Source organism: Dipodomys merriami, unplaced genomic scaffold, assembly GCF_024711535.1.
Source record: "Dipodomys merriami isolate MVZ:Mamm:240054 unplaced genomic scaffold, mDipMer1.0.p SCAF_7, whole genome shotgun sequence".
Classification (NCBI taxonomy): Eukaryota; Metazoa; Chordata; class Mammalia; order Rodentia; family Heteromyidae; genus Dipodomys; species Dipodomys merriami.
The window spans coordinates 8,289,744-8,361,832 of NW_027206290.1; the positions used below are offsets into that span (position 1 = coordinate 8,289,744).

Here is a 72,089-nt window from a genome sequence, read left to right on the forward strand (position 1 = left end):
CAGCTGCTGCTGCTCCAGGTTCTGGAGACTGAGGCTCTGGTTTTCCTGTATCCGGATGTGAAGTTGTTCCTGTAGATTCTTGAGCTCCTTCATCAACTGGAAGGCCTGGGCCTGTAGTTGCTGCTCAGTCTGAGATGGTCCTGAAGGAGGCTACAGGGGGTGGCAGCTCTGTCAGCTGCTTTCTTAGTTCTAACAGGTTGGTCTCTAGCCCTAACACCTGCCTCACCCCTTGCCCTTTCTCCTCTCTCAGTTGGTTCATTTGCTCCAAGAGCTTCTGGACCTTCTCTTGCTGCTTGGAGTTCTCCACCCTCAGGTCCTCTGCAAGTCCATCTCTTTCCAACTTCAATGTTGTCACCAACTCTTTCATGTTGTCTTGTTGCCTTTCCAACTCTGCCTGCTCCACCAGTGCTTGTAACTCTTGTGTTCTGCTGGAGTCCAGGGAAAGCACCAGGTGTTGGTAGAGCTTTTCTAGATTCTCGGTGTTATTAGGACCTGTGACATTCTTGATTCTGGCAACTCTGACTGTGCCCAAAGGCTGGGGGAGGCTCAGGGTTAGTGTGGTCTTTTACACCCTCAGTTGAATTACATTCCTCAGTGGTGGTTGTCTTGGGGTTAACCAGGACAATTCCTTTGCTGGTATTCTTGCAGTAGTTTCTTTCCTGAAACTATTTTTTAAATCTTGTTGGCTCAGACATCACAGCACTGGGACAGCAAAGGTTGGCGGCCACATTTCTAGGCTCTCTAAAACCACCTTTGTTCTCACAATCACCACCAACTATGTCTACTTTTGACTATTTCTCCAAAAAGTACCTTGATCTCTTATTCACCACTCAGCACCTCTACCTTCCTCAGCTGCTAGCAGTGGTGTGAACCAAAAGAGAGAATACCAGTGCCACTAGTCAGCATGGAATCTGGGTGTGGCCCCGATTCTTGTATCCTCTTAGTCAGAGAGAAACATGAAAAATAGGGGGCATGGCCAAAATCTTGTGGTCCAGGCAGAATGGGTGGCATTACATTGACAGCTGCTTCTGCAGCCCCATCCACATACAATCCTGTCCAGTTTGGTTGGGGGAATGGTGGGACCTGCTCTTGCTGGATAGATGCACAGTTTTACAAGTCACCTTTCCTGGCTTCCATCACAACTGTGGTCACCAGAGTTTACACCAGAGTTTACTGCCCTTCAGGAAGTGATACCAAGAAACGCAGCCATCTGCCCATATCTAATGTCTTCCGGTCTTCACTTCATGCAGAATTAGCTCTGTGGTTCTGCCCATATTTGCTGACACTTGTATTTTGATCAGAGAATGACATTCATATGAGCTGCTATACCCAGCTCTTCCAGTTGCTATAGGACTGGAGGGTCTGGGGACATCATGGGTCCAGGGCTCCTCTCCGTAAGCATTGGCCATGCTGCACACCTAAGCCATGTGTAGGGCAGCATGTGTTCCACACACTTTGGCAGGTGATCTGTGAGGCTTCAGAAACACAACCATTGGAGGAATAAGAATGTCCGAGACTTCCATGCTGCTGCTGTCCAGGAGTATGCGAAATCCAACCAGCACAGAAAGAAGAATGGTAACTGGCAGATGACAGGAAACCAATCTGTTAGCTGAGTAGTCAACCAGCCACATCCCAAAGATGTCCAATGTGTCTAGAATCCAGGCTCTGGGGCAGCCCTCTACCATACCAGAGCCCTTAGATATCTATTTCAGCGCTGGAGTGACTGGTTGTCCTCCAGTGATTGGCTGAAGTGACTGATGAATTCAGTTTGTGTGGCCAGCTTTTCCTTCCAATGAAAAATTTGCGCTGGTTGTGGTGGTACACACCTGAAGTTCTCTCTGCTCCAGTCATTTCTTTTGATTAAGGTGTTGTCTCCAAGAAGCCACTGTGAAATGCATGTCACTGGGATGTGGGGCAGTGGCCACTCCTCAGCCACTCAACTAAGATGGCAGCCAGTCTTGAGCTGATCAAAGCAAGTTAGTGGCTAGTGTACAGGAGCTTCTGCTCAAGGGTAGCCCAGACTACAGGCCCCAGCAGTTCTCCACCAACCAGCAGAAAAGTTTCCTCACTTTCAAGTGAGATGGACCTTGAGTTGCTCACAGCATCCCTTCACTTTCTTTCCTTATTTGCCCTTATCCCTTTCCCCTCCACCTCTCCTCTCCTCTCCTCTCTCTCTTCTCTCTCCATCTTTTCCTTCCTTTCCTGTCTCCTTTCATCCTTTTTTTCTTTCCTTCTCCTCCTACCTCCTTCCTGCCTCCCTCCCTCCTGTCTTCCTCCCTCCCCTTCTCTTTCCTTCCCTTTCTCCCTAGTAGAACTTCTCCTAAAAGGTTATGACTGTGGATCCCAAGCTCTAGTCTATATCAGAATCATTTGAAGGGCTTTTTTTCTTTTTCTTTTTCTTTTTTAAATTTTATTTTATTTTATTTGTGAACATACTGTACAGAGGGGTTACAATTGCATGGGCAGGATAATGCATACATTTCTTACCAAGCACTGCAGCCTCCTATTGAAGGGCTTTTTTCTTGTCAATTTATTGTACAAGCCAATTAAACTCTTCTCTGGTTAAACCTCTTCCTTCTAGGATTCATCTAAGGAGGTGGGGATGGTGGGAGTGGCCTTTAATTAAGGGGGAAAGTGGCATAGTGCTTAGTGTTGGGAGCATTTTTTTTTTGTCTTGAGTGTGGGGCTTGAATTCAGGTCCTGAGTGTTGTCCCTGGGTTATTTTACTCAAGGCTAGCATTCAACCACTTTGAGCCACAACACCACTTCCAGTTTTCTGGTGGTTAATTGGAAATAAGCATCTCATAAACTTTTCTGCCTGGGCTGCTTTTGAACCACCATCCTCAAATTTCCTCCTCCTGAGTATCTAGGATTACAGGAGTCAGCCACTGGTGCCTGGCTACAAACTTTTTAAAATGCTGTTTCTTTCACAGTAATTGGTTTCCTCTATGGAGGGACCTTCACTGGCCTCTCTGTAGTTGATGCTTCACAGAGCAAGCATAGGGATTACTCTGAATATAGGCAAAATTCTCTCTCTTTTCCTTGAAACTCTTCATCACTCAGGTGAAATTCAAACTTCCCAATGAGGCCTTCAAGGCCTTAAGTGCTGCTGCTGTAGCTCCCTTCTGACCTCTGACTTGCTATGACTCTTTCCTCACAATGGCCTCTTAGGGTCTGCCAAACTCCTAAACCTGTCAGAGCCTCTGCAGTTTCCTCGGCTTGTCCATGGCTTCCTCTCATTTCCTACAGGTCTCTGCTAACCTGTCTTTGCAAACAGGGCTCTTCTTTCTGTGTCTGCTCTGTAAACTACACTACACCTATGTACTAGCACATTATTATTTAATCATTTATATGATGATAGTCTAATTTTTCGTCTCTGCACACTACAGTGTAGATCTTTGTCGCTTTTTTCAGGCTTTCTACTCCTTTCATATTTCCTATAACAGTGCCTTGCACATAGTAAGCTTTCATATATTATTTATGGAATAAGTGGATATATGAAGCCACGTACATTTATTGAAAATGTGTGTGCCAGAGTCATTGCTATCTACCTCTGCAGGTTATATTAGTTATGTGGGTTCTGAACAGCAGCACACTGTCTAGAAAAGTAAACCATCATGAGGTCATGTTCCTCATCTCTCTCTGCTTAATTTCTGGGTGCTCCAGAGGTTCATTGCTGTACATCATGAATACATCAGTGTTTGCTGTGAAGGGATAGCTGGTAAATATTTTAGCATTTATGGTCTGTACTGTCTCTGTGTCAGTCACTCAACTCCACATGGCCACTGTAGCACAGAAGCAGCCATTAAATAGTATGTAGAAGAATGAGTGTGTCTATTCTGAAAAAGCTCCTGTGCTCACTAATGCAAATGATTAAAGGACTTCACAAATTAACCCGAAATTCATTATTTTCAGCATAAAATGATGTAACAGTAATTTACTGTGGAGGTAACACTAATGGAAAAGGCCTCACTTGCTATGACTAGGAATGGAATTTGCATAATCAAAACATCAAAGGGCTATCACTGAGAAAGAGAACTTTCCCCAGTAACCCTCAATTATACTTATTATGTTTGAATAGGTCTACCATGTTCCTTAATAAAGAGACTGAAAACACAGAGCAAATGATTGAACAACCTAGTCATTCTAACTTCCACATCTTCTGTGAGCAGATTTCATGTACTGACCAGTAATGAGCTCCCACTATGTGACATTTGTAGGCCTCTATTTACCAGCATTGCCATATGACTGATAGGAAGTATGTCTCCAGCTACCACCCTGGTGTTGGGAGGCTACAGTTCAAGGTCAATTCCAAGTTGTCTGCCTTCTAGTTTATTTGTCATAGCTTTTATTTGCCAGTAAAAGCTGCATTTAATGAGCATGCTTTGAAACACTGCCATATTTATAGGTTTGCAGACTGATTTTTGGACTCATAGGTCATAGGACCATTGCATTAACTTAATTGTTAGGTCACAGAGAGTCAGTATGTTCCATATGATCATTGTCTTATGCCAGCTCTGTTAATTTGAAACATACTGATCTCTGGCAGGGCCAGGACAATTTTTTGGCTACTCAATATGAATGTGGATATATGTAGTATTTCTTTCACTTACAAAAATGTGCTAAGGGGGGAAAAAGAGCTGATGAATCAGAGTATTTCACAAAACCAAGTTTCCACATATAGGTTACAAAGCAAAGGTGTCTCATTGCAGAGGCATTACAGAATGTTGTATTCTGCTGACCAAAATTAGAACCATATTTATAAAATGTTCCATCATTCTTTCAGGATTCCAAGTTCAATCTAGACTTTGTGTTTCTTAAAAAAAAAAGAATTCTTATTTTTCTTGGTTGATAATCAACTTTTTTTTTTTTTTGTTGGTCATGGGGCTTGAACTCTGGGCCTGGGCGCTGTCCCCCAGCTATTCAGCTCAAGGCTAGCACTCTACCACTTGAGCCACAATGGCACTTCCAGCTTTTTCTGTTTATGTGGTGCTGAGGAATCAAACTCAGGGCTTCATGCATGCGAGGCAAGCACTCTAACCACTGAGCCACCTTCCCAGCCTCATAATTAACTTTTAAGAGGAGGTCTCCTGATGAAATTTGAACTATAATGCAGTGACAGACTAAAGATTTGATTTCTTTGGTTTGATAAAGGATGGACTTTATTTCTTCCTTTTTTTCCTTTTTTCTTTTGTCAATCGTGGGGCTTGAATTCTGGGCCTGTGAGCTATCCCCGAACTCTTCATCTCAAGGCTAGCGCTCTCTACCACTTGAGCCACAGAGCCACTTCCAGCTTTCTGGTGGTTAATTGGAGACAAGAATCTCAAGATTTATCCTGCCTGGCCTGACTTTGAACTCCAATTCTCAAATCTCAGCCTCCCGAGTAGCTAGGATTACAGCCATGAGCCACCAGCGCCTGGCCAGGATGGACTTTCTTATCAGAAGGTTAAATGCAAAGAGCTCAAGCACATGTTTGGTAAAAAAGAAAAAAAAACATACAAACAAGACTAGAATGGAAAATTTCCTTTGGAACATTGTCTCGTCCAGTCAGAAGAAAAAATGGGCAAAGGTGGAAAGAGCATTTTATGGAAAGAAATTACTTTGTGTAAATAGAATTGGTTATAAAGGATTCCAAAGAGTTATAAGACTATCTGTTGGCTTGGTCACTTTTTCCTTCAGCATGTTGCATTAGTTCGCTGCTAAGAAAAAGAAATAATTTTGTTGCCTGGAAAATAAATTTCTGTGTATAGAGGACTAATCATACATTTCAAATGAACTTCAAATGGGAGTGTATCTGTTAGACTGATCACTACCATGTTTCAAATTATGACTACTTCCTCTTTCTGTTTCTGTCCTTCCTGATCTCTCTCTCCTCTCTCTTCACATTCTTCTTGAATCTTTTGTTAAAAACAGTAATACTACACAAGCACATTGGATAAATACTTAGTTTTAAAATAAAAATTTGATATAAATAGACAAACTACATAATGTGGACATTGAATGCAATGGCAAATATCAGGAACATGTGTTCCTCCTAATTCTAGAACAAAATGTATTCCATAAAAAAGATTGTTTTTCCTTTTTTACATCCAAGTCAGCTTTATTATGTTTATATCAGCAGATGGGTTTGATTTGAATGAATTTTCACTTTGGACCACCTCTTGCATTTTCCTGGGTGCCAAAAATGAGAGAGAGCTCATAGAAAGGATTACATAAATGCTCCTCATTGGGGTTACTTGAGACCTTGAGTTGAGATGCCTAGTGGATGATACAATCAGGAAATAATAATTAAACAGTACCAAAAGCCCTACCAAATCTGTTTTTTATGTATCTGGATATTATGGTAAGAGCTAAATTGAATATTTTCACTAACATACTATTATTCAAAACTTAAATTCTTTTTTGTATATATTTTTAATTGTGAAGATATTGTATAGAGGGGTTACAGTTACAAGAGCAAGTAATGAGTCCATTTCCTATTGAGCATTGCTACCTCCTCCTTTATTTTTTCTCTATCATCCCTTCCCTCCTACCTCCCCAAGTGCTCCCTCCCACCCACCAAGTTGTAAAGTTTGTTTTCATCATAGTGTCTTGTACATCTCATTGTTACAATGGGTCAACCTCTATCCTTATTTAAGCATTTTATTTCCCTTCCCCTCCCCAAATTAGAAAAATGTATATACAAGATGCAGGGCACTGAAATCAAATACAGTGAAAACAGGTTATACGAAAGGGGAAGAATATACAAAAGAGACAAAATATCACATGATATATTATATATAAATTAAAAAACAACAGCATGAAAGATTAAACCACTTGTGTCCCTGTCATGGGGTTCATTTCACTTAGCATCAGGTTATATGTACGTAGCTTTTGACCTTTTCTGCTTGTCCTAGACATACTAGTTATTGCAAATAAGGGAAACTATGGGACCTATGTTTCTTTGAGCCTGGATTACTTCACTTAATATGATTTTTTCCAAGTCTTTCAATTTTCTAACAAATGGGGCAGTGTCATTCTTTCTGATAGAAGCATAGAATTCCATTATATATGTATGTATATATATAAGTATGTATACCACATTTTCTTGATCCATTCATCTACTGAGGGGCATCTGGGTTGGTTCCCTGTCTTAGCTATGGTATATAATGCTGTGATAAACATAGTTATGCAGGTAGCTTTAGTATAATGTGGGATTGCTGGGTCATAGGGGAGCTCTATGTGGAATCTTTTGAGGAACCTCCATGCTGCTTTCCAAAGTGGTTGAACAAGTCAAAACTTAATTTTAAGGCAGATTTAAAGCCAACTCTAACTTTTTAAATTATGAGTATTTTAAATTATATATTATTTCTCATTTTGATCTCGAATTTAATGGCATTTTAACCTATATTATTTATCAGTTCAACCTTTGAAATAAACGACCCCTGTTGTATTGGTATAGCAGCCACTAAAGGTTAATTCAGTTAGTTGGTTAGTGGGAGGTACAATTAGATCTGGAAACTATACAAACAAGTGACTCTAGGATTGTGATTCTAACACATATGTGTTACAACACATATGTGATTTATCACATTTTCAGAATGAGTATGCACTGGTAGCTTTTCTAAACTAGCTTTAATCTAATGAAAGAATTCATAGTAACTAAAGATCCTTGTCATGGACAGTTAGCTAACATAACATACTACTAGAAGTTACAATGAAGAAAAGCTACATCTCACCATCCTTTCTCAAAACAAAGAAGGATGGTTCCAGTTAAGCTTTCCACATTGAAAACTATTTGTTGAATCCTGTTGCTCTTAAATTTAAAAACACTCATGGTAGGTATTACTTCTCTTCACTGCATCTTGTTCTCTCTCTTTTTGGCCATGGGAGGGAGAGATCTCTACTCCCAGGAATCTGGGTTAGACATATGACTTGCTGTTGTCAATGAGACGGGAGGAGGTGGAACACCTGGGTGGAAGCATTGAGTTGGGTGTGCTTCCTCTGCCCTCTTTCTGTCACTTTGGCATTGGTGTAGGTACATGCTGAGTTGGAGATGTCCTTAAACTGAAGCTGCTGGAATGCCCAGCCAACACATGGAGGACAGCTGTCCTGGAGAATGATTAGGCCCAATGACAGACTTTGCTTGAACAAGAAGTAAACATCTGTTGTTTTATGTCTCTGAGATTTTGGAATTGTTTGGTACTGCAGGAAACTTGCTCATCCTGACCAATTCAGGATGAAAACTGTATTGAGAAAACACAGGTTCTTTAATTCCAAAAAGGTTCCAACTGAGTCTTGGAATGACATTACCCCTTTTAGGTAGACTATTTCCTTCTTCCAGACTCCCCCAAGTCAATATTTTTGAATAGTGCAAATGTAATATCGTAGGACTATTGCATAATATAATTTCAGAGTCTGGAACCATGAAGGACAAATTCTTTGGAATATTTTAACATTAGTGTTTCAATGAAGTCAAGCCAATTAGTTTACTTTAACCTTTGAAATAAAAACCTAACCAATCTGTCACATTTTTCCATTAATTACCAACACCATCTCTTTTAAGAATATATACATATACACACACACATATATATCTATATACACACATGCACACACACATATACCATCTTAAAGTGCACTGATTATCTCTAGGTATGTGAATATATGTATATACATATGTCTATACATGTATTTGCCCATATATGTACATATACATTTTTCTGATTATGAAAAGTGATGGGGAACATATTATGTATTTTTATATTTAGATTATTTTAAAATCTCTTTTGCTATGTTATCTCTCTTGTCAGAAGACAGATGGTAAACTAGGGTGTAAGCTTCATTCTTGAAGTGACCATACATATTTCACCAACTTGACCCTGGAATTTAAAATGTGAGACACATAGGAAGGACTTTAGAGTGAATTGGTGCAGTTGGTTCCTTACGCAAAGTGAAAGGTGTTGATGGCCACAATTCATTTCCACTCATTTTGTTAAAGCATCCTGAAGGAGAAGCAACTCAGCCCAATCTATAGATAGTTGCATGTTTGTAGAGAACCAAGATAACTCTGTGGATCATAAGGAAAGCATTGCATTTGGAGTCAGACGAAGTAGGCTCATGTTTTTGGGAATCAAGTCCCTACCTTGATAAAATGTATTGACTCTTTTAAGATACGGTTTTCCCATGGAGAAAGGGAGCTATGTATCTGTCTCATGGAATTTAAACTTGAGGTCTCCTTGGAATTCTTTGAAATTATGTTTTTTTTTTCAGTATCTATACTAGTTTTTCTAAAGTTCTGAGTCAAGAGCCTGCCTCATTCTTAAGAGAATTAACTGAAACAGAATTACTCACAAAGCTTCAAGACATCAGATTAGAAAGAGCAGATTTTGGGAGATTTATCTCCACTTATCTCATTTTGATAATGTGTGGATAGTCCCAAGGGCCAATTTTAAATGTAGAGAGCAAGAAAGTTGGTATAAATCATCAACGATGACATTTGCTAATGTTTATAGACTATATGTGGTTTTCAAAGTCTGTTGTGGAGACAAACAGTATGATTAGCTTTTTGGTGGCTTTAAAGGATTCAGAGCTACGTGACCTGAATTAGGTCAAATTCTTGCTTTTCCCTCAGAGACAGTGGCTGTTTCTGATATATGTTTTTTCAATCTTTGTTTTTTTGAGAAATGGTCTAACTACGTAACCCATGCTGGCCTGGAACATATGCTCCTCCTGCTTTAACCTCCTTAGGGCTGGCATGCATCTTTATACTTATACTGTTTCTGACTTCTGTTTTGCTCAGCACTCTATTTTTGGCTTACAGGTTCTGGGCACCTGTTCTCACCGCCTCCCCCGCCCCTCCCCTGGCCATGACCGGGCCCACTGCTCTTAATCAGCTGCATTTATGCTCACACGGCCTACTGAGCCCAGATGTTCGTCCTCCTTAAGGACATACTTGTGTTGCTTTTTAAAGAAGAACCCAACACCAGAAGCACAGTTCTGGTGTAACACTCTGTTATATCCAGTTCTGCTTCAACCCATGCGTGCCATAGGAGGCTGTGAGAAAGGAGAACTTGAAAGCCTACTGACCCTGAAGTATGTGATTTCTAGCTTGTTCCCAAGTGACACTTGCTGGTGTTTTCCTGAGCTTACTGCCTGACTCCCTTCTCAAAACTGTGATCCTAACAACAAAACTGTGATCCTAACAACAAAACTGTGATCTGAGTAAATGCCTCCCTTTTCTAGGAAAGGGGAGGGTCTTACAGTACTTAGCTGACTTGTTCTGGGTTGTAACTTGCAGCTCAGGAATCAAACACTGGCTGTCTACATTCTAGCAATCTCTGTCTAGGGGCCTGGTTCCATTCTTCATTTTATAGGTTTGAGTCTTTTATTTATGTACAAGATTTGAAAAAAAAATCAAAGTACTTAGAAGAAAAAAAAGGGATTAAAAATGTTGCTGTATGTTATGACCCAGATTAATGTCCTTCAGAAGATATTAAGATATTTAAATTTTCTTCTGGCTGAATTTAAAGTATGAGGGAGAGCATATTTTATGAATACAACTTTGCTCAAAAATTGATGCATGCAGGTTATAGCTCAGTAGGGTTATGGGTGGTTCTTGTGTCAAACACCATTCCATAACTGTAGAAAAAATACCCAAGATAATCAACTTTAAAAGAAACAAAGGGCTATTTTGGCACATGATGGTGGAGGCTTCAGTCTGTGGTCTGTTAGTCTTGTTGCTTTTGGGCCTGTGGTAAGGCAGGGCTTTATAGTTGAGAACACATCTTGTCTAATGGCAGCCAGGAAGAAAATAAAACAAGAGAGAAATAAATAGATGAACATTCTATAACCATCTTTGAAATCATGTCCTAATGACACAAATGATTGGAATAAAAGTCCTCAAAGTAGCTTCTACCTAGTGTCCATTTCAAACCTTATTCTTGCCTCCATTCTTCATGTATTTCTGGTTATAGGACATGCTCAGATCACAATGTGACCTTTGACTCCTTCCTATCACAATGCTGGCAGGCTAGCACAGTGGGCTGTGAGCATGTTTCTTCTCTGGGGTGACCACAATACTTTCAGGTTACATAGAAGCAACTGGAGGCCACATGAGTTCCTTGAAGACTCCAGTAAATACATCTCCAATTCAAGGTTTCCTTGACTGGATTCTGAAATGTACGGAGCATATTTTACATTTTTCTTGGTTTATTTCCTTTCCTTTGATTTTTCTCCCCTTCTTTCATCAGACAGGTAAGGTGCTGACCTCATAACAAACTTCTAGGAAGGCAATTGTACCCTGTAATGTGCAAGCACAACAACCATGCCTTGTATCATATTATAAAACCCTTACAAGATGTAAAAAAGGACTCACTCTGGGAACACATTACTAGGGCCCATGAACTTTAACTTACGGTTGCTAAAATCATTTACCTAGGCATCAGAAACAGGTGTCTAAGGGGAAAGGGTTAAGAAAGAGGGTCCCTATAGGAGAAATGGTGGTGAAAAATCAAAGATAAAAGACTTAAGAAAGAAATAACTACCAGCAGCATATTCAACAGAGAAAATAAGGATAGGAAAGAAACCTGGTAAATACACATTTATTGCTGAGTTTATTGCACATCAGCACACATTCTTAGTTTATATTTCTTTTCTCACTTTGTCTAGAATGGCTCCTGAAACCTATGGAAATAGGATGATAATGCTATTTGCTGGCAAAAAAGATTAGGTATCTTAAGAAGCAAGAGTTTGATGAACTCTGGCTGTTGAGAACATGTCCTAAGAAACTTGGGTAGATATTTCTATTACAATAATCACTATGTTTGGTTACAGCCAGTGATAGCTGTAATCTAGAAAAGCAGCCCAGGTAATCAATCAGCAGCAGCAGGTTTCTGTGGATTTTACCCCAAAACAAATTTCTTTTTTTTTTTTCAAAACAAATTTCTTTGACTTACGTTGATTTTTTTTCTCCCTTCAAACAGCTTGTTTCATCTCTAGCAGTCTCGTTTGTATATTAAAAAAATCTTCCATTTTTATTGCCTTCTTGTTTGTGATTTACTCTCTCTCTCATCTATGAACAATTGTTTTAGTAATTACTTTAATTCAATTTTAATTCCAGAATCTTTATAATTTTGGAATCAATTCATATTATTTAATTTGTTATCTCTTAGTTGTGAATAATCTATTATTGGTAAGTTTTGATTGGGTGCCAGAATCTAACAACCAATGTTGTTACACCTGGTCATATTCTTTTAAATGGTGTTGGGATTAACTTCCTTGGAATCAGTTTGATTGCTTGATTATTTTATAGCATGGTTTGAAACTTTCTTAGGGAAGATCCAGAGAAGTATAAGTATTTAGTCTAAGGATAAGTTTGTCCCACTACTAGGACAGTACTTTTTTTTTTTTGAGGATTCTACCCAATAGCCTAAGTAATATTTAGATGATTATCCCATCTGGCAGGTAAGAACAAACCATACTCCCAGACCTGTGTTAGTTCAGAGAATTGTTTGGCTTTTGGTCTGTTGATTTTTTTCTGGCCCTGAGCAGTTTCCTCTCAGGCATGCCAAGATATTCTTTTTTTTTTTTTTTTAACCCCAGAGATATCCTTATTTCGACTGTCAAGATTGGTGGTGGTGGTGATGGTGGTGGTGGAGGTGGTGGTGGTGATGGTGGTGGTGATGGTGGTGGTGATGGTGGTGGTGGTGGTGATGGTGGTGGTGGTGGTGGTGGTGGTGATGGTGGTGGTGATGGTGGTGGTGGTGGTGATGGTGGTGGTGATGGTGGTGGTGGTGGTGATGGTGGTGGTGATGGTGGTGGTGATGGTGGTGATGGTGGTGGTGATGGTGGTGGTGGTGGTGGTGGTGGTGGTGGTGATGGTGGTGGTGGTGGTGGTGATGGTGGTGGTGATGGTGGTGGTGGTGGTGGTGGCAATGGTAGTGGTGATGGTGGTGGTGGTGGTGATGGTGATGTGTGTGAGCCCCTCTGCAATCTCTATGTGTCTTTCACTCCCTCATGTTCAAGCTTCCTTACTTACACTTTACTTACTTTTTTAACCTCTGTATCTTTGACTCAGCAATATTATTTGACCTTGGATGGGTCACTCTCTTTCTGTTTTGCAGCCTGGAAAATTTTGTAGGCAATGCACAGGATTCACCTCTTCTGCTTCTGTTTGCTTAGGGGTCATGATGCCTGTAGGGCAATGTCTGAAAGTACCCACCCTCCTACCATGCTCTGCTGCTGCTGCTTTTCTATGGTGGGAAGGAAAACTGGTCTCTGTTAAACTGTGTTGGCATGCATGCATTTCCACCAGTATTCTTAGACTTATTACTTCTTAAACATGAAGACTTTCCACGAAAATAACTTGCTACCTACCTTTTTCCAGATCTAAAGCTCCCATAGTAATTTTTATTTGCATTATAAGTGACCTTAAAATTAAAGAATGATTGTTTTGAGGGAGATATGAAGAAAAACTGACTGAAAGTAGGAATGCAGTTTTGAAAGTCCTTGGTCCTTGACTTCTTCAAAGATAAATCTCTGATCAGTTATTAGTTTTCACTGCAATTTCCCCTAAAGGTCCAGGTTGGTCCTAAAGTGTTTTGCTGATTAAATGCATATATCATTTTAGTTTATTCAGTCATTGTTGTTATTATAATCTATTAAAAGCCCACAATGCATCCAGTCAAATGTGAAACTATTTTCATTCATTTCATTTCAAATCATTTCCAATTTACATGTTCACTGGTTGTGAACATACTGAAATGAAGTATACATTCCAGGGCAGAAGCTTTCTAATGACTATACTCCCATATTAACTGTTGTTCCGAGTCTGCCCACTTTGTAATGGAGTAAGAGGTTCAGAGGTAGCATTCTCTCTCCAAGGTGCAAACACTGCAGATGGTGTTTTTTTAAAATAATTTTTTTTGTTGAGATTAAGTGATTATATAAATTTCACAAATTTTGCAGCATTGTGGGATAGTAATATTTAAAGTCACTAACACATTTTAACCTTCACAAGGCAAATTGTTATGGTCTATAAAGTTTGTGAGCTTTCTATAAAGTCTATGAGCTTTGACAATACAACTATTTCTTTTTTTTGTTAGTTTTTACTTTATTTTGTGTGTGTGAAAATACCATACAGAGGAGTTACAATTACATGAGCAAGATAACGAGTTCATTTCTTATCAAGCATTGTTGCCTCCTCTTTGTGTCCCCTTCCCATCCCTTCCTATACTCCTCCCATCTCCTCCCTATCCTCTCCCCCAAAGTTGTAAAGTTCGTTTTTCTTTCTTTAATTTATTTTTTATTGTGAAAATAGTGTACAGAGAGGTTACAATTACATGGGCAAGATGATGAATACATTTCTTTTTTTTTTAATATTATTTTATTTTATTTGAGAACATACTGTACAGAGGGGCTACAATTACATGGGCAGGATAATGCATACATTTCTTACCAAGCATTGCAGCCTCCTCCTTTGTTTACCCTTCACCTCCCTTCCCAGCCTCCCCCCTCCCCCCACCCAATTATACCCCCCTTCCCCCCCCCCCCCGACATTGTAAAGCTGGTTTTTTGTTTTTTTTTTTATTGGCCATTCTTTTTTTTTTTTTTTAAATTTTATTTTATTTTATTTGAGAACATACTGTACAGAGGGGCTACAATTACATGGGCAGGATAATGCATACATTTCTTACCAAGCATTCTACCAAGGAGACCTAAGGTTTCTCCTATTCCATCCTGTAATGTTTTCAGAGTGTCTGCTTTGAGTTCAAGGTCTTTGATCCATTTGGAGTTGATTCTGGTGCAGGGTGATATATAAGGATCTAGCTTTAGTTTTCTACATGTAGTTAACCAATTTTGCCAGCACCATTTACTGAAGAGGCTGTCTTTCTTCCATTCTATTGTTTTAGCTTCCTTATCGAAGATTAGATGGCTGTAGGTCTGTAGGTTCATTTCTGGGTTTTCAATTCTATTCCATTGGTCCTGAGGTCTGTTCTTATGCCAATACCAAGCTGTTTTGATTACTATGGCTTTATAGTAGAGTTTGAAATTTGGTATTGATATTCCTCCAGCAGTGTTCTTTCCGTTGAGGCGCGTTTTTGCTATTCGGGGTCTTTTATTGTTCCATATGAATTTTTGGATTGCCTCTTCTATTTCCTTGAAGAATGAGGGTGGAATTTTGATAGGTATCGTGTTGAATTAAGATGATGAATGCATTTCTTATCAAGCATTGTAGCCTCCTCCTTTGTTTCCCCTTCCCATCCCTTCCCATCCCCCCACCCCCACCCAATCCTCCTCCCCCCACCAAAGTTGTAAAGTTCATTTTCAACATAACGACTTGTACATCTCATTGTTGCAATGGTTCCACTTGTATCCCTATTTAAACGATTTGTTTTTTCCCTTCCCCTCCACAAATTATATTGATATCAAATACAGTGAAAGTATGGGTTATACCGTGGGGGAGGGACATACAAATCAATATAGAAATAATCTTATAAATATGTTAGAAACAATTGCATAAAAGAAAAAAACCCATTTGAATACTTATCTTGGGGTTCATTCCCCTAACATCAACTTATCTGACCTTTTCTGCTTGACTCGGACATATACTAGTTATTGCAAATAAAGGAAACCATGGGAACTATGTTTCTTTGGGCCTGGCTTACTTCACTTAATATAATTTTTTCCAAGTCTTTCCATTTCCTAACAAATGGGGCAATGTTATTCTTTCTGATGGAGGCATAGAATTCCACACTTTCTTGATCCATTCATCTAGTGAGAGGCATCTGGGTTGGTTCCATATCTTAGTTATGGTAAATAATGCTGTGATAAACATAGTTGTGCTGGTAGCTTTAGTATGGTCTTGTTTGTGATCATTTGGGTAAATGCCCCAAAGTGGGACAATACAACTATTTCTTCCACATCACGCAGATGGTGTTTTGAAACTCAAGTGAAACATCACTAAAGATTGAAGTCTAAAGAATATCCACATAGCATGTGTCTTTTTAGAAACAAACCTGAGAGAATGAAATCTTTCTGACTTGGCTATATATTTATATAGAAATTTCAGAGCAGAAAATTTACTTACAATTTCAGGTTAGAAAGAAATTTCAGGTTAGAAAGAGATTGAAATTTCCCTGAGGAATTATGACACAAAAATGATATAGTGACAAGACCCACAAAAAAATCTCATTTTCTTATTTATTAGGTGTTCTGAGGGTCAAAGTATGCGAGGCACTGTGTTGATACTAAGTTACAGTTCACCAATCAACTTGCCTTAGTTTCTCAGAGAAGTGACTCTTTTGAATTCATTGCCTTTTGAGACATTTATGTAATGTTATACAGTGTATTGTTGACCCATTGATTTAGAAAACAATATAGGATAAAGGATAATGTTTCATTATATGATAAAAGTTGGCCTGTAAGATTTGGTTTACGGATGTGAAGGGTAAACAAAGGAGGAGGCTGCAATGCTTGGTAAGAAATGTACGCATTATCCTGCCCATGTACTTGTAACCCCTCTGTACAGTATGTTCACAAATAAAATAAAATAAAATAAAATTAAAAAACAAGATTTGGTTTACATCTACACTGCTAAATTAAGCTTGGGCCTTAGTTTTTTCTTTTGACCTTCAGAAAGGAGTCTTGTTTTCTGTACTGGAGCTTGAAAACTCAGGGTCTGGGTTCTGTTCAGAGCCTCTCTGTGCTCAAGACTAGTGCTTTACCACTTGAGCCCCAGCGCCACTTCCAGATTTTTCTGAGTAGTTCATTGGAGATAAGAAGTCTCCTGGACTTTCCTGCTCATGTTAGCTTTGAACCATGATCTTCAGATCTCAGGAGTAGCTCGGATTACAAGTGTAAGCCACCGGAACCCAGCCAAAAAAGATTCTTTTCCACTAGTGATTCCTGTTAAAAATTTAGAGCTGCTTTTAGTACACAAGTGAAGTACATTGCATAACCTTTATTTTGTTTTGGTTTAAAAAGTACTAGATGTCCCTGTCTATTATTTGGTGTGGTCTGCTGAGTTGTGTTCAATTCCACCACTCTAGCTGACCAGCTGTGAGCTATAGTCTATTTCTTCATCTCATCTCTCTGTCTGCTTGCTTTTTTCCAGTTTGAGTGGTAGTTCCATTGAACTCCTTTGACTCTTCAACCTTCTGTATCACCTTCCAGTTAATGATTGTCTTGCTCTTGGCATAGAACAGGTGGCTGTCCTGGTAGTGGCAGCACATTATTTATCTCTCTACCCTGCCAACTGCTGCAGAAATAACCATGTACCTGTGGAAGGTGCCCATAGGAAGAACAAGGTAAATGCCTCTAGCTTCTTTATTCCAGAAGAACAAATATCACTTTGTATTGCTCATGGTCTTATTTTGTATTTCTACTTGTAAATATCTTGGCAGCACATACGTTGGATTTATCCAAGGCCTTACAACCTGGCATGGCTGAGCAAAGAGTGAGTCTCAACTACTGTAGACAATCTCACAAATGTCAGAGCTTATTTTTGTTACTTAACTCTGCCATTTTCAAGCTATCAGTTTTCATTTAAAAATTAGTCTTCCTTCAAACATCACATCTTAAATATTTGATTAGTTAGAACAGCGAAGAGATTAGCTAGTTTAGATAGCTTATTCATTTTTCAGACCTACCAACAAACGAAATAAATCTTAAGATTGAATCACCAAGGATGTCATAGTCATTATTAAAATTAGTTATTGAATTAGTGCTCCTCATAAAGAAGGAGGAGGATGAGATTATAGAAAGAGGTCCATAGGATGCCTTGTGATGAGTAAGAAAGATTCATTCTTGACCTAGAATCAAGTGCTTTTCTGGTCATCCAAGGTTTTGTCTGGGTCTGGTGTAACACACTACAAAACATGTTAGTAACAAGTATGTTTTAAATTATTTATAATTTAGTACAATTACTATTCCATGTTATTCCTGAGGATTGTTTTTGTAGTTCTTGCAAATCATTATGTATCTCCATGAACATCAGAATCTCAGTTTGAGCAGATTTGGCGAGCACTTAGCACTGATGATGGAATTAGACTGATGTCATCTGAATACTGATGCTAAGTAGCCATGTTCAATCTCTTTAAACTTTTGTTCCTTCTAGATACACGTTTGAATATAAGATGGGGAAATAAGATCATGACACCTAGGAACTTATGAAGAACCTGTTCCAATGCACTATTCAACCCATGAATGGAGATGGTAAAACCTTCTTGTTGTCAGAGCCTGTCTGCTTTGTTCTTCTTTGTTTGTTCAGCACAATGTCCAGACACCTAGGAGGAACACAACAAATAGTTATTGAGCTGACAAAGCAAGAGTTCATCATTCAGTGATGCCAAGACAGAAGATTTTAATGTATGCATAGAAGCTTAAAACAGTACTGGGAATACATCAGCTCTTCATAAATATTTCTTAGTTGCTCAACTTGACAAATGACTTCACTTAGTGCTTAGAAAGTGAGAACTGAACAGAGTGTGAACTGTTTAAATCCAAGAATAATTCTTTATCAGATGTGGTATATGTCCTCTGCTAAGAAATACCTAACAATTACTGATGTTGAAAAAGTATACAAAACAAATAAATGGCAAATGCTCAGGTCAAGAACTTGAATGTTACCATCTTCTCAGAAGTCTTTCTCTGTGCTACATTTCAATTCTTTCTCTCCCCTAGGGAAACTACTGACTTTCATCATGCAATTGTTTCTTTGCATTTATTTTATAGCTCTATCTCCAGGGTGTAGCTAAGTCTTGCCAAAATGAAAAAAAAATGATGTGATTTTGATCCTTGAAAAAAATCCACAGGTTCTTTTTTTATTCCTATCTCTAACTTGCAAGTTATCCTGTGAGGAATATAGCCTATTTTGTTTGATTTCTAGGACATTCTACCATGCAGACTTTACTGATTGATGGCAAACTTAAGGTAAAGTTCGTTTATTCCCCTTCCCCACCCCCTTGCAAATTGGAAGCTGGATCTAGAGAAATGATCAGAGAAGATTTTAACTTGTTGGCGAGACCACAGGTGGTGTTGTTTTTGTGTGCTTGCTTGAGACAGAGTCTTGCTTTGTAGCTAAGGTTGGCCTTGAACTTGAGAGTTTCCTGCCATGGCCTCTTGGGTGCTAGGCATGTATAGTACATCTGGCTTGGTGCTGTTTTATTCATTAGGAAGTATATCGCATCTACTGTTGACTTTCTGTGATGCTAACAACTTTTGATGCTCAATGCCTTAACTTATTAATTCAAATGGACATTCTAATTTTGTAATTTCATTTTTTTAGGGGGTCCAGTCGTGGGGCCTGAACTCTGGGCCTGGGCTCTGTCCCTCAGCTCTTCAGCTCAAGGCTAGCGCTCTACCACTTGAGCCACAGCGCCACTTCCAGCTTTTTTCTTTTTGCTTATGTGGTGCTGAGGAATTGAACACAGGGCCTCAGGCATGCAAGGCAAGCGCTCTACCACTGAGCCACCTTCCCAGCCCCCTGTAATTTCATTTTTATTTTCAAAGTTGAGTACTTTTTTACAGAAAAATTTTGCCTCTCTAACTAACAAATTGCTCCATGTTCTAATTCATATCAAGGATGGATACTCACAACTATTATTTGAAATACTAAATTAGTTCTGTATTATATTATGAACTTAAAAACACATATTACAGAATCATGTCTTTAAATTTATTTGAGAAGTTCAAACTCATTGCAATTCTTTTTTCTTTTTTGTGCTAGTACTGAGCCTTGAACTCAGGGCCTAGGCACTGTCTCTGAGCCTTTTTGCAGAAGGTTAGTGCTCTACCCTTTGATCCACAGCTCCACTTTTTTTTTTTTAGTGCTTAATTGGAATAAGAATCTCACAGACTTAGCTGGGTGCTGATGGTTTACACATGTAATCCTAGCTTTTCAGGAGGCTGAGACTTGAGGATCCTGGTTCAAAGCCAGCCTGGGGAGGAAAGTTCATGAAACTATTATCTCCAATAAACCACCAGAAAACCAGAAGTGGTGCTGTGGCTGAAGTGGTAGAGCTTGAGTTGAAGAGTTGAAGAGTTGAGGGACAGGGCCCAGGCCCAGAGTTCAAGCCCTATGACCGACCAAAAAAAAAAAAAAAAAAGAGAAAGAACTAGAATTTTGCTACCACTTTGGTCAGTTTCTAGAATCTTTTAGTTAGTACACACAAGTATAATGTATATGTGTGTATAAAACATTATAAATAGCCGGGCACTGGTGGCTCATGCCTGTAATCCTTGCTCCTCAGGAGGCTGAAATGTGAGGATTGTGGTTCAAAGCCAGCCCAGGCAGGCAAGTCCGTGAAACTATTATCTCCAATAAACTACCAGAAAACCAGAAGTGGCGCTGTGACTCAAGTGGTAGAGTGCTAACCTAGAGCTGAATAGCTGAGGGACAATGCCCAGGCCCAAAGTTCAAGCCCCATGACCAAAAAACAAAAACAAAAACCAAAAACAACAACCAAAAACAACATTATAAATGTGTATATACATGTATAACGTTTCTATAAATTAAAGTATATCATAGGACTGTTTCAGGATTAGTGCCTGTTTTCTGTATATAAGCATTTTGTCTGAATCTACTGGAAAATGATGAATCCTAAGAGTTTAAAATACTTCATATAACAAGGGATAGCAAAGCTTTAATATATGCATAATGCTATGAACAGGACATCATTTCTACATACTTGAAACTTCCACATTTTCAAGTAGAAAATGTAAAAAAAGGCTGTTAATAGTAAGCTATGTTTTAGTTTGTGATTCAAATTAACCCATGGATTTTTAAAAATAGTAAGGTATATGTTTCAATACTCAATAAATACTGATGTCATAAATGTTCTGAAAGCGTGTTTGTTCTTTCATGTCTGTTTACTCACTGGAGTCCTTTGCCTGATTCAGAGAGAACTCATGAATAAATGAACATCAATTCTTCTAGTCCTGGGCTCCTGGGTGTTAAAGGCTTGTAGGTTGATCTGACTTAGAGGCTCATAGCTCCAAGCTCAGAGCATGAGACAGTTATGGTTCCAAGTGTTAGAAGCCAAGACTTACTGCTCTGTATGCTCAGAGGGAGGTTCACTGCTCTGGGCCGAGGTCCCTGTACTTGGTAGCTAGTGAGATCCTTGGCTTTCAGCAGCAGCTAGAGCCATCAAGATTAGCACCAGCTAGGATGACAGTCTCTAAAACTTAGATGTTAAAGCCCTCAGCCTAAAAGGCTTGGCAGCTCTCTGGAAATCGTCTAGAGATGGGTCCACGACCTGTCTTCATAATCTGGCTCTTCATAGTCTGTTACCTTCACTGCTTTCTTTTGCTTTCTCTAGATGTCCATTTACACCCTTCCCCGTACCCCAATTTTTTTTTTTGGTCTCCATCACTTCTGCTCCTTACTGCTTCTGCCTCTGATTGCTTTCTAGAGCATTCCAGCCCCCTCAAGCTGCTTTTGCTCTTAAGCTGCTCTTAAGCTGCAGCTGCCCAGGTGGCCTGATGCCTCTACCTGCCACTGCTTTGCCTGGTCCTCTTAGAGTAACAATCACAAGCAGGCAAAGAAAAGACCACCCTAAAGAATTCTTTTATAGAGTCTAATGTTGCAAAAGTCTGAAAAAGGCTAGGAAAGTGTGGGGCATAGACATAGCATTCAAATATACTTGTCATTTCCATCCATCATAGAACAGCTTCTAATTTTATTAAGGCTGATAACAGTCAAGCATATGTACCTCCCTTCTGTCAACCATAAGCTTTTTCCTAAGTCACTAGGGGAATGTCCTTCTTCCCAGGTAAAGACAGTATCTGCAGAGCACAGCTCTGTGGAATAGCTGTAGTCAGGGTCATCTAAGGTTCATTGATGCATGAGGGTTTCCAGCTTTCACGCAGTCCATGACTGGAACAAGGCCTGATGCAGGGGTCATGTCCTTAACAGTCATAGTTACAATGTCCCTTGGGGCCAGCGTGCAGTTGTAGCTGAACAGTTCCCTGCTCAAGGCTGTGAGGCATACAGGAAGAGTCTGTTGAACAGTTTGCTATTCATTCACAGAAAAGCATCTTATCATGTTGACAGAGGAGGCCTTAAGGAAAGCTCAACACAAATTAACGTTCTTCACAGCATATAGCATTAACAGTTTAATTCACTCTTACGCCTGTTACAGAGAGCTGGGCCACTGTCTCACTTTGATCTTCAGTGTAATGTGTTTGGTAGACACTTGGTAAGTGCTCGACAAACAACTGTGAGATAAGTATTACTGCTGGCAGTGTACTAATGAGTGAATTGTTAGAAAGTACTGTGCTTCCTTGCACTCATTTGAAGATCATTATTTACAGGCATTAACATTAATTTTATATCCTTCATTTGGTGTACTGGACCTAAAATAGCAAGTTAAGAGTTTTTAAAGCTTATGGGAAGCTTTAGCCTACCCTCAGAAACAACATAAATTAGCTCTGAATGTGTTTGAAATTTTCCTAAATGCAGCCTATGAATTATACATTGTATTTTCACTACCTCATAAAGGCTAATTTGGTAAAATAGATGATAGACATGTATTTTAAGATGATCTATAATTAATACTCAAAAGATAGTGCTGATGAATAAATTTTGGTAATCACAAAGTTAGAGCTAGAATTGTAATATTGTAAAATTCCATTAGGTGACAATTAACTCCTAAAAGGGTTTACATTCTGAAAAACCATGTAAAATTAGAGTGTTAGTCATTAGGAAAAATTCTAACAAAATATTTTTTCCTTCTACTAATTCTTCAGACATGATAACTCTTTTTGAGTTCTGCTACTGAATTATTGAATTTGAGCTGAGTATCTATCTCCCTGTCTCTTGAGTAGAAGTACATTTGTTTTTTAAATCTCAGATATGCTAGTACTCTACTGTTAAGTAACCATAAAATGATATGTTTACAAGTTTGATAAGGCAGAAAAAATGAAACAGGAGATAGGAAAGGAGAGAGATAATGACAGCCTCACAAAGTATAAAGGTTGAAGGGAGAAACTTTTCCATCTATTTTCCCTACAGTGAATTCCTATAATGAGCTTGCATTGACAGTAAGAAAGATGACTGTTCTTTTGTTATTTTAATGGGAGCACAGGACTTTTCCTTAAGAACTAGGAGCACACAATTGAATTATGTGCCACTAGAGGCCTTTGTTTCCTTGGGTGCCCTTTAAGTTTATGTACTTTAAATTTAAGATTACATCAAGAGAAACTCAAAGCATTCTTATTTTAGTTTCAAGTGATTCTGCTGTAGTCTGTATCTAGACAGTTATGTGTTCTATCTGATCTTTATAGTATTAGAAAAAATGAATTATTTATTGCTATGTAAAGATTTTAAAAGTAATTTCAAAATCTTAACTGTATTTATGACATATCTTGAAACAGTAAGCCACTTGACAGCATGGAACTACATTTTATATATATATATATATATATATATATATTACTGTACAGAGGGGTTACAGTTACATGAATAGGGTAATGAGTACATTTCCTATTGAGCATTGTTACCTCCTCCTTTGTTTTTCCCCTACCATCCCTTCCCTCCCCACCTCATCAACTCCTCCCCACCCCAGAAGTTGTAAAGTTTGTTTTCAATAGTGTCTTGTATATCTCATTGTTACAATGGGTCAACCTGGATCCTTATTTAAGCATTTTGTTATTTCCCTTCCCCTCCCCAAATTATAAAAATGTATATACAAGATGCAGGACACCAGAATCAAATACAGTGAAAACAGGGGTTATACTGTGGGGGAAGAACATGCAAAAGAAACAAAAAAAATCACATAGTACATTATAAATACATTAAAAACAACAGCAAGAAAGATAAAACCACTTGTGTCCTTGTCTTGGTGTTCAATTTGCTTAGCATCATCTTATATGGTCATATGTACATAGCTTTTGACCTTTTCTGCTTATCCTAGACATATACTAGCTATTGCAAATAAGGGAAACCATGGGATCTATGTTTCTTTGGGCCTGGCTTATTTCACTTAATATAATTTTTTTCCAAGTCTTTCCATTTCCTAACAAATGGAGCAGTTTCATTCTTCCTGATAGAAGAATATATATATATATATATTCATATATATATATATATATATATATCACATTTTCTTGATCCATTCATCTACTGAGGGACATCTGGGTTGGGGAACCACATTTTTTTTTTGCAAGGGAAAAATCACATTTTTGAATTCACAATATTTGAGTAGAGGTGAACACTGGAGTTATTATACATTGCCTTTTCGCATGGTCTCCTTGACATTGAGACTGAGCATGTCACCATTTACTAGGAGAGAAGTGAAACATTTCTAGTATCTTTGCTTTAGCATCAGGGGCAAACTAAAACATCAAGAAAGTTACACATGTCAAAAAAAAATACCAGGAAGACCTTGGAGCGGGTGGCTCACACCTATAATTTTAACTACTTGGGAGGCTAAGATTGAGTGGATTGTGGTTCCAGGCCAACCGAGGCAGAAAAGTCTGTGAGATTCTATCTCAAAGGAAGAAGTTGGGTCTGATGATGTATTCCTTTCCTCCCAGCTGTGATGGGAAACTTAAAATAGGAGGATCTTGGTTCAGGCAGATCTGTGGGCAGGAAGTAAGTTCCCCATCTCAAAAGAGCCACTGCAGAGCTGGGCTGGAGGTATGCCATAGCTTACTAGAGTGTCTGCTTAGCACGCATAAGGCTTTGATTAAAAAAACTGCAACAACAAACAAGATAGTGAGAGGAAGTAGTATTTTGAGTGTGTGTGTGTGTAAGAGCAGATTCTATACTTAATATCCAAAGTACACTAGTTTTGACAGTATACAACTAAAGAAGATCATTAGGAAAAAAGTCATGTATGATTTACTAGGGCTATAATTAATAGAGGTAATGACAGTTGTTAAGGAAGAGCAATCTAAAGACTACAGAACTGAAATGTCAATAAGGTCTCTAATAGAATGTGAACATATAAGTGCAGATTATTGAAAATGCAATTACATTAATTGAAAAAAAATTGATCAAGTATCAAAACATGTTGTAGATGGTGAATTTATATGTTTGTCTATTAAGTGCAGCAAAAATTGGGTCTTAAACAGAGGTGAGCATTTGTAGCTATGAGACTATGTGTAAATACTGTTTCTTAGTGCATTGAACACATGACTTTATGGATCTAAAAATCTGTAGCTGATGAGAACACAGATACAAACAATGCCATCTAGCAGTCTTATTTATCTTTGAACTGATGAAAATTTAGATGGAAATGAAGAGCTTTTGAATACAGTAGTCATGATGAGTTATATATCTAGAAATAATTTATTGTGTGTGTGTGCTGAGAACTCTAGAAGTTTAATATTGATTTATCCAAGTTAGGTGATAAGTCTCTTTTGATAGTTTGATAGTGCTGATTTGTATTTATTATAGTGTTATAAAATTTAAGTTTAGGTGAAGATATACTTTCCTTGTATGAAGCACTTTTGCCCTGTGACTTGGATTCCCTATCTGTGTCTGCTACCGGTTAGCAGTGGAAGGGTATTGAAAACATTATTTATTTATTTATTTATTTATTTGTTGGCCATGGGGATTGAACTTGGAGCCTGAGAACTGTACTTGAGCTCGTTTGCTTAAGGCTAGTGCTTTACTACTTGGAGCTACAGTGCCACTTACAGTTTTCTGGTGTTTAATTGGAGATAAGAGTCTAATAGACTTTCCTGCCTGGCCTATCTCTGAACTATGATCCTCCTACCTCAGCCTCCTGAATAGGTAGGATTACACGCATGAGCCACCAGTATCCGGCTTTGATTTTATTTTTTAAATATTACTGCTCATGTTATCAGAGAAAGGAATTGGTCTTGCAAAGGAAGAGTAGACTAAAGACTTGGCATTGTTTTTAAAATAAGTTTTTTTTTATTGTGAAAATACTGTATAGAGGGGTTACAATCATATGAGCAAGGTAATGAGTACATTTCTTATCAAGCATTGTTGCCTCCTCCTTTGTTTTTCCCCTACTATCCCTTCCCTTCCATCTCCACAACTACACTCCCTGCCTCCTGCCTAAATTGTAAAGTTCATTTTTTGACACAGAGTCTTGTACGTCTCATTGTTGCAATGGGTCAACCTGTATCCCTATTTAAACAATTTGTTTTTTCCCTTCTGCTCCCCAAATTATACCAACATCAAATTGAGTGAAAATAGGGGTTATACCATGGGGGAGGGATATACAAAGCAACAAAAAAAGCATGTGGTATCTTATAAATACGTTAGAAACAATAGCAAGAAAGATAAAAACCACTTGTGTCCTTATCTTGGGGTTCATTTCCCTTAACATCATCTTATCTGACTTTTTCTGCTTGTCTCAGATATATAATAGTTATTGCAAATAAGGGAAACCATGGGACCTATGTTTCTTTGGGCCTGGCTTACTTCACTTAATATAATTTTTTCCAAGTCTTTCCATTTCCTAACAAATGGGGCAATGTCATTCTTTCTGATGCAGGCATAGAATTCCATTGTGTATATATACCACATTTTCTTGATCCATTCATCTACTGAGGGGCATCTGGGTTGGTTCCATATCTTAGCTATGGTAAATAATGTTGCGATAAATGTAGTTGTGCTGGTAGCTTTAGTATGGTCTTGTTTGTGATCATTTGGGTAAATGCCAAAAGTGGGACTGCTCTTTTGAAGAACCTCCATACTGCTTTCCAATGTGGTTGAACAAGTTTACACTCCCACCAACAATGCAGTAAGGTTCCCTTCTGTCCACATCCCCTCGGGTATCTGTTGTTATTAGAGTTCTTGACTATAGCCATTCTAACTGGAGTGAGGTGGAATTTGATTTGCATTTCTTTTATGGCTAGGGAGGTTGAGCATTTCTTCATGTGTCTATTGGCCATCCTTCTTTCCTCTTCACAGACGTTTCTCTTTAAGTCTTTAGCCCACTTATTTATTGGGCAGTTGTTTCTTTGAGGATTTGTTGTCGGGGGATTTAATTTTTTTGAGTTCCAGGTATATTTTAGATATGAAACCCTTGTCTGCTGTATGGGTAGTGAAGACCTACTCCCAACCCGTGGGCTTTCTATTCATCTTGCTAGCTATGTCCTTTGCCATGTAGAAACTCTGCAACTTCATGCAATCCCATTTGTCCAACCTTTCTTTGATTTGTTGTGCTGGTTTTCAACTTGATCCTATTAAGAAGGGTATAAAGGATTAGCATACCTTTGAGTGTAGCTATAAACACACTTCCAGAAAGGATTACCTAAGGAGTGGGAGTGTCATTTCCCTGAACACGAGCTGCATAATCTTATAGGCTAGGGGCATGAATGTGATGAAAGGGGAAAAAGATGAAAGGCACCTAGCACCATCATTCTCTGTTTCTGCTCACCTCTGCAGTCAAATGGTCTCACTGCCATGATATTTTGCCTACCATGGGCCCAGAGTCAATGGGAAGTGTCACTATGAATTGAAACTTCGGAAACTGTGAACAAAAACAAATAGCACCTCCCTTTAATTTTTCTCATATATTTGTCAAAGTGATGGGAAAAATGATTCACATACCCACACACATACCCACACACTGCTTTGTTCATTTTAAAACAAGCTATACTGATGCTTTTATTGTTCTGTTTTTTTATGCCTCTGTATATAAATATTGTGGAAAAGTGGTTATTAATAATATTTAAAAATGAATAAGAAGTTAAATTCATATGCAAGGATTAGACACTCTAAGTTTTGAAAAAGAGGAAGTAAAGACAATGTACCAAATTGTTTTCATAGATCAAGGTTGGTGAAGACATTTGTATTATTTTTTAACACTGTTGCTAGGTTGTATGAACTATCTTGGGACCAACTTTGCTCAGCGTCATAAATATTCTGGTAATAACTGTCAGCACTAGGAATTTCTAGCAAAATAGCCTTGTTTTCTAACAAAGATTAAAACAGATTGATTTGTAGTTCATACTTTTAAAAAAGGATTTACTTCACTTGCCAACTTAACAACTTACCCAGCTGCTTTTGATTCAGAACATTCAAAATGCTGTTGTATCAATTCTTGACCTTCTTTTCAGTGCCAAAGGGCAAAGAGTGGATAATGCGATACCAATTCATATACTTTTGATTTTGGAGTTTCCAGATGTTCTTTCTTCCTTTTCTGCCTAAATCTTCCTAAATGTTGCCTATTTTTCTTGTGAACTGTGGACCGGACATGTTGCCTAAACTCAAAAACTCAATTTTCTTATTTGGAAAATGGATATAAGCAATAAAAATATTTAGCTCATAGTAGTGTCATCAGACTTAAGTTAGACAATCACATTCAATTCTAAGTATATTTCCTGGTACATGGTAAATGCTTCATAAATGAATGTGATTTTTGCACCAGAATTATAGCTGGGGTGGTATCGACACTAGAATTGAAGACATAAAGACATTGTGACTGGGGCTGGGAAGGTGGCTCAGTGGTAGAGCGCTTGCCTTGCATGCCTGAGGCCCTGGGTTCGATTCCTCAGCACCACATAAGCAAAAAGAAAAAAGCCAGGAGTGGTGCTGTGGCTCAAGTGGTAGAGCGCTAGCCTTGAGCTGAAGAGCTGAGGGACAGCGCCCAGGCCCAGAGTTCAGGCCCCACGACCTGACCCCCCCCCCAAAAAAAATATTGTGACTGAACAATGATATGGATGGGCTTGCATATTGACATGGAGGTCACCCGGGATGATGGCAGGAGAAAAAGTGGGTTGTTTGCCAATGTCATTGGAAGGAAGCTCTTTAGCAACCAGATGTATTAAGAGAGGCAAGGTCCTTAGTGGAGCAAGTATTTTTGCCTGAAAGAGGAAGGTAAATATTCTAGACATCAGAAAAACAAAGGAGGAGGTAACAATGCTAGATAGGAAATGTACTCACTACCTTGCTCATGTAATTGTAACCCCTCTGTATAGCATTTTTACAATAAAAAACATACAAAAATAGAAATAAAAGAAAAAAGAGGAATAATTGCAAAAAAGCAATTCTAGACAGCATCATGGGGATTAAGGAAAACGTGTCCCAAGTCTAATGGATATAGGAGAATGGGTTATTGCTCCCTGAGAAGCTGTGGAGAGGTTGATTTTGGTACTCTGGCTATTGAATATATGTTTATCTGAATTGGGGAAGGGAAGAGGAACAACAAAATGGTGAGACAAAGGACAAAGGACAAACCAATTTAACAGCGATACTCAAAAGACAGGAAATGAACTGTAAAACTTGGAGAAGGGGATTGGAGGGAAAGTGGGAAAAATTCGGGAGGGAGTAACAAGGTTGACAAGAAATATACTCACTTCCTTATGTATGTAACTATAAGCCCTCTGTACACCACCTTGACAATAAAATTAAAAAAAAGAAAAAAAAGCGTTCAGGTAAGGCAAGAAACTGGATGCTATTGAGCATGTTGTAAAGCTCTGTGAAGTTTCTCTATGATGCATCAAATGGGTTTTAAGAGAAGGGAGCATTATAATCAGCTTGGAAGAAAGAAACTCCAAGCAAGATGAGGACGAGAGGGTGGGGGAATAGAGCTGACAGGAGGGAATTATGCTGTGGGTGAGGATCAAGAAAAACAAGGACATGAGCCACGAGGCTTCCAGAAAGAATTAAGACTATTGTTTTTTCTTTTTTGCTTCCTGTCAAAATGGTGAAATCAACCTGAAGATGAATGAAGAGGAGATCCAGGAGAATTCAGTCAAGAAGTCAATGTATTTCCTACAAAATTAAGAAAAAGTGAGGGAAGGGGTAGGCTGGGTGGGAGGGGTAGTTAAAAATGTTGAGTGGGGTGACATTGATCAAGATACATTGTATCATGAACTACTTTGTTAAAAGGCAACTCCTTTGTGCAGCTACTTAAAGATAAGTAGAAAAAAAAAGCCTCAAACAGGGAGTTAACATCAAGACTACTTTGACTTCAGGGTAAGGTAGCGACAGTGTTGGTGGTACAGTAGGCTGTTAGAAGCAGTGAGAAGTTCCTAAGTTATTCAGGTCTTTCATTTTATTGGAAGTCACCTGATTCAGAGTGTCTGGACTTGGGGCCTTTAATCCTACCTAGCAGCAAGCACCAGCTGCTGGTGGAGGCCAATCTGAGCATTTTCACATTCTGCCCAGCTGTTCCCCTGCATGTTTGGGAGGAGAAGGCTGTGGAAGTCATGTGATTTGAAGTTTCTGTAATATGATCCTCATGTTCATCTGACAGCAAATACCCACTAGGATTCAGTTCCCACCTTGGGAAAGGAGCTTTCAGATCTTACCTTGTCCAGCAGTTCGGCAGGTCTCTAGGAAGAAAAGGAGAGGTGGAATGTCTGGTTTGAGGCATCTCAGACTCATCTAGCAGCTAGAGGTAGATCCTGGAGCCTGAAGTGTGCACTAGTCACAGGCTTGGCACAAATATTGGGAGATGGGATTTACTCCTTGCCAGGCAAGACAGAGAGTCTCAACAATGCTCTGCTACTGTCTCTGAACTTCTCTATGATGCCTCATCAGACCTTCTAATTCTCCAGGCCCACCTGTCATTGCAGTCTCCGATCCAGATGCTTCTGCAGGGTTTCCCAAGAAGGTGGCTCAGTGGTAGAGCGCTTGCCTTGCATGCTCAAGGCCCTGGGTTCGATTCCTCAGCACCACATAAGCAAAAAGAAAAAAAGCCGGAAGTGGTGCTGTGGCTCAAGTGGTAGAGCGCTAGCCTTGAGCTGAAGAGCTGAGGGACAGCGCCCAGGCCCAGAGTTCAGGCCCCATGACCGAACTCCCCCACCCCCCCCAAAAAAAACAAAAAACAAGATTCCTGGAATAATTATTGTTCTTTATTTTCAACCCCTGAAGTAGCTGAGCCTCAAACAACTGGCTCTGTCTCATGATGGCATCTTGTCATAGCTTTCAGAGATTAGGGAATGACAGAAGGCCTTTCTTCAGTGTGGCTAGCCTTCCACTCTGGGACAGTCATGGTCTCGCTGAATCCTCCCACTGGGTTTCAGGCTTTTGGGAGTGTAAGGCTCATCCTGCAGCTCTCATCTCCATTCTGTCACCAGGAACATCCACCTTATCTTGTGGTTTGTATCTGTAGCTTTTCTTCCTTCTCTCTCAGGAGTTGGGGACAGGGCTTGGAGTTGTTTGTTTGCTGTAGCCTGTTTTTCCTCTGCTTTCTCTCTACATTTTTTGTGATTCCTGATGATTTTATTTTCTTTCTTTCTTCTGAGTATAGTCTCTTTTGTATATCTGTCACTTCTCATTCATGGAGTCAAAGCAGTGGGTACTTCTAATCTGCCATCTTTCCTGTCACCTCACTGTTCTTATGAATTCCGTAGTGATTGGTATGATAACCACTTTTATTCCTGACAGTAATAAGCTGCATTTATCTCCTCCCACCTGTAATTCTCTCTTTCCTTTGTGAAAATAACTAGTTTATTGATGCCATTAATTTTCAAAGAATAGTTTGGCTATGTTACTTTTCTCTCTCTTTTTTTGGGTCTCTTTTCTATTTTGTTTCAGTCACTTCTTCAAATTAGTTCCATACTTTTGTTTATCCTTATTTTTCTAGCTTGTCTCCTTAGACCTTAGGTCATTAACTTTAGACTTCATTCTTTTTTATTTTGTGCTGGTCTTGGGGCTTGAACTTGGTGCCTGGGTACTATCCCTGAGCTTCTTTTGCTCAAGGCTAGTGCTCTACCACTTGAGCCACTGCTCCATTTCTGATTTTTTTTTTGTGTGTATGATTAATTTGAGATAAAAGTCTCACAGACTTTTCTGTCTAGGCTGGCTTTGAACTGTGATCCTCAAAAATCAGCCTCCTGAGCAGCAGCAGCAAGGATTGCTGGTGTGAATCACCCATGCCCAGCTATGATTTTATTTGATTTTTTAAAGATTCTTCTTCTGTCCCACTCAGACTGTCTTGTACTCAAATACAAAATACATCAGAGATGTCTCAACATTTCTGCCATACTTCTTCCTCAACCAGGTCAATGATGCACGTTTGGAAAATACTCCACATGTTTCAGGGGACCTCCTTTAGCTCTTCTTTCATGCTCCTAGACATTTGTCTTTTATAACCCTGAGGCCTTACTTTTGTAGGGTTTTCCAGTAGTGTATCTTCTGAAGTAGGACTGTAATGTGTACTATTATCTTTGCTAACTGAAAAGAAACTACTTTGCATGGTCCTTACTAAAGAATTAGGAAGGAAAAAAAAAGTTTGATAGAGAGGTAACTGCATACCAATTACTTATTTCCTCCAGTGAAGAAACAATAGCATTTATTCAGTTAATTTAACCAGTCTGAGCTGCTATAAGTCTCAAGAGAAAGAAACATCATTTTGACTTATAAGGTCACAACTACTTCTATTATTAATGTTAGAGTTGGTTTAAAATAAATTTTGTGTGAGGGTTCTTAAGTTACTAATATTCATTTTTTAAGTTTATGTCATTAACAAGATAGAACCAAATAATTACTTTAATGATGAATTAGTATTTATTTCTAGTTGTGAAAGCTGTTGCCTTTACTTAAAATTAATTTAGAGACATTCAGAAATGAGTTCGAATTTCATTACTTGAAAATGTCAAGTGTAAGATGTAATAAATCTATTCTTATTATCTCATTCCTCCAGCTGCCACAGCCAGGTACTTCAAGTATGGTTCACAAAATTCATAATTGTGTTAAGATTTATTGATTCATCAATTTTTCTTTGTGGCATTCTGGGGCTTTAACTCAGAGCCCAGGCACTGTCCTGAGCTTTTTTGCTCAAAGCTAATGCACTACCACTTAATCCACAGCTCCAGTTCTGGCTTTGGCTGTGATCCTCAGATCTCAGACTCCCGCGGAGCTAGGATTTCAAGTATGCATGATTAATGCCTAAGTTGACCCATCAACTTCTAAAAGAGGGTCACAATTCATTGAGGCCCCTAACTGAAGTTGAGAAATATAGATTTAAATAGAGTGAGTGAACCCAAGCTCCTTATATGACATTTTAATGAAAAGTCTATTAAACAGTCTATTCACATTTACATTATATAACATTCCTCAACACAGGCCATTGGGCAAAACTCATTATCTCCCAAAAGATTGAGTTGATTGAGTAGGTGTCTTTTATGGGAGTGAAAGTAAGTGTGATAACACGTGAACATGATCTTCAAGTGATTTTAAACATGCAAATGGACTGTAATAGTTATCTTACAGCTACAGAAAGACATATTCCTTTCTCATGCAACAAAATTCTTGGAATAAGGAATTATGAGCACTTAGGATTTTGTAACTGTGGGCTCAATCAGTTGGGGTGCAATCAGAGTTCATCAGTAAGGTCAGACTGCTCTGGATATTGTGAGATTATGATATTTATTTATTTTAGGGGTTAGACCTTACACAAATATGGGAAAGGTAAGATGGTAAGAATAAGGCAGTTTTGGAATGAGTGGAGTGGTCATAGCTTACAGGAGAATCTAAGTTGCTGTGAGATATCGAACAGTGCTCATGGAGAGGGCCACTATAAATGGTTGCCTCTGTAGATTCAAGCTAAGGTTCTGCTTTTAGGTTCTGGGCTGTTCTTGGTCAACAGAATAGTAGTTTGGAAAGAAGCAGGAGGAGATGCAGCTAAGGATGAATTCTAAGCTGGCACCCTCTGCATCTGTGCCTGTGCTGATTGTGGTCAACTTCAACAGTTGCAGCTCCTACTTTGCTTTTTAATGTTTTTATTGTTATTATAAAGGTGATATACAGAGGGTTACAGTTACATAAATCAGGTAATGAATACATTTATTTTTGGACAATGTCATCCCTTCCCCAACCACAAGTTTACTTTACTTCTAACTTCCAGTTCTTGCACAAGTTCCCTTTTTCCTGTCATACTGGGAAGAGAAGTCTGGGGGAATGGGATTTATATTTTAATGGAATCAATAGCAAAATCTAGCATAGCCTACCACTTGGTAACTTGCCATTTCTATGCATCAGTTTTTACCATGCTTCATTTCCAACTAAATTCAATAGCAAATGATCCTTCTAGTTACCATCATACAGCCATTTTTCATAAAACCAATGCAGCTGATTTTGGACTTAGCAGAGTACACATAAAGCCCCACTTGATGCATTCCTGGATGATGTCCACTTCTCTTCTACATGAGTCATCCGTTCTGTTTCCCCGAAGCATAAAACTTAGGTTGGATAATACACTTTATTTCACATCTAGGAAAATGGGAAAGAAAAAAAAAGAGCTTATAACACTAGTCATGGTTCTTTATGTGTTGAGGTTATCAAAATCTTCCTAATTGCAATGTTCGACAAGAAAGGTACTCATTACCTTACTCATGTAACTGTAACCCTTCTGTGCAGCATCTTTACGATAAAATATAATTAAAAAAATTTTCCCAATTGAAGATTCTGGGCATTAGAAACCCTGTCTGTTCTGAATGGTTGTAGTTTTTCTATTGACTTGACTCACAGGACTCAAAACCACTAAGTTGTCCATGAACACAACTCGGGCATTTTTAGACATGTTTCTTCCCATTCCTGGTATATATTAGTGAATCAAGTTTTTCTTGACAAGCCAGGATCAATCACTTCAATAATCTCCATTCGTTGATGGCTTACTGGCTTAAGGAACCTGAAATGTTCACATGGCAGTCTGAGCTTCCACTCTTAGAATATCATTGCTATAATAATAATCTGGTAGACATAGCTAAGATATGGAACCAACCCAGATGCCCCTCAGTAGATGAATGGATCAAGAAAATGTGGTATATATACACAATGGAATTCCATGCCTCCATCAGAAAGAATGACATTGCCCCATTTGTTAGGAAATGGAAAGGTTTGAAAAAAATTATATTAAGTGAAGTAAGCCAGGCCCAAATAAGCATAGGTCCCATGGTTTCCCTTATTTGCAATATCTAGTATAGGTATGAGTCAAGCGGAAAAGGTCAGATAATGTGATGTTAGGAAAATGAACCCTTAAATATGTATTTTAATGTTTTTGTTTCTTTCATGCATGTGTTTCTAACGCATTTATAAGATTATTTCTTTGTTGCTTTGTATGTCCCTCCCCCACAGTGTAACCCCCACTTTCACTATATTTGATGTCAGTATAACATGTGGAGGAGATGGGGACAAACAAGTCGTTTAAGGATTCAGGTGGACCTGTTGCAACAATAAGAAGTACAAAATGTCATGTCAAAACCAACTTTACAATGTCGGTGTGGAGGGGGGAGGGGGGAGGCTGGGAAGGGAGGTGAAGGGTAAACAAAGGAGGAGGCTGCAATGCTTGGTAAGAAATGTATGCATTATCCTGCCCATGTAATTGTAGCCCCTCTGTACAGTATGTTCTCAAATAAAATAAAATAATATTAAAAAAATAATAATAATCTGGTAGAGGTGGCATTGCATTTTGGGGACTTAGGTATCTAAGCCAGCAAAGCTGAAGGAATGGAAAAGTTAGTGGATCATGAAATAAAAGTGAGAGGAGTCATTTCATTCTGATACCTTCATTTTGGAACTCCTGAATCATGGCTATATAAGAATAGTACTATAGAGTAGTGACTTCTCTGGAGAAAACATTGCATAATTAGTCACATCACATAAGAGCAACTAAGTGCTGCCTTTAGCTTGTACCATAGGTAAGTCTTCAAAAGACTTACCAAGGTTTGAGTTGCCAGTCCATGGAGGACTGGAAGGGTGAATACATATTCATAAAGCCTATTTTAGTGAGAGCAGAGCTCTAGTCTTCCCTTCATAGAACTAGGCCAAAGTCCAAAAGGGAGCCCTACTGTGTTGTTGGTGGGAATGTGAACTTGTTCAACCACTTCGGAAAGTAGTATGGAGGTTTCTCAAAAGACTCCACACAGAGCTCTCCTATGACCCAGCAACCCCACTTTTGGGCACTTACCCAAATGATCACAAACAAGATCATACTAAATTATCTCAGCATTGTTTACCATAGCTAATGATATGAAACCAAGCCAGATGCCCTTCAGTAGATGAATGGATCAAGAAAATGTGATACACACACACACACACACACACACACACACACACACACACACACACACACACACACTCTCACACACGCGCGCGCGCACAGACACACACAGACACACACACACACACACACACACACACATGATGGAATTCTATGCCTCCATCAGAAAGGAAGAATGACATTACCCCATTTGTTAGGAAATGGAAAGACTTGGAAAAACTTATATTAAGTGAAGTAAGCCAGGCCCAAAGAAACATAGGTCCCATGGTTTCCCTCATTTTCAATAATTAGTATAAGTTTAGGACAAGCCGAAAAGATCAAAAGCTATGTACATATGACCATATAAGATGATGTTAAGCTAAATGAACCCCAAGATAGGGACACAACTTGTTTTTTTCTTTCTTGCTATTGTTTTGAATGAATTTATAATGTACTATGTGATTTTTTTTTTTGTTTCTTTGGTATGTTCCTCCCCCATGGTATAACTCCTGTTTTCACTGTATTTGATTCTGGTGCCCTGAATCTTGTATATACATTTTTCTAATTTGGGGAGGGGAAGGGAAAAACAAAATGTTTAAATAGGGATATAGGTTGAACCATTGTAACAATGAGATGTATAAGACTTTATGTTGAAAATGAACTTTACAACTTCAGTTGGGTGGGGGGGGGGTGGGGGGGTAGTTGGGGAGGTGGGGAAGGAAGGGATGGTAGGAGAAAAACAAAGGAGGAGGCATCGATGCTCAATAGGAAATTTACTCATTACCTTACTCATGTAATTGTTCATATATATGTATATATATGAACTAGACCAAGGTAATTAACCTGCCAGCAAGTGGCAGCCTAGTTCATCTGGTAAATGGAAAAGTAGTAAGGCCTCAGTGCTGCTTTCTGCTATTGGAAGACTTAATATTCAGTGACTATGATAACTAAATAAATGTTGGTAAGTGAAATAGATATAAGGACAAGAAAATCTGACAGATCAAAAACTTCTTATCAGAGGATATATTGGTTTCTACATACAGAAAGAGTGTGCTCAACAGCAGCTGAATTTGAAGTTGCTACTAGGTGAAGTTTATGAAAATCTGTCTTCTATATGAATCCAAGTATGTCATTTGAAGGGTGTGAAGTGAAAATCTTAGTTGTGTATTCTTCATGTCCTTGTGGGATAAATAACTGAACTTATTATGAGGTAAATTTCTGAACTTCTTTCAGAAATCCAGTATTGATTTTTAGGCATTTGCTTGATTTTTCCAACCATATTTGCTCTTATTATTACTCATGTCATAATAGTTCTCTCTCATTCCTGGATCTTAGAACCCAGGAAGAGACTCTTTTTTTTCCCAGTTGTGGGGCTTAAACTCGGGCTTGTCCTTGAGCTCTTTTGCTCAAGGCTAATGCCACTTTGAGCCACAGCCTGCCTGCCTTCCTTCCTTCCTTCCTTCCTTCCTTCCTTCCTTCCTTCCTTCCTTCCTTCCTTCCTTCTTCGTTCCTTCCTTCTTCGTTCCTTCCTTCCTCCCCCTTTCTCTTTTTCTTTCTTTCTTTCTTTTTTCTTTCTTTCCTTCTCTCTCTTTCTTTCCTTCCTTCCTTCCTCCCTCCTCCTGTCTCTTTCTCTCTTCCTTTCTCTCTTTCTCTCTCTCTCCCTCCCTCCCTTCCTTTCTTCCTTCCTGTCTTCCTTCCTTCCTTCCTCCCTTCCTCCCTTCCTTCCTTCCTGTCTTCCTTCCTTCCTTCTTTCCTTCCTCCCTTCCTTCCTCCCTTTCTCCCTTCCTTCCTTCCTGTCTTCCTGTCTTCCTGTCTTCCTGTCTTCCTGTCTTCCTTCCTTCTTCCCTTCCTTCCTTCCTTCCTTCCTCCCTTCCTCTCTTCCTTCCTTCCTTCCTCCCTTCCTCCCTCCCTTCCTCCCTTCCTCCCTCCCTCCCTTCCTTCCTTCCTTCCTTCCTTCCTTCCTTCCTTCCTTCCTTCCTTCCTTCCTTCCTTCCTTCCTTCCTTCCTTCCTTCCTTCCTTCCTCCTTTCTTTCTTTCTGTCTTCCTGTCTTCCTTCCTTTCTCTTCCCCTTATTATTACTGGGTTTGAATTCAGGGCCTTGTACTTGTGAGGCAAAAACTCTAGAAAACATCTTGACATTTCCGCAAAGTATTAAACAGAATCATCATCGGATAGGAAATTTTGCGATTACTTACATTGTTATTTAAGCATGATGACAATAGCCCTTTGAGTGACCTCTTTAAAGCTGTTCAAAACTTTGTTGACAACAATTGAGTTCCATAACTAGTTTCAGTTTTGGAGTCTTATTTTAAATGTCAATTATATGAAGACTGAAAAACTTGGCAACTTGTAAATTATGGCACAATATTAATGAAAAGGATGACAACATTTCTGGAAGGAGAATGGTTGATATGTTCACCCCAAGGAAGGCCTGAACGACATAGTCTGGATATTCTCTGGCTCTTGATTCTGATACGGAAGTGAGAACGATGCAATACTAAGTTGGCCAAGTGGTGTCAGGCTAAGTGATCATAAAAACCAGTCTGTGTCTTTTGGGGAAAAAACTGTCTGAAAAGAAAAGGGCTTGCCAGTGTTTTCTCTGACACTCCTGATATTTGTTTCTATGGTTGTCATAACTTTCTCTATTGTTGGAGGTAGAATTTCAAAACACCATTAAATATTTTCCATGTTAGGAAATCAAAAGTTGAAAATTTGAATCAAAGTTATAATTATTTTGTTTTGAAGATATATATATATGAAATTAATGAAAAAGCATCCACTGATATTATGTGTCTAAAGATATATTATTCATGTATGGTATATATTGAAACCAGGCTTTCTGTGGTAGGACACTAAATTTCTTCTGAAATAGAATAGTAAGGTAAAATTCCTTTGAATTAGTAAGAACAATTAGAGTCAACAAACATTTTTGTTATGACGCAATTACATTATTATGTTATTATTAATGGCTATTTGGTAGTGAGATTTAATATTTGAGCCTTTATTGATTTGAACTGAGTTGTCTTCACAGAATATTTTATGACTTGTAATGTTTAGCAAATTTGTTAGTTTTACTTTGTAGATACTTACATGTGAAGTTGTGTTTTAGGTTTCTTTGGGCCTAAGGTTTTTTTTTTGTCAGTCATGGGGCTTGAACTCTGAGCCTGGGCGCTGTCCCTCAGCTCTTTAGCTCAAGGTTAGTGCTCTACCACTTGAGCCACAGCACCATTTCTAGTTTTCTGGTGGTTTTTATTGGAGATAAGAGTCTCATGGAATTTTCTGCCTGGGCTGGCTTTGAACTGCAATCCTCAGATCTTAGCCTCCTGAATAGCTAGGATTACAGGTGTGAGACACCAGCACCCAGCTGGGCTTAAGTTTTGAGGTAATTTAAGTGAAACAGCAGAATGTCATTGATTTTAAGCTTAATTAACTCTGGGTAATATTTCCAGTTACTACTTTAAAAGACAACATATTTTCACTAAGATGCTACTTCACTATCATGTCTGAGTTGTTTGTAGGGATAGCTATTCACTATTATAGTTAATAATGAGCACACATATATACACATACATGTAAATGATCAGCTTTGTCAACATGTGGAGTCTTCGAAGAGCTTTCTGGAAACTGACATTTTGTGATATTCCTATGTACAAGTTGAGAAACTGTTGAAATGAAATGCAAGGAGGAAAAGTATTCCTAAATTAATCTGAGGCAAAAGTCTTTTCTGTGAAATTCTTTGAAAACGAAATCTAGGAATACCTATTTTAAAGAAGAGCATAGATAGAAAATGTAAGAAAATGAGATGGATAATGTGTGTTGCCCAAGTGAAATATGTTCACATTAAAAATGAACTCTTGGGCCCAGTGCAGTGGTTCATACTTGTAATTCCAGATATATAGAAGGGGGAGGTAAGAAGAATGTTTTCCAAGGCTGGTTTGGAATAAAAAAGGAAAGACTTTACCAGAAAATAAACTGAAAAGTCAAAAGGGCTTAGAGATGTGACTCAAATGTTTACCAAGTATGAGGCCTTGAGTTCAAATCCAACTACTGGCTATACATATGAGCATATATATTCATATATATATTCATTCTAAATATAGATAACAGTCCTCATCAGATCTACTCTACTTTTTCTTTTTTTTTCTTCTCACTTATACTTTGCTCTTTCCTTTGTTTTCTTCTTTTATTCTCTTCCCTCTTTCTCTGTCACTACTTTTTTTTCTGCTGTTGTTTCTTTCTCCTCCATTTCTTCTTTCTCTCTCTTCTCTGTGTCTTTTTGTTAGTATCTCTAATTTGATCTGTTCTCTCCTCTGGTTACATTCTCTCTTTCTTTCTCCTTTTTCTTTTCTTTCCTTCCTTTGCCACTCCTTTTCCACTTTGCTTTCTCCCTTTTAAAAAAATCTTTCATTTTCTTTTCTTTACTACCTTGCTTCAATTACCTTCTGTTTTTGAAGAAATAGCAAGGAGACAGTGAGCCTGATCTCATTTACTGGAGTAGCTGCAAAGTGGGTGTGGTGGAGTCTACTTTTCTAGGCATGTAGGAGATTCATAGAAAAGGATCTTCGCCAAAGAGAGTTGAGACCCTTTGATGTAGGCCAATGGGCATAACTCAAAATTCAAGATGGATGCATGATTCTCATGAGCTTTGGCACATGAAAACTCAAAATATTTAGTGATGAAATGAGATAAACTATATAAAGACAGTGGGCGAGCTGAGTTATTATTCCTAGTATTTCACCCCCCTCCATTTTTGTTCCTTAGAATCCATAGTTAAGCAACAGTTCCTAATTCATCAAAACTTTTAGATTGCTTAGATCTTTCCTGTCAGCCTTCTCTGCCCATCTGATTTTCTCACTTTTCATTGCTCAGCTACGAATTTATCTTGAAGTCCACACAAATGTCAGTGAGTCTTGTAATTCTATTACTTTTGTCTCATATATTTTTTCAATGTTAATTATAATATCCTCAAAGATAAGAATTATGTTTTAACTTTTTCTACAGTTGACAAAACAGAAAAGAAAGAACTCAGTGCTCACATGTACTTTTGTGTATTGTTAATAATTCTGATATGTAATATTATCATTCTTCTATTCCTATTTTTTTCAGGAATTAACTCATGAAGAGTGACAAATGATTTTCTAATCAACAATAAAGGCAAACTCAGATTCCGGGTCCCTAAAGACTGTCAGATTAAGTAATACATATGGATCACTGACTTTATCATGTTTTCTGTCAATGGAAATTTACAAATATATCTCTGCAAGAATGATTTACAAAAGCCTAATGAAACCAGACACAAAGATAATTTTTATGAAATGTTATTGCTTTAATCTTATTTTTTTGTTTGTGTCTTGCCATATCATTTGAGTCCATGTAGAAGCTAAACTTTGCTTTATAGATAGTTCAAAGAATTTAGAGCTTCGCTATATCTCATTGGCAATCTGTATAGTGTGGCAACAAATTACTCAATAGGTAGATGTATTCTGATGGATATTAATAATTAAAGTCACTAGTTTTTTATTGAAGAGTAATCTACCTGTTATTAGAGTGGGAACCGTTCCAACATCTGTTGATTAAAGCTTCAAAATTCAGTTAGACAAGGCAAATAAGTTTAAGACATATTTTTGTACATCATGGTAAAAATAGACAGTAATTTATGTTGTACATCCTCTCAAGTGTTGGATTATGTGTGTATGGCCCATTAATATATTTAATAGATTTACCTATGTGAACATTTAGATCTCAGCCATTATTCCTTCCCCTTAGAGATGAAGAAGTCTCACCCAGGTACCAATATGAACAAGTCAGGCACACTCCCTCTTCATGGAAGTCCTGCAGTTCTCATCTCATGACCACCAGCAACCCATGCCAGTTTATACTGTCTTCTTCCCCACTTGGTTGTTCTCCACTCCTCTCAGGAATTGACTTTCTACACTCGGTATTCTGCACAGATGCTTTGTTTATTCTCTGTGGACTTTGATGTCTCATACGAGTGTACCTCTGTTAATGCCTTCCACTCTTTGCTTGCATTTTGAAATCTATCTTAGAGTCCCTTCTCACTCCCAGTCTAGATGCTTCCCCATCCTATCTTCTGGCAACATAGTCATCCTCCCTTTCCTTCCTCTCTGTATGTGTGTCCCTTTCTCTTCTGTCTTGGCTCTGATAATCTTCTTAAGACCACCATGGCTGCCTCCTATTTCAGCAAGATCTCAGTTGTTATGTTACTACTGTAAATAATTGTTCAGGAAGAAAGGGGACACAATAGATAATCAGACACAAAAGAATTTATCCCTAATCTTCATTTCCAATTCTGGAAATAACACATCTCAGCCCATCTGGTCAGCTCATTGAATTATTTGTCTTGCTAGTTTATTTTGGTCTCTTACTAATTCTTGTTTGTCATTTGCTTGACCCTGACTTCTGCCCATTAAACACATCTCTGGCTTACCCGCCAGGACCACACTATCACTTCCTTGCTGGGATGGTGGCAATTCAGGTCAGCCTTCCTCTGACTCAAGCTGCTTCTGCAGCAACCACAACCATCCTAAGGAGAAGAAGATAGGCTGAGCCATCCCGAAGAGAGTCATCTCTGAGAGGTGGTTCTTGAAACTACAGGTGTGAAAGATGTTACACCAGGGAAAAGAGATGAAAAAGAAGATGAGGCCAGAGTTATGATTCTATGCTTATATTTAGGGGACCAAGAGCAGGAAGAAAAAAAATGAAACAGGAGTTACAAAAGAGAAGTCTTGGACTGATTTGCAGCCTGGAAAAGCTGAAGTAGTTGTTTGAGGTGGATAACTTTTTTTAGGGATAATTTGACTCAATGCTGTATCCCTGAAAAAATTTAAGTTAGAAGAGTAAGGTATTATTATAAAACTGGGGTAAGCTAAGACATATGACATTATAGAAGAAACATTTATTACAGGAAGAATGACTCAGTAGAGTGAGTCAAATCAAGTGATTCATGTATGCAGCCTGTCAGATTATCTGCCTGAAAACCATTATGCTTGACTTCAGAGGTCAGGGTCACTCAAAGCGGGGGGCGGGGGGCTTACCTCTTTGTTTCAGTTGAGGATTTTTGGTGGATATTGTTTTCTGAGAATAGTAGTAGTCTTACTGCTTGGAGAAGATAGCCCTTGTTCAAATGGAAAGATCTTTTTAATCTAGAGGGAAAGAATCTCTTGAAATACAGGTAATGTGTATGTCCATTCTATTCACTAATATATATGTGTATATAGATGTGTATATACATATACACACTCAGACTATACACATACACACACTCACTCTCTATAGGAATATACACGCATAAACTGACTGGTATCCAGTGCCTGGTATATTGGACATGCTCAAGAAATACTTCAAGATGAATTAATGGAGATTGATTGGTATTTCTTTTATAAATCATCTTATGATGGATGGTGAAAGAAGCTACTTCAGAAACTTTTGGATAGTAGTGGGAAGATGGTTACTACTTACAGTGTTCCCAGGACAATCATCAGGCAACATCTTTATTCAACATACTAAAGATTTTACCTGTAAATATGCTTGATTTACAATGTATTTGTGCCATAGAAATGAGTGGTAGTTATTTTGTTTTACAGTACTGATAGTTTGGATCTTTTCTATCAGGTCAAAACAGTATCTTGCTTAAGAAACTGGTACAAAGATAACAGCACAACATTTTGAAGTCCTTTTAGAAGCAAGTAGGTATTGTGCTTCAAATACTTGAGGACAAAATGTATCATCAGCTTTTGGGACCTTGAGATGAATTGTGTTCAGAAAAGCAGTCTTCTCTCATGTTACAGAAGCCCAGGTAACTGTAATGATAAAGCCATAACCACTTATGAGAATTACTAAAGTAAGTAGCTCAGTAAGCATAATTCTTCCAGACAGCTTAATGAGGATTATTATAATGACTTTTCTCATCACAAAAATTTCTTCATTTTTATGTTCACTAGACAACTGTGGTTTTACCATTTGAAAATTTAAGATAATTTTATGAAAAAACAGAAGAAAGATACTAAAACTTATTTAGGATCTATTATTTATCTGGAAATATTTAATCTTAGATTTATCTTGCTGGAGTGAAACATGGGTAATGATTAATGATGTGTTCTTCTGCTTAAGGAATCAGTTATCAAACACCCTTATGGTTACTAGATAGGGCTCAAGAATAGATGGACCTTGTTGCAATAACCATAGTTGTGCTGGTAGCTTTAGTATGGTCTTGTTTCTGATCATTTGGGCAAATGCCCAAAAGTGGGATTGCTGGGTCATAGGGGAGCTCTATGTGGAGTCTTTTGAGGAACCTCCATACTACTTTCCAAAGTGGTTGAACAAGTTTACACTACTACCAACAATGCAGGAGGGTTCCCTTCTGGCCACATCCCTTCCAGCATCTGTTGTTATTAGAGTTCTTGATTATATCCATTCTAACTGGGGTGAGGTTGTATCCCAGTGTTGTTTTGATTTGCATTTCTTTTATGGCTAGGGAGGTTGAGCATTTCTTCATGTGTCTATTGGCCATCCTTCTTTCCTCTCAGAGAAGTTTCTCTTTAAGTCTTTAGCCCATTTATTTATTGGGCAGTTGTTTCTTTGAGGATTTGTTGTTGAGGGATTTAATTTTTTGAGTTCCAGGTATATTTTAGATATGAGATCCTTGTCCGTTGTATGGTTAGCGAAGATCTTCTCCCAATCCATGGGCTTTTTATTTAACACTTTTCTTTATCCTTATAAAAGACTGAAAGAATCTGATTTTGAAAAAGTGATCATAGAAAAAACTGTGGGTGGTTCTTAATCAGTTTCAGAAATATGAGACTTCATACACGTGACTAGATTCTCTGTGCAACTTCCTATTGTAGTTGTAGTCATTACTACAACTTAGTGGCTTAATGAACATGAGTTTGTTGTTTTGTAGTCCAGGATGAGTACTGCTGAGTTGAAATAAAGGTGAGGGCAGTGCTGTTGCTTTGTAGATGCTTCTTTGGGGAGAATCTATTTCCATGCCCTTCTCATCTCTGGGAGGCCACTGTGTTACTCGCCTCTTAGTTCCATTCTTTCATCTAAGCTAGTTGACAAGTCTCTCGTGATATCATCCAGGAGTATCTTCTTATTTCAAGTGGGTTTATTGATACCTTTATTTCATCTGGAATATCAACTCCCTTTTGCTGTATAATATAACATATTTGTATGTTCTGGGCATCAGAATGTGACCATCTTTGGGTGTCATTATTATGCCTACAAAATGCACCAAAATACTTTAAAATGTAAAATTGGATTAGAAATTGTACAAGAGTAAATATAGTCACATGTCTATGAGACCATATTTATAAAAATTGGAGTAACATTGACTAGTTTATTTTAAAAGTAGCCACAGGTGGGACACTAGTAGCTTATGCCTCTAATATTAGCTACTAAGGAGGCTGAGATCTCAGGATCGAGGTTTGAAGCTAGCCCAGGCAGGCTAATCTTGAGATTCTTATTTCCAATTAACCAGCAAAAAGCTGGAAATGGCTTTTGTGGCTCAAATGGCATAGTGCTAGCTTTGAGCATAAAAGCTAGTGAACTCAGTGCTCAGTTTTGGTTCAAGCACTAGGACTGGCACACACACACACACACACACACACACACACACACACACACAGAGTAGGCAGCAAATTTTGATCAAAATAACAAGAAGAGAAAAAGAGCATATACAAAGGAAAGATTTTGAAATTCATTGGCTTTAAAGAGGCATTATCTTTGTTACAACTATTTGTAAGATGCTGTTTGTCTTTGCTAAAGAGTTATTGGGAGGGTATACTTTATTTCCTTTCTAATACATTATGTAATTAATGAATACATTTAAAATATTTATTGTTACAATGACTTAAGACATGTACCTCTTTATCTTCAAGATTTAATTCACTTTTTTCTGGTGCTGGGGTTTAACTCAGGACCTCAGATTTATGCAGTTTGCTTGATTATCATTTGAGTCATACTTCATTTCAGCTTAAAAAATTATTTTAAAGATGCTGTATAGAGAGATTACGTTACATGAATAAGGTAACCAGTACATTTCCTATCAAGCATTGTTTTCCTCCTTCGTTGTTCTTCCACAATTTTGCTGGTTATTTTGGAGACGGAATCTCGCAGATGTTTTCTTCCTGGGCTGGCTTTGAACCATAATTTTCTAAATCACAGTCTCCTGAGTAGCTAGCATTACAAGTGTGAACCACCAATGGCCAGCTAAGTATCATCACAAGAACTTCTTAACAAAACTTCAGTTTTTGAGTTCTTATTATATAATCAAGTATGCTAGACACTAGAGAAGATAGAGTGTGGGTAGAAAACCTAGTTCTTAGGAATGGTAGCCTTTGAGTAGTTCGCAATTTACCCGAAGATGCTAATGCAAACAAATCTTGAAGGCTTGGTTGAGAAACCCAAGGGAGCAGGGATATGCAGAGTGCAAAGGATGGCAAAGGGAATGAAGCTAGTGCACTGGCTAGGAAGTGACCTGTATCTTTATTTGGAAATGAGTTGGCCAGACACTATCTCCCTGGCAGATGGGAAAAATCAAAAGACCGGTGAAAGGGAAAGAGATTGTTGCATATCATATTTGAATACAAGCAAAAAAGATCCCTGAAAAATGAAAATACCCTTTTCATTAATTTGCAATGCCAACAAATTAAGAAAATTTTAGTCTGCCATTTTTATACACAATCAGTTTTATCTAAGTTAATAAGTAAAATATGTAAATAGAATATAATAGATAAATAGTGGGAGAGAATGAGCACTCAGTTCTACCATTGACTATGTAATATGGGATAAGTTCATTTCTTGGTAAAATAAAAGAATTAGGATTGGGTGCTGCTGTCTCACACCTGTAATACTAGCTACTTGGGAGGCAGAGATCTGAGGATCTAGGTTGAAGCCAGCCTGGACAGGATAGTCTATGATACTGTGATGTACAATTAAGCAGCAAAAATGACATAAATAGAGGTGCTCCTCAAATGGTAGAGCCCTGGCCTTGAACATAAAAAGCTAAGGGACAGAACCTAGGTCATGAGTTAAAGCCCCAGTAATTTCATTACAAAAAAGAACTAGAATAAATTAATTTTAAGGTTTTCTAGCCTAATATTCAGTGTAACAAAATAAATAAGTAACTGACCTTATAGTATCTCTTTTTGGCTGAGAAGTCTGACACGAGTAATCAAATCCTTTAGACCAGTTCATGTCTGTGGAGGCAAACAGAGACATTTTCTTTATTATTTCCGGATGTCCCATTAGTAGCCATCAGGAAGCATTTTGCCTGGAAACTTCCTCTCAAAATATTGCAGAGAATAGACAATTGAATCAGTCTGTCGCAATAAAACATTTGTGAGGGAGATTTTCAAACGTGTGTGAAAACTGATTTATTGTGGCCTCTATCATCTACTCTACTTTCATCCTCCATCAAATATCTAGAATGCCTTCATGCTCATGAAGACTCTGTCAAATATATTTTATTCAGCTTGGCTGTGCTTTCTGAGAAGCGCAGAATAAGAGTTTCTTTGAAAATTGTCCTGGCTTCACCTGAGCCAAATTTTCCTGTATTTTAGCTCTTAGCAGCCCCATCTTCTTTCTTCTTCCTTCAATGAAACATTTATTTTATTGCCTTCTTGACAATGACACTCACACGTATAAACTGTGTAGAAGTTTTCTTTTGGGAATAGTCTCATGACTACCTACAGTGGAAAGTTAAATTTCAAAAAGTTGAATTGAGCTGGGTGGACAATCTCAGTGGATCTGGTTTATGATGAGGATTGGAGTCATTTTTCTTTCACTGAAACACATAAAATATACTTTGAGGAAAATTCAAAGTTGTTAATAAACAATGGACGGACGTTCAGTTACGATTTACTGCTACAGATCTAACTTGTGATAGAACACATCTTTACTGCTGAAGTGAAAAGGAACATTCAGTTTCGTGTTTTATAAAGGAACATAGCTCCTGCAAATTGACTATTGGTGCACAAGTTAATTTCATGACAACCTGTTTTTAGGTTTCTTTGTTACTTCATAATTGTTGAGTATTTTCAGGTGGCTAAAGGTTAACTACTTACAAAAAGCCTTGCTATGATGTTGTTCTAAGTTAAGTCAGTCCTAGCTAGATCACACAAGTGGGTAGTTGTTAAACAAATGTCAGTAAGTTATAGGTAGATATTTCATAGATTCAGCAGGGATGATGGTAAAGTTTCTGATAGCTTGTTGTTTAGTTGTGTAATGTCCCCTCAGAACATTTGCATTGAAGGCTGTCTCCCAGCTGGTGGTGTCACTGAGAGATGATTGGCTCATGAAGGTGCCAGTATCCTGTGCAAATTAACGTACTGATGAATTGATAGCTGAATGGGCTATTAGGAGATGGAGCTTACTAGAGGAAGTTAGTTACCGGGGCATGCCTTTGAAGGGCATTTAAAAAAAAATCTCTGGATCTTCTCATTCTTGGTCTCTGGTTCCTGAGGAGGTAAACTATTTTGACCTACCCTGTGCTCTTGATGTTGTATTTGTCCCATAATGGGTCCAGAAGAAATGAAGTGACAATAAATTGAAAGCTCTGAGATTATGATCTAAAATAAACCTTTCCTCATTAAGTTGTTTTTCTCATGTATTTGGGTGCAACAACAAAAAACTAATGCACTGATTTATTTCTTTAATTGTTTTTCGTGTTGTGACATACCACTCGATTTCTCAAGGAAGACACAAGGACATTTAAATGTTTACTTTTTACTCATTTTGGTAGTATTAGAGTTTGGACTCAGGATCTGTGGCCATCGAAAAGACACTAGCACTTGGGCCTTGTGCTTAGCCATTTTTTCTTTAGTTCCTTTTCAGAGTCCATTTTGTGTTTTACCTGGGATCAGCCGTAGACCCCAATCTTCTCTTACACATGCTTCCTGTGTAGCTGCGATCACAGGCATGCATCACCACGCCTAGCTTACTGATTAAAGTGGATCCTTGGTAACTTTGTGCCCAGACTGGCTTTGAATCATGATTCTCTTGGTCTGTCTCCCAAGTAGCTGGGATTACAAATGTGAGACACTGCTCACATGGTGTTTTCCCCATGATGGGCCCAGAAGAAATGAAGCCAGGTGATAATGGACTGAAATCAAACTATTTTCTAAGATATTAGAAAATATTGATATTAGGCAACAAGAAGTCCTCCAGTAATTAAGCCTTAGATCATATAAGAATCAATCCATAGATGGATGCTGTCCTGAAGGGCTGATGGTGGACTTCTCAGTAGGTTCTTACATTCTGCTAATACTGGGGCAATGAATGCCTAGAGGATATTTTGGCCAATTGGTTTATCTTGAATATTTTAAAGTGACTACAGGAGAATGAGATTTTAATGTTCACAGTGCTAAGAAGTCCCTAGTTTTCCTAATAAAATCCTATCATGACATCAATGTAATAACAGATTAGCTGATGATCAACGATACGGTGATAGAAGAGCTATATTCTACATAGCTGCCTCAGATGTGACCTTTGAGTGCATAGTTAGCTGACCTCCTCAGAAGCACATGTTCTTCATTAGAACATCTAATTGTACCTGGCCTGTAATTTGACCTAATAAAGTAACACCCTACACCATGTCATCCTTCAAAGGAAATGATGGATCTTAACTCAATAATATCGGTGTGTCAGTTTCTTACTGTTATTGTGACAAATAAACAATACACACCATTATCTTATGGTTTTGGAGGTTAGCTAAAATGTTCTCATTCAGCTAAAAATCAAGGTATTATCAGAGATGCATTCTTTCAGGGCACAATCTTCCCTTTTCTGCTTCTAAGTACAATCTTCAATCCTCAGCGTATGGCTTCCATCTCCCTCCTTTATGGCTAGCAGAGCTGAGGTCAGCTTTCTCTCAGGTTGCATCCCTTTGGTCTTCTGATTTCATCATTATGATTTCTCTGATTCTTCTGGCTCCTCTCTTATAATGACTCCTCTGATTACACTCACTTCAATAGACTCTACTTTGAAGGCTTTCACTCACAACTGTAAATTTTATCTTACAGGTTCTGTGACTTAGGATGTAGACATGTGTAGGGGGTTATTACTTTGTCTATGACACCTTCCTGGTTTTCAAAGTATTTTTCTTAGGAAAATCTTCAATTTTTTTTTTTTTTTGAGTCCAGTCGTGGGCCTGAACTCTGGGCCTGGGCGCTGTCCCTCAGCTCTTCAGCTCAAAGCTAGTGCTTGAGCCACAGCACCACTTCCGGCTTTTTGCTTATGTGGTGCTGAGGAATTGAACCCATGGCATGCACTTACCACTGAGCCACCTTCCCAGCCCGAAAATCTTCAATTTTGATAATGAAGTCCTATAGTAATAATAAAACACATGGGTCCTGAATCTGACAGATCATGGTAAAAACCGTGGCTCCTTGCCTATCACATTGTAAACCATGGAAAAGGATAGTGAAATGATAAATGCATATACCTACCAGAGTTTCCATGAGGATGGAATAAAATACTGGATAAAATGGATGAACTCCACTCATGGCTTGTGAGACACTAAATATTCTCTGAGGGAGCCATCATGATCATCAATGGACTTTTTTTTTTGTGTGCTGATCCTGGGGTTTGAACTTAGCCCCTGGGCGCTGTCCCTGAGCTTTTGTGCTCAAGGCTAGTGCTCTACCACTTGAGGAGTAGCTCTGCTTCTGGCTTTTTGCTGATTAACGTGAGATAAGAAGTCTCATGGACTTTCCTGCTGGGGAAAGTCTGATTTTCAGATCTCAGCCTCTTGAGTAGCTAGGATTGCAAGATTACAGCCACCAGTTCCCAACTGCCTCAGGTTTGTTTTTTATAAGTACTTACTCACAATTCCACATATTTCTGCTGAGCCTGAAAAGGAGACGGAGGCTTGCATGGAGGCTTAACCAGATCACTGACACTGTGGACAGTTTCAAGTAGGAGAATGCTGAATTTTCATCAGAGTCACACAGTTCTACAATTCAGATAAATATTGGTGAATGAAGACAATTCAGAAAGACTCTTGGTCAGTGATTCAGAGATGATGCAGGCCAGGCTGGACTGTCTGTGAACACAAAGAAAAGGACATCTCACAGAAAACATAGAAGCAGCATGGGGCCACACAAGCCTGTTCCAGCCCTTGAGAAGCAATGTAGGCTGCAGAATACAGCATGGGTATATAGAGAGCAATGGTTCTATCACCCAGCATAAAGGGACTATCCTGTACCAAATGCCTGTAAAACCTTCTTTGTATGGTATAAAGTATGATAGATCTGGTTGTATTTATGGACTAGAACTTTGTAAAGATGAGAACATAGCTTCATTCAATGTCCTTCCTGTCAGCCATCTTAAGTCATTTTACCCCATCTTGAGTCAGCAATGCATGCTTTGAGATGATGTGTTTGCGATGGAGAATGGCTCTAAAGATGAGTGATGAAGGCACCAGCAATGTCATGAACACATGGCTTTACAATACCTGTGAGAAAGATCCCGTCTTCTACATGTACTTGCTGTGAGATGACTACAAACAAGGCAATCTCCTCATCATTCCTGATTCTAATGATTCTCCTTCAGTAAAAAGGGACCCAGGAGAGGTTGTGATGTCCTGGGAAGCAAACAACATACCAAAGAAAATGGCTTGAAGAGGATTGGCATGGTCATTCATAAAGTAGAGCTAAAGCACTTAGCTATTTTATCAACTTCAGTGATTTCCATATTTATATTCACAATTAGGCAAAACATCTAAATTTTATTACTATGTGGAACTATTAAGATACATAATTTGTAGACATAAAGACTTGATTACTTTCTAGTTTAAAGAAGGCTTAAATGTCTCTGTGAGTCCCCAAACTGTGCTAATGGGACAGGTTTGATTTTGAATAGAATAAGTAGATGTGAACACAAAGTGTTTTGTGAAGGCTTCTTCCTTTTACAAGCAGTCTGTGGGGAGGGGAATTACAGATGCATTGGGCACAAAGTTAAACTGCTTTCATAGTCATTAAATTGGGAGAGATAATCACCATTTTTCCTATAGTCTAACTCTGTCTTACTCTACTAATACAAAACAGACATAGATTGTTTTTGTTTTTATTTTTCTAATTATACCTTTAAGCTGGGTGCTGGTGGCTCACACCTGTAATCCTAATTACTGGCAGAAAAGTCTGTGAGACTCTTTTTTATTTTTAATTTAATTTAATTTTATTTGTGAACATACTGTACAGAGGGGTTACAATTACATGGGCAGGATAATGCGTACATTTCTTACCAAGCATTGCAGCCTTCTCCTTTGGTTTACCCTTCACATCCCTTCCCAGCCTCCTCCCTCCCCCCCAATCCCAATCCTTCTCCTTCCCCCCCTTCCCCCCCCCCCACACACCGACGTTGTAAAGCTCGTTTTGGGCATGACAACTTGTACTTCTCATTGTTGCAACAGGTCCACCTGTATCCTTAAACAACTGGTTTTTCCCCATCTCCTCCACAAGTTATACTGACATCAAATATAGTGAAAGCAGGGGTTATACTGTGGGGGAGGGACATACAAAGCAACAAAGAGATAATCTTATAAATGTGTTAGAAACACATGCATGAAAGAAAAAAACATTAAAATACATATGTAAGGGTTCATTTTCCTGACATCACATTGTCTGACCTTTTCTGCTTGACTCATACATATACTAGATATTGCAAATAAGGGAAACCATGGTACCTATGTTTCTTTGGGCCTGGCTTACTTCACTTAATATAATTTTTTCCAAGTTTTTCCATTTCATAACAAATGGGGCAATGTCATTCTTTCTGATGGAGGCATAGAATTCCATTGTGTATATATACCACATTTTCTTGATCCATTCATCTACTGAGGGGCATCTGGGTTGGTTCCATATCTTAGCTATGGTAAATAATGCTGCAATAAACATAGTTGTGCTGGTAGCTTTAGTGTGGTCTTGTTTGTAAACCTTTGGGTAAATGCCCAAAAGTGGGATTGCTGGGTCATAGGGGAGTTCTAGGTGAAGTCTTTTGAGGAAACTCCATACTGCTTTCCAAAGTGGTTGAACAAGTTTACATTCCCACCAACAATGAAGTAAGGTTCCTTTCTGTCCACATCCCCTCCAGCATCTGTTGTTGTTAGAGTTCTTGATTTTTGCCGTTCTAACTGGGGTGAGGTGATATCTCAATGTTGTTTTGATTTGCATTTCTTTTATGGCTAGGGTTGTTGAACATTTCTTCATGTGTCTATTGGCCATCCTTCTTTCTTCTTCAGAGAAGTTTCTCTTTAAGTCTTTCGCCCACTTATTTATTGGGCAGTTGTTTCTTTGAGGATTTGTTGTTGGGGGGTTTAATTTTTTGAGTTCCAAGTATATTTTAGATATGAGACCCTTGTCCGTTGTATGGCTAGTAAAGATCTTCTCCCAATCCGTGGGCTTTCTATTGATCTTGCTAGCTATGTCATTTGCCCTGCAGAAGCTCTGCAACTTTATGCAATCCCATTTGTCCAACCTTTCTTTGATTTGTTGTGTTTCCGGGTCTCTATTCAAAAAATTTCGGCCTGAGCCAAGGAGACCTAGGGTTTCTCCTATTCCATCCTGTAATGTTTTCAGAGTGTCTGCTTTGAGTTCAAGGTCTTTGATCCATTTGGAGTTGATTCTGGTGCAGGGTGATATATAAGGATCTATCTTAAGTTTTCTACATGTAGTTAACCAATTTTGCCATTTACTGAATACCATTTACTGAAGAGGCTGTGTTAGACTCTTTTTTTCCCCAATAAAACTACTCAGAAGAAGCTGGAAGTGGCACTCTGGCTCAAGAGGTAGAGTGTTAGCCTTGAACACAAAGAGGCTCAGGCCCTGTGTTCAAGCCCCAGAACTGGCAAAAAACCAAAAATTATAGTTTTATTTTTGTTATCATCGTTATTGAGAGACATACATCTATAGCTACCTATTTAATATGTGACTGTATGTATAAAGTGTATGTGTGTATATAGATAGACACTATACATATGTATAGTATATATGTATATATAACATATGAATAGTACATATACACATATATAGTATATGTTTAATATATATATATACTGTTTATATGTGTGTATATTATAGAGTATATATTTATATGTATATTATATATATATTTATTATACACACATCACTATCAGTCTTTTCATTGAAGGTTAGGATAGGATGATACAGTTTCCTCTAGTTTAACAGGAGCCTATAGATTAGCCCCTGTTAGTCATGATATATCTACTTTTTATTAAAAAAATAGGTACATTGTGATGCTTATGTTGTTTTAAACATCAGACATTCAGAGCAACTTTTCAGTCTTGAGATTTCCAACCACAATTCCAAATATGATTTAATTGTGAGCAGTTAATGATCCACAAAAGAATTTGATAAACTGTAAGGAATCTGAATAGAAAAACTGTTCTAAGCTTTGTGATATGTTTTTACATTTTAATCATAAATGCTTTCCAAATGAAGCTCAGGTCCTTGTTTTACATGGTATAATGTAGATGTGGTTTGAATGGTACATTTAGTCGATCATTTGTACAAATCAGTAATGCATTTAAAAGGCAACAAAAACAAATAGACAAGCAAACAAACTTATGCAGAACTTCATGAAGAACACTAATGAATACAAAAGTTAAGAACAACAGATAGTCCCTTAGGTAGTGTGGTCCCATCTTTTCTTCTTTTTGCTTTTTTTCCTCCTCTTCTTTCTGCTTCTCATCCTTCTTACATTCTCCCTCTTTTTCTCTTCATTTTATTAATCCTTCACTTCTTTTCTTCTTTCCCCTGTCTTCTACTTCCTCTTCTTTTTCTTCTTTTTTAGCAGATAATTCTTTTTTTTTTTTTTTTGTTGGGTCCGGTAGGGCCTGAACTCTGGGCCTGGGCGCTGTCCCTCAGCTCTTCAGCTCAAGGCTAGTGCTCTACCACTTGAGCCATAGCAACACTTCCGGCTTTTTTTCTTTTTGCTTATGTGATGCTGAGGAATCGAACCCAGGGCCTCATGCATGCAAGGCAAGCACTCTACCACTGAGCCACCTTCCGAGCCCCCAGATAATTCTTTACTGACTCCACAGGTTCAGGATAGTTTCTTGAAACCAAGGATCTTGTTTCACCTCTCAGTTTGTGCTGGGAGAACAAGAAACACTGGGAAGGTAAGTGACTTTCAAGGTTACACAGCAACTCAGTAAAGAAGAGGTAGCAGACTTTGCTGATCTTGAGTTGCAGTTCAGTGCTCTTCTCCCTACACCCTATGGAAGGTGGGCCGTTTAGAAGGACCAGAAAGCTGCCATGAAAATAATCTTAGAAAGTTTAGTTGAGGTAAAATATTCTTAATGATGGCAAAAGTAAAAGGAACCTTTCCTTACCACAGAATCTGATCTTGTATATTGCAAAAACAGTACTCAGAAGAACAGAATTTGGCACTTCATCAACACCACATAAAAAGAATGTTGTTTGTGAAAGTACTAGATTAGAAACAGCTTCTCTTCAGCATAACATTAGAAGTGTTGTCTGAAGCTCTGAGTTCTCCAAAAGATTTAGGGTTTTAAATTTAGGTTCTAGAGAGCTGGGCTCTGATGAGAATCTCAGAACACATTGGGAGGAGGACACAGTCAGTGGCGGCATGACTGTCTTCTGCCATCCAAGCCAACTAATACAGGCCACATGTCATTATTTTCAACCTCCCTTTTAACGCCAGAGTGCCAGGCACTCTGAGGTGTCATAAAAGAGAGCTAAACTGCCTGCCAAATTGTGCTGTTAAAAACAATTTTAGGCTACTATAACTCTGAAACACAAAGCATCTTTCCATTTAGACTTAAAAGTCAACAGTCCAAAACAATAATTTGGCCATTGCATGAAATTAGCCACTAATGGGGGACTAGTTTAGAACTTATGTTTTAGGATAAACTATGTTTTGATTATTTCCTTACTTCCTAAATACACATCAAAGCACATACTGCATTCTATATTACTCCTGGTTGTATTCAATGTGATGCCTAGGGGTTGTACTATATGTACAAAAGCAAACATCTGTCAACAAATGTTAGAACCTAGTGGTGTACAAAGAAATTGGCAATTTCTTTGCCAAAAGATCCAGTTTGTTTAGTCAGTCCTGAAAGCACAGTGTAATGTGTCCAACACTATGAACAGTTGCTTGAATCCTCTTTTCTTCTGACTAATTGTATCGTTTGTACCACTCACAATGGATAAATTGTGTTTTTGTTTGTTTGTTTTTTTTTTTGTTGGTCGTGGGGCTTGAACTCTGGGCCTGGGCGCTGTCCCTCAGCTCTTCAGTTGAAGGCTAGCGCTCTACCGCTTGAGCGTCAGCCCCACTTCTGGCTTTTTCTGCTTTTGTGGTGCTGAGGAATTGAACCCAGGGCCTCATTCATGCAAGGCAAGCACTCTACCACTGAGCCACCTTCCCAGCCCCACAATGGATGAATTGTGTAGGAGAGATGATTGGTGAAAAATTTGAGATTATGTTATATTCTTTTGTTTTTAGAAATTCATTAATATTGATTTTATTTTTTTTCAATATTGATTTTAAAGGGAAATCTCCTAGAATAAGATAATAACACATAACGCATTTTGTTTAGCTAGACTTAGAGTTCGAGCTCTAGCTGTTAGACCCAGTAATTTAACAACTTCAAACAAGTTTTCTCATCTAAGGTAAATAGGCATGCCCCAGTTTCCTGTGTTTTGAAGATTGTAGTGAAATGCTCATATGAAAGTGTTTTGTGCAGTATTAAAGGATGTTAATTTTTGCTGATCTGCTATATGCCCAGAAAGTTGTCTTAGAAAGATAGCGCACTCCTTTGTTAGCCATGTTATTTATTTCTGTCTCTGTATTTTTTTTTTTCTAATAAGTTTCCAGCTACCTTGCCTTGTTGTTTCCATCTTGGGATGGTGATGGGGATAGTTTCCTCCTTTCCGATGTGTGTGGTCTGCTTCAAGTTTCTCCTTGATGCTGCTCCCTCTTGGGAGATCTGAATCAATCTTTCACGGGTAATAGTTTACTCTTATTTAATTGTTCTAATGCTATGGAGTTCTATTACTTCTTTTAATTTGGCATAACATTTTCTATGTACTTGCATCTTAACTTTGGGTTTTGAATCTTGTGGGTCTTCTTAGAATCTTTTTCTGTTGTCTTTCTTTCTTTCTTTCTTTCTTTCTTTCTTTCTTTCTTTCTTTCTTTCTTTCTTTCTTTCTTTCTTTCTTTCTTTTTATCATAAGTAAGAATGATTCAAGATGGATATGAAACAAGAGGAAAGCCCTCAAAGTAAAGTTATAAATCAGTTTATTACAGAAATTTTAAAAATGTCAGTAGAGATTATTTATAGTAATTCACCTAGAAAAGTAACTTGTAGGAAAGAAGTTATAAAATGGTCTTCTAAGGGGTTTAAAGACACAGTAAGTATTGAAGGTACATTTGAAATGAGGAATAAAGAGGATATAATTCTGTTCAATAAGAATTTTGTTTTTTGGTTTTTTTTTTTGGGTTCGGTCGTGGGGCCTGAACTCTGGGCCTGGGTGCTGTCCCTCAGCTCTTCAGCTCAAGGCTAGCGTTCTACCAATTGAGCCACAGCGCCACTTCTGGCTTTTTTCTTTTTTCTTATGTGGTGCTGAGGAATTGAACCCAGGGTCTCATGCATGCAAGGCAAGCGCTCTACCACTGAGCCACCTTCCCAGCCCATGTTCAATAAGAATTTTGTAAAGTAGGTATTTATGTTAGAAAAGATATTGATTTGCTAGAAAGGATGGAATAGTTATTTTACACATAAAGTACTTATATGGAAATCTGCTGTAATGTTGACATTGTTGGAAATTACAATTGAGATAAAAAATGAGGAAATTATAAGGAGCTCCCATTTGGAGATCTTATGAAAAGACCGAAGAAACAAAAAAAGAGATAATTTTGTTTATAATTCACAAGATTGGCATGAGGGTGCATGTCATAGTGAGGAACACTTCAATTGTGACAAATATGTGCAGAATCCTCACAGGCTAAATCAAGTGTGCTTAATGAAGACTGTTCAACTTGGATTGATGCGAGTTTCCTTCCCAATAAGTAGACATGAGAATGAGGTGGGCATTGAAATGATGACAAGAACTGTATGACAAAGTGACCTTGGCTTAGTATATTTCGTGCTCAGAACACTTGGTTGGTTCATTAGGAAAATTTTAGCCATCAAAGAGCGAATGTTTGAAGATATATTAAATAAGTTCATACACGTAAATCATTTAGTGCAAAATTAATCAACAAATTGGCTTAACTTGTAGTCCTAGTAACTTAGGAGGCTGAGAGCTGAGGATTGTGATTCAAGGCCAGCCCAGGCAGGAAAGCCCATGAGACTCTTCTGTCTAATTAACACCCAGAAAACTGGAAGTGGTACTGTGGCTCAGAGTGGTAGCAGGCTAGATTTGAGCAGAAAAGTTCAGGGACAGTGCCCAGGCTCTAATTGAGTTCAAGCTCCAGTACTGGAAAAAAAAAACAAAAAAAAAAAAACAACCCCCCCCCCCAAAAACCAAAAGAACACCATCACCAACAACAACAAGAAAAAGACTAAAAACAATTTACTTCATGAGAGCCCCAACTTATATAGCAGTGCACAGGAGTAGGCCAGTTTTTCTAGATCATAGAATTTGTTTTCTAATTTTATAGTGATCAATGTTTAATAAAACAAAATACATTTTGGCTTGCTAAATGGAAAACACTTTGCTTAACTTTACATGTATTTGCTTATTAATAAAAGTTGACTTAAAAAAGTTTATTGATTTTTTTGTTTAACTTCAATTCCTTTCTTCGCCATCCTCTCCCCGGTACTGGGGTTTAACTCAGGACCCCATCCTTGCTCAACAGACACTCTACCTTTTGAGTCCCCTTCCAGCTCCATTTTCTTGCATTTTACTATCGCTCAATCTTTACCAACCAATTAAAAATAACTGTATATCAGCACCACATAAGCAAAAAGAAAAAAGCTGGAAATGGCATTGTGGCTCAAGTGGTAGAGCACTAGCCTTGAGCTGAAGAGCTGAGGGACAGCGCCCAGACCCAGAGTTCAGGCCCCACGACCGCCCCCCCCCCAAAAAAAGCCTATGAAATATTTGTGAAGAAGCTAATTTGTAAATATTTTTCTAAGTTTGTCATTTGCTTTAAAATTTATTTGTATAATACTTTCTTAAATACATCTTTAAAAATTTTTATTGTGAAAATACCATACAGAGGGATTACAATTACATGGGCAAGGTAATGAGTATATTTCTTATCAAGCATTGTTGCCTCCTCCTTTGGTTTCCCTTCCCTTCCCTTCCTATCTCCCCCCCCCCCAAAGTTGTAAAGTTCGTTTTTCAACATGACTTGTACATCTAATTGTTGCAATGGGTCCTCCTGTATCCCTATTTAAACGGTTTGTTTTTGCCCTTCCCCTCCACTAATTATACCAACATCAAATATTAAATATATTTTTATTAGCATCAAATAGTTATACAAGGAGATTTCTGACTGGGAATGTGGCTCAGTGGTAGAGTGCTTGCCTTAGCATGCATGAAGACTTGGGTTCAATTCCTCAGTACCACATACACAGAAAAAAGCCAGAAGTGGTGCTGTAGCTCAAGTGGTAGAGTGCTAGCCTTGAGCAAAAAGTTTAGAGACAGTGCCCAGGCCCTGAGTTCAAGCCTCAGGACTGGCCAAAGGAAAAAAAAAAAAGGAAACTGACAAGGAGATTTCATTTTGCATCTTGCTCAGACTCAATTTCTGTCACTCTTCCTCCTCCCTTCCCTTCTCCCCTAACCAATTTTAACAACATTTGCTGTTCCATTTTACATGTGGACATGAAGATTTTTGATCATATTTATCATCTTTTCTCCTGCATACTATTTTCTGATACATAGACATTTGACTTTTAAGGATACCATTTATTTATTTTTAATGATTTCTGCCTCTGCTGCCTTTCACAGAGGGCCTGCCTCCCTATTTGTTAGAATGATATTCATCAATGAACGTATAAGGCTGTGAGTGTTGAGAAGGTGGATTTCTTTAACTGTCTTTGTTTTTGACTTTCATTTTTGTTATGTGAAGGGTACTTTGGACTAGAAATATAACCATAAACTACAGAGAAGATATTTTTTTCCTTCAAGAAGAATCTGATTAAGTAATTCCTTGTTCTATTTTGCTCTGATGGATTAAGTTGATAATTCTGAGACAGTCAGCAAAAGAATACGGGGAAATCCCCTACTTTTAGTTTTCTTTGAATAGTCATGAAAGAACTAGAGCAGAAAGAATGGTGACAAAAATGAGTGATTTTAATTTTCAAAAAGGGAAAGTTGTTTATATTATATACCAATGAGCTTAGTTTTAATCCCAGGAAAGTTCCTAGAGTGTACTGTTGAAATAATGCTTAGTCTGATTGCTAGGAATCAGTTTAAAATGACTAAAAACATCTTTTAGCCTTAATTAATGTTTTGCTTTGTTCAAATTTGAATAGAGAGATATTGTATTTGGTGTATTTCTTAGCACATTCTTGTAGATATGATGTATAAATTGATTGCCCATAAAGTTAGATGAATATATAACTCATGAATATACTATGTACACAGTACCTATTAATGAATTATTTCAAGCCTACAGGAAATTCCTCACAAGTTTTAAGCTTTATAAATAATGTCTCCAAAAGAGCAAGAAAGGGGTGACATTGTCCAAACCGAAATGTACTCTTTACCTGACTTATGTAACTCTAACTTTTCTGTACATCACCTTTACAATAACAATAATTTTTTTAAAAAGAAAAAAGAAATATAACAATAAGTGACCCCAGAGTAAATATAAAATACTTACTGTGATGATTCTGATGAAAGCTGAAAGAAACAAATATAAATTATGTTTTCCCTACAGAAAAATTCATCCAAGTGTTAGATTATTTAGTTATCTACATAAAAATTATGTAGGAGTTGTTTTCCATGATAAATAGTTCTAGAAGTCCTTGCATTTACAAGATTGTGGTGTCCAGAATAAGGAAAGCAATAGTTATTCTTTACACAATGTTGTGCATGGAGTGTTATAAGTCCAAGCATTAAATATATAAAATGAGACATTGGTGTGTAGTGAGAAAGAAAATGAGCAGGATGGGGGAAACTAGAAACCATGCCATAGGATGATGGTTAAAATCACTTGAAAAGAGAAGGCTCAGAGGAGAAATTAGAGTTATCTTCAAGCATTTGAAGCACTAATGTATGACAAATGAAGAATTAGGCCCAAAGGAAGAAAGTTCCATGGTACTAGATTTCACTATTGACTTAGTAAAGGATTCGATGAAGCTTTTTGGAGCATCAAATATTTAAAAATGGCATAAATAGCTGTTCAGCTGGAAATGGTACACAGGTATGAATAGTTTGGGTAACAAATCTTGGAATTGAATCTTAAATTTGAGATACTAATTTAATAAGACTTTGTAGTTTGTTTTTGTTTTTAACATACAAGAACATTGAAAGGCATTCCTTAAGCTTTCTGGATTTATGCAATCAAAAGTCAGGCAAGGAACCAATCCTACCCCAAGCTGATAATCAGGTAAGCCAAATATTGGGGTCAAAGGAAATGTTTTAGGCTTGTGTTACTGATTCTGTAACCATATTCATTTGAAAAGATGACCAACAGAAACTAATTTTTGCAGTGTGGAAAGTGTGACAAGTTTGGAAAAATAACTCAAGGTAGCAAGTTTATATTTTTGGGACTGAAGCAACTTGAATTAATTCTATCCTGAAGCAATCTTAATTTCTGACTATAGTTTTGGTCATTGCAGCTCTAGCATTTGTTTAATGATGGAAATTACCTTTTACAGTTGTTTGAAAAACATCAATCAGAAAAATTATATTAAGTGAAGTAAGCCAGGCCCAAAGAAACATAGGCCCCATGGTTTCCCTTACTTGCAATATCTAGTATAGGTATGAGTCAAGCAGAAAAGGTCAGATAATGTGATGCTAGGAAAACGAACCCTTAAATATGTATTTTAATGTTTTCGTTTCTTTCATGCATGTGTTTCTAACGCATTTATAAGATTATTTCTTTGTTGCTTTGTATGTCCCTCCCCCACAGTGTAACCCCCGCTTTCACTTTATTTGATGTAAGTATAACATGTGGAGAAGATGGGGACAAACAAGTCGTTTAAGGATTCAGGTGGACCTGTTGCAACAAGGAGAATTACAAAATGTCATGTCAAAGCAAGCTTTACAATGTCGGTGTGGGGGGGGAGGGGGGTATGATTGGGTCGGGGGGAGGGGGGAGGCTGGGAAGGGAGGTGAAGGGTAAACAAAGGAGGAGGCTGCAATGCTTGGTAAGAAATGTATGCATTATCCTGCCAATGTAATTGTAACCCCTCTGTACAGTATGTTCTCAAATAAAATAAAATAAAATAAAATAAAATAAAAAAAGAAAAACATCAATCAGGAACCCCATCATTTTGATGACTTTAGTTAAAAAAATCAAATGCAAAATAATCAAGGAACATCATGAATAGTTCACATTGGCTTTCAAAGATTGCTCATCTTGGAGGGTTGGTTGGAACATGACATAACTCTTTTGGTTATTCCTTTTTATTTTTGGATTTGGGATTTTTTTTTAATACAGAGGGGTTACAATTACATGAGCAAGGTAATGAGTATATTTCTTATCAAGCATTGTTGCCTCCTCCTATGTTTTTCCCCTACCATTCCTGCCCTCTCATCTCCATGACTACCCAAACCCCCCCACCTTCCACCCCAGGCCAAAGTGTAAACTTCATTTTCAGCATAGAATTTGTACATCTCATTGTTGCAATGGGTCCACCTGTATCCCTATTTAAACAATTTGTTTTTTCCCTTCCCCTCCCCAAATTATACCAACATCAGATACAGTGAAAAAAACAGGGGTTATACTGTGGGGAGGGACATACAAAGCAACAAAAAATCACCTTATAAATATGTTAGAAACAATAGCATGAAAGAAAAAAAAACCACTTATGTACTTATCTTGGGGTACATTTCCCCTAACATCATCTTATCTGACCTGTTCTGCTTATCTCAGACATATAATAGTTATTGCAAATAAGGGAAACCATGGGACCTATGTTTCTTTGCACCTGGCTTACTTTACTTAATATAATTTTTCCAAGTTTTTCCTTTTCCTAATAAATGGGGCTGTGTCATTCTTTCATATGGAGGCATAGAATTCCATTTTGTATATATACCACATTTTCTTGATCCATTCATCTACTGAGGGGCATCTGGGTTGGTTCCATATCTTAGTTATGGTAAATAATGCTGTGATAAACATAGTTGTGCTGGTACCTTTAGTATAGTCTTGTTTGTGATCATTTGGGTAAATGCCCAAAAGTGGGACTGCTGGGTCATATTACTTTCCAAAGTGGTTGAACAAGTTTACACTCCCACCAACAATGTAGTAGGGTTCCCTTCTATCCACATCCCCTCTAGCATCTGTTGTTATTAGAGTTCTTGATTATAGCCATTATAACTGGGGTGAGGTGGAATCTCAATGTTGTTTTGATTTGCATTTTTTCCTTTTTTTTAAAATTGTGAAAATACCATACAGAGGGGTTACAATTACATGGGAAAGATAACGAGTACATTTCTTATCAAGCATTGTTGCCTCCTCTTTTGTTTTCCCTTCCCATCCCTTCTCATAACCCCTGCCCGCTCCCCCCCATCCTCCCCCGACCACAGTTGTAAAGTTCGTTTTTCGACATAAAGTCTTTGTACATCTCATTGTTGCAATGGGTCCACCTGTATCCCTAGTTAAACGATTTTTTTTCCCTTCCGCTCAACAAATTATACCAACATCAAATACAGTGAAAGCAGGGGTTATACCGTGGGGGAAGGACATACAAAGCAACAAAGAAATCATTAAATGTTTTTTTTTTTTCTTTCATGATTTGCATTTCTTTTATGGCTAGGGAGGTTGAGCATTTCTTCATGTGTCTATTGGCCATTCTTATTTCCTGTTCAGAGAAGTTTCTCTTTAAGCCTTTTTTTTTTTGTTAGTCCTGAGGCTTGAACTCAGGGCTTGCACACTGTCCCTGAGTTTCTTTTGCTTAATGGTAGCACTCTACCACTTGATCCACAGCACTACTTTTGGCCTTTTCTGTTTATGTGGTACTGAGGAATCAAACCTAGGGTTTCATGCATACTAGGCAAGCACTTTACCACTAAGCCACATTCCCAGCCCCTCTCTTTAAGTCTTTAGCCCACTTATTTATTGGGCAATTGTTTCTTTGAGGATTTGTTGTTGAGGGATTTAATTTTTTGAGTTCCAGGTATATTTTAGATATGAGACACTTGTTCATGGTATGGCTAGTAAAGACCTTCTCCCAATATGTGGGCTTTCTATTGATCTTGCTAGCTATGTCCTTTGCCATGAAGAAGCTCTGCAATTTCATGCAATCCCATTTGTCCAACCTTTCTTTGATTTGTTGTGTTTCTGGGTCTCTTATAAGAAAATTTTGACCTGTGCTAAGGAGACCTAGGGTTTCTCCTATTCTGTCCTGTAATGTTTTCAGAGTGTCTGCTTTGATTCTGAGGTCTTTGATCCATTTGGAGTTGATTCAGGTGCAGGGTAATATATAAGGATCTAGCATTAGTTTTCTACAAGTGATTAACCAATTTTGCCAGCACCATTTACTGAAGAGGCTGTTCTTCCATTCTATTTTTTTTTAGCTCCCTTATCGAAGATTAAGTGGCTATAGGTCTGTGGGTTCACTTCTGGGTTTTCAATTCTATTCCATTGGTTCTGAGGTCTGTTCTTGTGCCAGTACCAAGCTGTTTTGATTACTACGGCTTTGTAGTGGAGTTTGAAATTTGGTATTGATATTCCTCCAGCACTGTGGTTTTTTTTTGAGGGGGGGTTAAGGATAGTTTTTGCTATTTGGGGTCTTTTATTGTTCCATATGAATTTTTGGATTGCTTCTTCTATTTCCTTGAAGAATGAGGTTGGAATATTGAAGGTATCACATTAAATTTGTAGATAGCCTTGGGAAGTATTGCCATTTTCACGATGTTGATCCTTCCAATCCAGGAGCATGGGAGGTTTTTTCCATTTTCTAAGTTCTGTTTTGATTTCCTTTTTCAGGTTTTTAAAATTTTCATCATAGAGGTCCTTCACTTCTTTGGTTAATTCCTAGGTATTTTATTTATTTATTTATTTATATTTATTTATTTATTTATTTATTTATTTATTTTTTGGGTCCGGTCGTGGGGCCTGAACTCTGGGCCTGGGCGCTGTCCCTCAGCTCTTCAGCTCAAGGCTAACGCTCTACTACTTGAGCCACAGTGCCACTTCTGGCATTTTTTCTTTTTGCTTATGTGGTGCTGAGGAATCGAACCCAGGGCCTCTGGCATTCAAGGCAAATGCTCCACCACTGAGCCACCTTCCCAGCCCAGGTATTTTATTTTTTGTGGGGCTATTATGAATGGAGTTGCTTTCCTGATATCAGCCGCATTCTTCTCATTGTTGACATACAGAAAAGCCATTGATTTTTTTTCTTTTTCTTTTACTGTGAAAATACCATATAGAGGGGTTACAATTACATGGGCAAGATAATGAGTACATTTCTTATCAAGAATTAAAGCCATTACTTTTTGAGGTTTAATTTTATACCCTGCTATTTTGCCAAAGTTTGAATCAGCTTGAGTAGTTTGGGAGTGTAGTCTGTGGGATTCCTTAAATACAAGATCATGTTATCTGCAAAGAGGGATAGTTTTACTTCATCTTTCCCTATTTGGATCCCTTTTATGTTTTCATGTTTTCTTATTGCTGTAGCTAGGCATTCTAATACTAAATTGAAGAGAAGTGGAGAGTGGACATCCTTGTCTTGTTCCTGAGTTAAGAGGAAATGGCTTTAGTTTTTCACCATTAAGTATAATGCTGGCTGTAGGTTTGTCATATACAGCCTTTATTGTATTGAGGATTGTTCCCTGGATTCCTAATTTTTCCAGAGCCTTCATCATAAAAGGGTGTTGGATCTTGTCAAATGCTTTTTCTGCATCTATTGAGATAACCATGTGGTTCTTATTCTTGCTCCTGTTGATGTGATGAATTATATCAATTGATTTGCATATATTGAATCAGCTTTGCATACCTGAAATGAATCCTATTTGATCGTGGTGTATGATTTTTTTGGATGAATTGTTGAAGTCAATTGGCCAAAATTTTGTGGAGAAGTTTTGCATCAATGTTCATCAAAGAAATGGGTCTATAGTTCTCTTTCTTTGATGAGTCCCTGCCTGGTTTTGGGATGAGGGTTATGATGGCTTCATAGAAAGAGTTTGGTAGTGAACTTTTTCTTTCTATTTTATTGAAGTGTTGGAAGAGTATTGGTGTGAGCTCTGCTTTGCATTACCATATGTAGATGTGTGTGTGCATGTGTGTGCGTGTGTGTGTGTGTGTGCACAAGAAAAGACAATAGAATATGTTTGTGTGTGTATGTGTGTGAGTGAGTGATAAGAGCAAACTAGGGCTATAGAGTGCTTGCCAAGCATGCACCAGACACTAGGTTTGATCTCTAGCACAGCAAAAAACAGAAAAAAGCCAATAAAACATTTCCTTCTGGTTCTTGTGCATGGAGAAATGGATAGAACTCAATAAAATTTGAAGGTGAGATGTAATTTGTGAACTCTTTTATTATTCAGACTTGTTTCACTATAACAAAATACCCAACATAAGCAATTTAGTCAAAAAATGATGTTTATTCTATTCACAAGTTTTGAAATTTCAAAGTATGAGATCATATGGCTCAGTGGTCTTGCTGATGTAGATGAAACAGAATCAAGGAGAATAAGATGACAGTTTGGGCCTTGTTTATTCCTTTTATAACAATTCTCTCTTGAGAACCCAAGGGATCTCATGAGAAATAGAACCCATGGGAAATACTTCACCACCTAGTGACCTAATTATTTCCCATTAGACCCCTTCTCCCAAAGTTTAATCATAATAGGCCCTTGCAGTCTCAAACCGTACTGAAACCAAAGTACTACATAATGAAATAATGCATAACCGACAAAATTTACCAAATGCCTGACACACAGTAAGCATTCAGAAAATGAGGCTTTTGTTGGAATTGTGATTGTCACAATTATCTAACCAGACAAAGTGGATCATAGACACTTAGAATGACTTTAGATGCTTAATGAGTGGGGGTTGGGAGAAGAATAACAGTTATTGAGAGAGCACAAATTGTATTATTAGAGCTCTAGGCTGATTTTCTGAGAACAGAGGGAACATTTTCCATCATAGATTCCTAATTCCTACCAGCCCTATTATTCTACTTCTTCCAGCTTTTGTACTTAGAGGCCATAGTCTAGCAGAGCAGGCCACCATATCTGTCCATACTTTAATGTGATACATGTATGATTCTTATAAGTTCAATTACTTAACAAATCTTTCCTTCATATTTTCATTTCATGCTTTAACAGTCACACTGACACTATAAATACAAGTCTAGATTAAGAGTCATGGGATAAATTACATTTTTCCCAAAGAGACAGAATGAAAGCCTAGCATTTGATATATGTGAGTGTGACTTAATCTGGAAAAAGGGCCTACACAGACATAATTAGTTTGAGATGATATCATACTAAATTAGGACGTATCCTAATGTGACATGATTGGTATCCTAATAATAATAAGAAATTTGGCCATAAACACAGAGATGACAGCCACAAAAAGACAGGTAGAAGTGAAATTGGTGAAACAATTTTTAGATATACTTGTGATAACTCTCACCAATATAAGTGGGCATTAACCAATCTGTTGAGAGTTGGATCAGAACAACATAGTGGAGGAATGATGAATTTTCTTTCTGCTTCAGATTCTGCAATCCATTTTCTTTTACTTCAGCACTTTATTCTTGGGTCATCATACTCAGACTGGGATTGACTGCATGGATTTCCTTCATCTTTAGTTTGCAGACACTGGATCATGGGACTTTTCAGCTACCATTATTATGTGAGTCAATCCTTCGAAGCAAATCTCTTCCTGTATCTTTCTCTGTGCATGACTGCTCTTGCTTTTCTAGAGAATGCTGATCAATACAGAAATAGAAATGAGAAAGCAGGGTACTGCTGGAAGAAATAGTTAGAAAAATATAGCAGTGGTTTTGAAATTGGGTATTAGGTAGTGTCTGGAAGAGTTTTGAAGGTGATTGCTAGAAATGTGAATGCTAAGGATAATTTTGTGGAGGAGTAAAAGGAAAAGAAGAGATCTGCAGTGAAATCCAAAATCAAGCATAGAACCCCAGCCTGGCAGAGTTGTGGGGACTCCGTGGAGAATTGCAAGGAGGCCTGTGCGTGGCAGCTCCTTCTGAGTCCTGTGAATGATGTCGCTGTTCCAGTGGATTTTGTGCAACTTGTTTGGCTTCACATATTCGCAGTGAGAGAAGAATTTGCCTTAGGAACTCATACCTTTGAATTGTACCCACACCTGATTTACATGATATGTAGATAAGACTTTGGATTTCAGACTTCATTGATTTTGGACTGCATTGAGACTTTTAGGGCTGTCGAAGTGGAATAAATTATTTTACATCTGAGAATAATTTTTGCATTTTTGGAGAGTCAAGGGAGAAATAGTTGGCCAGAACAATCGTATCTCTCCAAATTCAAAGGTAGAAATCTAATCCATAGTGTAATCACTTTAGGAAGTGGATCATCTTCAGCATCTCAGTCTGAAGAACTGTAGGAAGTGAATTGTTGGTACTTAAGTCTCTGTCTCTGATAAAATTTATTGAAGATTGGTACAAACTGGATACCATGTAAATGCCTTACTTATGACGCCTCATTTAACACTCACAGTCAGGTGTATAGAACCTGTAATGACCTGTGTTTTAAGAATGGTGGAACAAATGGCACAGGCGGCTCACCCCTATAATCCTAGTTACTCATTAGGATGAGATCTGAGGATTGTAGTCTGATGCCAGCCTGGGCAAGAAAATCTTGAGACTTTTATCTCCAATTAACTACCAAAAAGCCAGAAGTGAAGCTGTGGCTTAAGTGGTAGAATCCTAGCTTTAAGCTAAGAAGCGTCAGAGCAGTGTCCAGACCCTGGGTTCAAGCCCCAGGATCAGCGCGCACACACACACACACACACACACACACACACACACACACACACACACACACACAAAATGGCTGTACTGAGGATTAGAGAGGATAAATAACATTCTAAACTTCTTAGCTATAGTAAATGGTAGAAACAGTAGTGAAGCTTAGATCTATCTCCAGAGGTTTTTTTTTTAATGGTACCATATCTACTATTTCCACTATATGAATAAAAAAGTATGAGTTATACCTTCCTTTTTAAAAAATGTTAGTCTAATTAAGGAATTTAAGTTAAATTAACTTGTTAGCTGCTGAGAAGTTGCTCTTAGGAAAAAGTTATTATGCTTCTAAACTTATTACAGTTCTCCATTCACTTTCTAATGGTTAATTTCAAAGATTCTTCTCTCAAATACATAAATGCACACTCGGATGCATATGTACATCCCCCCTCTGTCTCTCTCTGTCTCTGTCTCTGTCTCTCTGTCTCACTCTGTCTCTCTGTCTCTCTGTCTCTCGTCTCTGTCTCTGTCTCTGTCTCTGTCTCTCTGTCTCTCCCTGTCTCTCTGTCTCTCCCTGTCTCTCTGTCTCTCTCTCTCTCTCTCTGTCTCTCTCTCTCTTTCAGTGCTGGAGGTTGAATTCAGGACCTGATACTTAAAAGACAAACTTTCTACCACTAGAGGCACATTTCCAGCCCATTTTTGTCTTGGTCACTTTATATCTGAAGGGGTGGGAGGACTAAATCCTCCCGTTTGTGCTTCCCTGTTTTGTTAGGGGACAGGTGTACAACACCAAATCTAGAATCAATTGAGACGTAATCTCATGAATTTTTGTGCCCAGGATGGCCTCAAATGTAGATAGCATGATATCTGCTTCCCAAGTAGCTAAAATTACAGAGTTTGATCTACCTCACCCAGCCAAAGTAAACTTCACATTATGTTATAGGGTCATTTTCACACTCAAACATATATTCATCTATTCTTAAAATTATAGCTACAATAAAATGTACTTTTATGTGCAGAGATATGACAAAAATATTGCCATGACTTTCTGTCTTAATGATTTCCATTGCCAAAAATTGGATGATTACCAGGTGATATTTATAAAAGTCAGGAGAAATATTTTGCTTGAAAAATAATTGTTTTTAAATCTGCAGATAGATAGTGTGTGTGTGTGTGTGTGTGTGTGTGTGTGTGTGTGTGTGTGTGTGTGTGTGTGTGTGTGTGTCTTAAAATTTAAGAAGGCTTGGGTAAAATTTTTTTGATTTCCCTTCATAGAGCATTATATGCCAAATCTCATTTTATGGTTTTGATCTGGAATCTAAGTGTAAGTGAAACCTCTTTATTTCTTGCCTAACTTAACAGAGGTAGTTTATGTGTGTGATTTCTCTTATACACTTTATTTGACACTAGAATTTCATCTGTTCTTTTAAAGCACTGTTGTTTTTCTTCTGTTCTTTTGTTTTAATATCTCATCCAAGGAGTAATAATTCTTTCCTTTTGTTTGTGGTGGGAGGGGAGAAATACTTGGATTGTTTTTGGATCCAGGGCAATAGAATAAAAGTTTAAGAGAACCGAGAATCCTAAAAATGTCCGAATATATTCTTAAGTGCAAGTCTACCATGTGATTCAATTATTTATTATTTAGATGCCTTTTAAAAGCTACTTCATCATGACTAGCTTCTTCTCACCTCTTTTCCTTCCTCTCTTCCTTTCTCTCTTCCTTTCTTCCTTTCTTTTCCCCTCTCCTCAGTTTAGAAGTAACTTATCTTAAAACACAAATAAAGAGAAAAGAAATAGGGTATTTCAATTCAAAAGATGCACCTTAAAGAAGATTGCTTTTAGAGTAATCCTGGGTCATGTTCCATGGCTGATGGGAGTAATATTGGGAAACCAAGTTTAAGGTAGAATGAGAGAATTTCAGTAACACAGCTAGTTTAATATCAATTGTCTCAAGTTTCAGAATAAGTAAAAGGACTTTGAAGGGACTGAATTGTTACTTTCACAGAAGTAGAGAATTATAGGGGTTGTATATTTGAACATAATAATATAAAAATACTTAAAATAAAAAATATTTTTATAATAATTTTTATTGAGATTAAATGATTACATAAATTTCACAAAATTCACAGTATTGAAGGATAGTGGTACTTAGTTAAAGTTACAAATACATTTTAACCTTCATAAGACACAGCGTCATTATCATGGCCTATAAAGTTTGTGAATTCTACAAGATTTGAAACTACAACTATTTCTTGCCTGTTGAGTGATATGTTATCTGTTCCCTCTTTCCCTCTCCTTCCCTCTCTCCCATCGCTGGCCTTGAGTTTCTTAGTTCATTTTCATCAATGTCCAGCTAATGGGCCCCTCTGTTTATTTATTTACCTGCTTCCCTCTGATTGTGTGTCTTCCTCCTAGTTTCCCTGAGATGTGCACATATATACCATATATGAGGTCAAGAACATGGAGTCATTTTATATGACAAATTAAGTAGATGTCCTTTGTTTCTTGAGTCCTAAAAAATATTTTTTGTTATGACTGCCATTTTAAGGTCCTGAACAGTGTTGGGACACATCGCTATAATACTTAGCACAGGTTTTGATGGAGAGACACTCTGGGTTCTATAAGAGAGGCTCCCATGTGTTCATTGAAAGCAATTCCACTTCTAGAAACAAGTTACAGAGTTGCACACTTTCCCTGGCTTCCTGGGCTCCCTTGCAGTCTGTAGCTGGGTATGTTCCTATGACCATGTTGTTCCCAATGGGATCTGAAATTAAGATAGGCTACTTCCAAACTTGACCCAGAGAAACTTTCACATGGCTCCCCCAGAGACTTTCCCCTATGATCCCAGAGTGGCATCCAGAGCAACTTTGGAAGCCTTATGTTGAAGATAACAAATGGTATTTGGTTGGAACAAATGTAATGGGACTGTAGAACATTTAGTGCACAAAGAAAACTTGAGATATTTTCAAAGAGAGAAAAAAATGTGCTAAGGAAGATCAACCACCATCTCATTCAAGATTTCTTATCTGCAACCACAAATTTCCAGATGACAATAGAGTGATATTTCTAAAGGACTGAGAGAAAAAGGCAAGCGAAAGAAAGAAAAAGGGATC

General features: G+C 38.0%; 1 pseudogene; it reads left to right on the forward strand.

The window, feature by feature from the left end:
- Positions 1 to 12,878: 12,878 nt before the first annotated feature.
- LOC138816831 (spindlin-1 pseudogene) lies at positions 12,879 to 51,626 on the forward strand (annotated as a pseudogene).
- The last annotated feature ends 20,463 nt before the right edge of the window (positions 51,627 to 72,089 follow it).